Source organism: Theropithecus gelada, chromosome 4 (genome assembly GCF_003255815.1).
Source record: "Theropithecus gelada isolate Dixy chromosome 4, Tgel_1.0, whole genome shotgun sequence".
NCBI classification, from domain to species: Eukaryota; Metazoa; Chordata; class Mammalia; order Primates; family Cercopithecidae; genus Theropithecus; species Theropithecus gelada.
The window spans coordinates 29,447,912-29,500,164 of NC_037671.1; the positions used below are offsets into that span (position 1 = coordinate 29,447,912).

Below are 52,253 nucleotides of genomic sequence, written 5' to 3' on the forward strand. Positions count from 1 at the left end.
TTTTTTTTTTTTTTTTTTTTTTTGAGACGGAGTCTTGCTCTGTCACCCAGGCTGGAGTGCAGTGGCCGGATCTCAGCTCACTGCAAGCTCCTCCTCTCGGGTTCACGCCATTCTCCTGCCTCAGCCTCCCAAGTAGCTGGGACTACAGGCACCCGCCACCTCGCCCGGCTAGTTTTTTGTATTTTTTAGTAGGACGGGGTTTCACCGTGTTAGCCAGGATGGTCTCGATCTCCTGACCTCGTGATCCGCCCATCTTGGCCTCCCAAAGTGCTGGGATTACAGGCTTGAGCCACTGCGCCCAGCCTCTTTTTTTATTTTTTAGTGGAGGTGGGGTTTCACCACGGTCTCGATCTCCTGACTTTGTGATCAGCCCTCCTCGGCCTCCCAAAGTGCTGGGATTATAGGCATGAGCCACCGCGCCCAGCCTCTCCCTAGATTCTTGGTATCTTGCCTTCCCTGTCTGAGAAGCACCCTTCCTCTCCTGATCCCAACTCCAACACCCTCTGACAGATCCTCCCCCTTGTGCCAACAGCTCAGTTTGCTGTGGTTGGACCGCCTGGGCCCATCCTGGCCATGGTAGGTGAAGATGCTGATCTGCCCTGTCACCTATTCCCAACCATGAGCGCAGAGACCATGGAGCTGAGGTGGGTGAGTTCCAACCTAAGGCAGGTGGTGAACGTGTATGCAGATGGAAAGGAAGTGGAAGACAGGCAGAGTGCAGCGTATCGAGGGAGAACTTCGATTCTACGGGATGGCATCACTGCAGGGAAGGCTGCTCTCCGAATACACAACGTCACAGCCTCTGACAGTGGAAAGTACTTGTGTTATTTCCAAGATGGCGACTTCTATGAAAAAGCCCTGGTGGAGCTGAAGGTTGCAGGTGAGCCTCCAGGTTTTGTTCTGAGAACACTTCTCTGTAGGATCTAGAGCAGATGCAGAGTTCCTCTTCCAAAAGCACTGCAGACACTCCTGGCTGCTCACTAGCAATTGCCTGCACTGCCTTCCAACTTAGCTTGTCTGAGGCCTTTAAGAAAGACACAGGTTTTCCTTTAGGAAGAATTCCTGCTGTGCCCTACATGCTCAAGTAATGAAATCCCTTCTGCTGGCCACCAGAGAAATAAGCAAAGTGAGGGAGGAGGGATAGGAAGCATAAGAAATCATCTCTTCAGTGAGAGGTACACAGTCATTCGTGTATAGTTGTGTACCAGGTGGCTTCTGTGGCCCCACTAGGTACATGCTATTGTGGGCCCTAGAAGACTGGGCTTTTGGGACTGTATCTGCTGCCAATGTTCTCGAGCCAATGACCCTAGAATACACCTGTAGTCATGGGAGCTGTGTTTCTTACTTGTTGCATTGAGGAAGAACACACATCATGGGGAGCTGTGGCGGAGTCTCAGTGAGAAGCTGTTAGAGCTGACTTAGTATGTAATTTGGGCTTGTGTTAGGGGATTTTGGAGGAGGGTTTATAGACTTCAGCCTCTGCTCTGGATGAGATGTTGTCAGGAAGGTGTGCACAGGTTGATTCTATGAGTGAGAACCTTAATCAATCTTATCTAGGAAGAAGGAGACTAGGGTGAGACTGAAGCTGTAATTGATGAAGGGACAGCAATCCCTGATTGTCGATGGGGGATGTTTTGGTCATTGCTGTGGTTTGCACAGTGTTCATGTTTTTCTCTTTGCTCACACAGGATGTGGGGTGGTCTTGTTTTTCCCATGATCCATCATAGTCACAAAGTGCCATCATCTGATGCTGGTGTTCTGTGAAATCCCTTTTGTTCAACAGGAGGACACTGAATCCTGTTGTTGCTTCCAGATGAGGGGGCTGCCCTTTTCTTTCTCAGTGCAATTCTTTTCCCTGTGGCTTCTGTTTAAGGGTTTGGTCAGTAGGGATCTGTAGCAGATGCAGAAGGGAGGGAGAGAAAATAGAGGTCTGGGTGCTTATTCCCTGGCTTCCTTCCTGCAAGGTACCCTCGGCCTGACTGCATTGCCTTGCTGAAGGTCACTGTCCCTCTCAAGAAAGTCCTCAATGCATAAATATCTTCTTTTATGTCTTCAAAACAGCTCCTTCTCCTCCTCCCTCTGGTAACTGGAGTGGGTGGGAATAGCCCCACTGTCACTGACCCTGGGATACTGCACTCATTCATGTAGCTTTCTCCTCACCAGGACCACACTTTTGTAAGCAGCTCTGAAATGAAATTCTTCTTGAATTATGGAATGTGAGCGTGCCCTGATTCCTTTTGAGACCCTCCATGACACAGGAGCTCTCAAGAATTTAGGCTGATTCATCCTTCCACAGCACTGGGTTCTGATCTTCACATTGACGTAAAGGGTTATGAGGATGGAGGGATCCATCTGGAGTGCAGGTCCACTGGCTGGTACCCACAACCCCAAATACAGTGGAGCAACGACAAGGGAGAGAACATCCTGGCTGTGGAAGCACCTGTGTTTGCAGATGGAGTGGGCCTGTATGCAGTAGCAGCATCCGTGATCCTGAGAGGCAGCTCTGGGGAGGGTGTTTCCTGTACCATCAGAAGTTCCCTCCTCGGCCTGGAAAAGACCGCCAGCATTTCCATCGCAGGTCAGTACCTGCTTGCCTCAGATCTTCTGAACTGAGCTGTGGCAGTTGAATGAAGGGGGAGGTGTTAGTGTCTGCAGTCAACCTGGGTCTCTGCACTGAATATAAGGCCCAAAACACAGACTTGGAGACTCCTCCTTGCACCAGGGGAGCTTCTCTCCTCCATAAAGCTGTTCATGACACAAACATTTACTGAACATTTTCTGTCTGCCAGAAAATGTGACAGGCAATGGGAATTGGGGAATAATTGTTAAGATAAGCTGCTTACGTAAAGTCAAATGACGGAAAGGGAAAACATGTATGTATGTGTGTGTGTGTATATATATATGTGTGTGTGTGTGTGTGTGTGTGTGTGTGTGTATTTACAAACCCATATCATAGAGAAAGGGCTAATCTCCTTGAGACAGAAGATTTTAAAAGCTGAGTAAAACATTTTAACAAAGGTCATACATTGTTTAATTTACAGAAAAGGAAATAACCCACAAATGAGTGCTCATTCTCACTCATTAGAGAAACATACTGAATCATTTTTCACTTATGGTATTGGCAAAAATCAAAACAAACATCTGTTGGTTGATAACACATGGTTATGGCAGGAATGTAGGAAGACTGTGACTCCTAGGCATATGCAGGGATGACTTGTATTTTTGGTGTGCATTAGCACAACCTCTGTTGGGGACTACATAACAATATCCAAACTACATCTTTAGTAATCCAAAGTTCTGCTTCTGGGAATTGATTTGGTAGATAAACTTGCATTTGTGTGAGTTGATCCAGGTAAAAAGTTATTTTTTATAGCACTGATTATGACTGCACAAGGTTGGAAACTATGCAAATGTTCACTGCTGGGGAACTTGCATGCAATGGATACCACTCAAGTGTGAAAGAAAAAAGAGAGAATTCTCTCTATACTGAAGAAGAAAAAGCTCCAAGATTAACTTTGCACAGAAAGAGCAAAATGCAGAGTGGTGTGTACGGAATGCTATCTTTAGTGCAAATGAGAGGAAAAACAAGCATATATTTTTATTTACATTTTTAAGTTAACAAGCAGTGTCATAACACCCACTAGGTGTCAGGCACTTTATAAGTTTTAATTTAATCCTTCTCACTTCAGGACAAGGGCAGTAGGAACAGAGAGGTTAAGTAATTAGTCTAAAGTCACACTGCAAGTCACCTAAAGGAGCCAGCATTGACACCCAGGGCCTCCAGCTCCAAAGTTCCTGTTCTTAAGCATCATATTAAGTAGACTAATTTGAAGTCAAAAAAGGGAGGGTGGGAGGGAGGACTGGGTGGATGGGAGACTTGTGTGACTTTTTATACATGTATTTTTGAACCATGTGCATGTGTTACCTATTAAAAAGTTGAATTAGAAAAAAAAGTGTATGATATTCTCTAGTCACTCACTTTCCACATGAGAGGCAGACATCTCAAGAGATGGAATAGTAGCAGCCTCTAGTGGGGGTTTATCAAAGTCTTACCCACTGTCCTCTGAGATTTTAGGATGAGAAAGATTATTTAACCTTGTGAGATGGATTCCGTGCCCTGTGACCTGGGGTGATCAGCTAACACCTGGGGCGCTGCAGTCTGGGGAGGCTGAGTGCACAGGCCCCCATGGCCCATAGCCCTTCCCTTCACAGGCCCCTTCTTCAGGAGCGCCCAGAGCTGGATCGCTGCCCTGGCAGGGACCCTGCCTGTCTTGCTGCTGCTTCTTGGGGGAGCCGGTTACTTCCTGTGGCGACAGCAGGAGGAAAAAAAGACTCTGTTCAGAAAGAAAAAGAGAGAGCAAGAGTTGAGAGAACTGGCATGGAGCACAGTGAAGCAAGAAAAAAGCACAAGAGGTAGGTGACCCCGGAGTTTACCTGAGCCCCTGGCTTACAGGCCAAAGCCCAAAGACCTCATACCCATCCCCACCCCAGAGCTGGGTTGTTTTTAAGGTTTATTTTTTAGAGAACTCCCTCACCTGTAACAGTTCATTATTTTTTCTGCTTATTTTCCAGAGAAGCTCCTGGAGGAACTCAGTAAGTTCCCGTTCCCCCAGAGACCCAGACATGTCTTCCTGTCCCTGCTTTATGAGCCTTGATGCATCTTCCCTGTTCCTTCCATTGCAGGATGGAGAAGTATGCAGTACACGGTTTGTAAGTGACTGACATTTTCTCTGAATTTGAATCTTTAACTGTCTGTGCTTGAATAGTTTCCACTCTTAACTTTTTCCCCAACGTTAGGAAGTGGTCTTAGATCTCTTTGACTAAGGAAAGAAAATAAATGTGCCAATTCCTAGTCATTGCCAAAAAAAAAAAAAAGGAAAGAAAGGAAAAAAGAAAAAGAATGTGACTCATTGGAATAACACCCAGGAGAAGTGTCTCTTTTTCGCTCTCTTTCTCTCTCTCAACTGCTCTCCAAGAAAAGATGCCTTCAATTTATCTCTACCAGGGGCCACAGACTCTATAGCCCTGCAAAGCACTGAGGAATATCCAGGGGCACACTTGTAAAGGAAGGGGGAAGAGGTGGATCAAGTGCATTCTCTATGGTAGGAACTTCACTCGTCATTTTACATAATCTATAGGCTCCAGAGAAGACAAAGAAGAACAAAAGATAACAAAGAACAAGAAAATCAGAAAAGAGAGAGGGAGAAAATTGTGTCTAATAAACAAGAGTGTCTTGAATGGTTTCTCAGTTGGTACCAATTTATTCTAACTGGCTTCAAAAACTAGTTCCTGAAATTGCTCATTAAATTTCCCAAATTCTTTTCAGGGTAAGGTAGGAAATTACAGATTTAAATAGAAGGATCTTGCATACACACACACACACACACACACACACATATATATATATGCATATAGACATGGTGACACCTATGCCTAGGTATAGCAGTATAGATACATTCCAAATATATCAGCTGAACACCATCAGGAAGGAACTCTCACAGTGTCTGCCATGTTACTAGCATTGACTGATGTTCCTGGATTTGATATTAAGAACGACACCATAGAAAGAATTGAACCTGCAGAGGAGGAAGATACAGGTGGTTAAAAAAAAAAGAAAGAAAGAAAGAAAAAAGAAAAGAAAAAGATTAGATTAATGTAAAGTCAAGGGAATAGGGCCAAATCAAACATGGCAAGCTAAGGTGACATCTTTACCTTTCTTTCATTGTAGTGGGAGAGAGACCTTCAGCCTATAATGGTGAGTGAGCCTGATGCTCTCTGAGTTTGCTGGGACACGTGCCATGAACATTTCAACCTTTTCTCTGCTGTGACCCACTGATGTTCTCATTTGCATGAATCAGATTTAACCAAAAGACTCAATTTCTCTATGGTGGGGGGTTGATTTCTGCTTTTCTGGAGAATCTGAGAGACTCCTGACCCTACACACCCCCTTGCAAAGCCTGGCCATGCAGCCTGTACCCATCATGACAGAGGGAACAGAGCCCACCATTTTTTAGAAAGTGCCATCTCTGATCCATCAGAGTTGTAGAGAAGGGAGGCTGGACCCTGGAAGAGATTCACAAGAAAAGGAGAGAAAACATGTAGTGAGGAGAGAATGCAGTGGGGAAAGTACAAGAATACTGACCTTTTCCTTATCTGTGTCTCCTTCCTTTCAGAATGGAAAAAGGCCCTCTTCAAGCCAGGTGAGTAAATCACTGTATGTTCCCTGGACCACCAACCTGAGGGACTATATTCCTTTTCCTGTTTACTTCTCCAACTGTTGTGATTTGGGGAAGAAAAGCTCCCATGACTAGGAATTTGGGGTAGGCAACAATAAATTCCAATCTGAAAAGTGGACCCATCTCCAAGACCCTTCCCACTGAGAGCCCAGGGAACCAGGGTGATTAGATCTCTTGGGATTCCTCAGACCTTCCTGGGAAGGAAGACACAGAAAGGGTGGAGCTGAGGGGAAAGAGGCACACACTGAGTGATACTGCAGGGAGAGTGAGGATGGAAATGCCAAGGAGAGGAGGCAATGGCTGCCCAAAGAACTTAGTCCTTCCCAGACTTCTCATGCCACCTACTGCCAGTGCCTCCTCAAAAAACGTAATGCTTCTGAGCTTTGGCCTCCATATTTTTAGGTGATGATTTCAATCTGTGTTTGTGGGGGTTGAGGTGAAGACTGAAGGAATAATACATATCCATTGGTCAAAAACCTAGTAAGAAGGAGATGATAAATTCAAACTGGGTGGCTGAAGAAGGTTTGCGGAAAGGAGGGTTAAGGGAAAGCAACAAGGAAAAGTGCAGTACCCCCATGGTTCCCAACAGTGGGGAGCTGTCTCCACCCCTAGCCTGGGAGGGGTAGGGAGGGGAGGCAGTTACTGGAACCCAGAGAAAGAGGTAGCTCAAAGACAGGGCTTCCTGAGAACAGTCATCAGGCCTTGTTAGAGCCACACCAGCTGCTGCAGGCAGAGAGGAAGCAGGAAAATAAACGGTGTGTCTCTCATTTCTTTCTCCTTCCAATCTTCTATCAGGGCCTCCCATTGGCCAAACCCAACAGCAAACCAGAGGACAAGGGAGCCCAGTGGCACTGTCCTTAGAGGGCAGATTCCTGGGGCCCAAAAGAGTGTGGAGAAAGTTAAAGGGTGGAGAGTGAATCTAGGTCATATAAGGCCCCACATAGAGCCCAGCACAGAGACAGCCTTGCAGCTATTAGAACATCAGGAACTTCCTTCGTGCCCTGCCGTGGGCTGAATAAATAACATGATTCCCCTATACTATGCTAGAGATTCGTATTTTTATCCCCATTTTTCAGGTGAGGGAATGCCTTAGACGAGGCTCCACCTTGTTAAATAAATTGGATGTATGGGAAAAGAGACTGCAGAGAAGGGGTACACATTTAGCTCATGAGTGGTCAAATGAAGGTTGAAAATTGACCTCTGATCATAAAGCATTAGTGGGCAGAGTCAATGTGGGGAGGAAAACAAGAAAAACATAGAAAGAGGATGCTTGCTGCTTCCTGAGGCAGCATCAGGGTGTTGGGTTAGGCAGATGCTGAGGCAACTCTCATTTCACCCTCCTCTTCCCCTCTGGATACAAGATACCTGGGGCTTTCTCTCCTGGCATCAATGAGAGAGTCACATTTAGGGAAGGCTAGGGACGCCGGGCTCTGGACTCAGGTCTCCTCAGCACAGCCCAGGTCTTGTATGCTGAGGCTCTGAAATCCAGGAAAAATGGTTGACCCCATGGACACTTCCTCAAATTCTCTACAGCGGATGTGATTCTGGATCCCAAAACAGCAAACCCCATCCTCCTTGTTTCTGAGGACCAGAGGAGTGTGCAGCGTGCCAAGGAGCCCCAGGATCTGCCAGACAACCCTGAGAGATTTGATTGGCATTATTGTGTTCTCGGCTGTGAGAGCTTCATGTCAGGGAGACATTACTGGGAGGTGGAGGTAGGGGACAGGAAAGAGTGGCATATAGGGGTGTGTAGTAAGAATGTGCAGAGAAAAGGTTGGGTCAAAATGACACCTGAGAACGGATTCTGGACTATGGGGCTGACTGATGGGAATAAGTATCGGACTCTAACTGAGCCCAGAACCAACCTGGAACTTCCTGAATCCCCTAGGAAAGTGGGGGTCTTCCTGGACTATGAGACTGGAGATATCTCATTCTACAATGCTGTGGATGGATCGCATATTCATACTTTCCTGGACGTCTCCTTCTCTGAGCCTCTATATCCTGTTTTCAGAATTTTGACTTTGGAGCCCACTGCCCTGACCATTTGTCCAGCGCCAAAAGAAGAAGAGAGTTCCTCCAATTCTGACCGAGTGGTGATCATTAGGTGTCTCCCTAGAGACACCAGTGATCCTGGGCTTAGCTAGGGAAAGTGGGGAGCCTCAGGCTGAAGTAACTTGTCTCTGCTTCTCCCTGCCCAGCTTAGAGCTGAGGGCCTCCCCCTCTACAGCAACCAATCACAACCATAAGCTACAGGCACACACTGAAGCACTTTACTGATACTCGTTCAATTATTCATATGCCAGTTGTTTGAGTTTAGTACCACTTTATTGTCCTCTTAGACAGATAAGGAAACTGGGGTGCAGAAAAGTGAATTCACTTTACAAAGTAGACATGACTACTTAATAACAGAGCTGGGATCTAAACAGCAGTAACTAACATTAATGGAGAACTTAAAAATGTTCTGAGTGCTGTGTTATGAGCTTTGGTGGATGTCACTCCTTTAATCCTCACAACACCCTGTCAGGTAGTCTCATTTTGCAAGTATGGAAGCTGAGGCAAGGCAACATTAAGTAACTTACATAACTCATGCAGTAATTTGTGCAGCTGAGAGATGATCAGCTTCAGTCCCTGGCCATTTGCCCATTCTTTTCCACCCGGATTCTTCGCTGATAGGAAGAACCCACCTTCGCTGATAGGAAGAACCCACCTGTAGCCCTGAGGTTCTTTTCCCAGGACAGCTCCAGGGTAAGGATCATTGTAGGTGGTTGTGGAGTTGACATTCCTGTTGACTCCTTCCCAGCTGATTATCAGAGCCTTAGACCCAGCACTCCTTGGATTAGCTCTGCAGAGTGTCTTGGTTGAGATAATAACTTCACCGTATCCACATGACACGTGATTTGGAAAGAGACTAGAGGCCACACTTGATAAATCTTGGGGAACAGATGTGTGCCCACCCAACAAATGTGATAAGTGATCGACCAGCCAGAGCCAGCCTTCCTACAGTCAAGGTTTCCAGGCAGAGAAAATACCGTAAAGCTTCTCTGGGGAAATTTGGATGAAGGAACCTAGAAGAACTACAGGGATTTTTTTTTTTTTTTTTTTTTTTAAGACGGAGTCTTATTCTGTTGCCAGACTGGAGTGCAGTGATGCGATCTCGGCTCCCTGCAGCCTCCACCTCCCGGGTTCAAACAATTCTTCTGCCTCAGCCTCCCGAGTAGCTGGGACTACAGGTGCATGCCACCACGCCCAACTAATTTTTGTACTTTTAGTAGAGATGAAGTTCACTATGTTGGCCAGGATGGTCTCGATCTCTTGATGTCATGATCTGCCTGCCTCCCAAAGTGCTGGGATTACAGGCTTGAGCCACAGGGTGCCCGGCCTACAGGGATATTTTTAATCCTCTTATGGACTCTGTCTCCAGGAAAGGGGTCTATCCATCCCTGCTCACTGGTGGATGTTAAACCAATATTCCTTTCAACTGCAGCCTGCTAGGGAAAACTACTTCTCATTAACATTATTATTATTGCTCACCACTGCATCCCCTCTACCTGGCATGTGCTTGTCGAGTTCTAGTTGTTCAATAAATTTGTTAATAAGGCTTACTCTTCAACTTGGCTTTTTCTAGACTCTAATAAGTCTACTAGCACAGCAGAATAGTCCACACACCCACTGTACTCCCCACAGTTTTAGTTTACCTCATTGTAGTGTTTTCACAAAACCTTTATTGTATGTGTTTTCTACTGCTGCTATGATGAATTAGCACAAATTCTTAGACTTAAAGCAACACAAATTTTTGGTTCTCAGTTCTATAGGTCAAAAGTCCAACAGGGATCTCCCCAGCCAAAATCAATGTGTCTGCATGCTGGATTCTTTTGTGGAGACTCTGGAGAACAATATGTTTTCTTGTTTATTCAAATTGCTGGCAGAATTCAATTCTTTGCAATTACAAGACAGAGGTCCCAGTTGCTTACTGATTTACAGCTGAAGTCTCCTCCCATCTCTAGAGGCTTCTGTTTTTCAGCTCACAGCTCCCTTCTTCAATCTTCAAAGCAGCAATTATGCATTGAGGACTTTCAATCTTTGAAGTTTTTCTGGTTCTTTTTCCATTGCATCTCTCTGATTCTTCTGCCTTCTACTTTGTAGAGCTCTTGTGATTCAATTAAGACCACCCACATAATTTAGAATAATCACTAAATTTTAAAGTCCATAACCTTAATTCTATAAGGTACATTATGCCATGTTATATATCATTGTCACATGTTTCACAGTAAACATCACTAGGTGTGTATGGAGGGAGGAGCACTATTGAAGCTACCACTTATTTGGGAAATCATTGCAGGAAACACAAGGGAAGAAATAGTGAATCACAGAAGGGGAAAAGCCAGTTGTGGGAGAAATGGCATAAAGAGTTCATTAATGAGTTACCATATAGACAACTCGGCTTATCCCACCCGAGAACTGTAAGAAACTATATGAAATTGTGGGATATACATCAGAATCTTCCTAAAGCCTGGGGACCCTTGTACATTTATCAACACCTCCCATCTTCTTTTGCTTAAATTGGTTGAAAGTTGCCCCTGGGAATGTTAGTTCTGCTGTAGTTCAAGGTTGGGTTGTGCATCTGCAAAAAAAAAAAAAAAAAAAAAAAAAAAAAGCAAATACACTGGTGTTAGAGAAAGCAGAGGAGAAACACAGATAACGGAGGCCGGATGTTGTTATCCTTGAAGGAAACTGTGTTCCTCCACTATTGCACTATTGGCAAATTGTAATAGGCCAAAAGAATATGGGACGGGACATCAACAGTATCTGTTCTAAGGGCTCCGCCTCTGAGAATATAGTGAATGCCTTTCAAGATTCCACTGCCCTCCTTGCACCACATTCATTTAGCATTAGTGACCTCTTGTCTTCCAATACATGTCCGTATAGCATGGCCCTGCAGCCTCACCACATGGACTGGGTCTGGGATGGACACCCGACCCAGGCTAGGCCAGGGTACCTTCAAGTGACATGTGACTAGCTGCACCTGTAGCAGGAGTGCATGGGAGTTGTGGGAAGAACTCTTCCACTCACATTATGATCCAAAAGTGGAAAAGAAGGTGAACTGCGGAAACAGAAGACTAAAGCACATGTGCAGAGAGGAAGCTTCAAGATGGAAGGAGTTTGGGCAATTTTCTCATCTTTTTTTCCCTTAGGGTCCCATTATCATTCTAGTATGTTCTGGGAAATTTGTTCTCTTCAGATAAGGTATATGTATTGGCTAATATTGTTTTAGTCTGGAAAATTAGCAACTTACACAACCATGGCACTATGCTCATTGATTCAGTAATGCAGGAATCTGGAATTTGAAAGGGGCACAGGGCCGGGCGCGGTGGCTCAAGCCTGTAATCCCAGCACTTTGGGAGGCCGAGACGGGTGGATCACGAGGTCAGAAGATCGAGACCATCCTGGCGAAGACGGTGAAACCCCGTCTCTACTAAAAAATACAAAAAACTAGCCGGGCGAGATGGCGGGCGCCTGTAGTCCCAGTTATTTGGGAGGCTGAGGCAGGAGAATGGCGTAAACCCGGGAGGCGGAGCTTGCAGTGAGCTGAGATCCGGCCACTGCACTCCAGCCCAGGCGACAGAGCGAGACTCCGTCTCAAAAAAAAAAAAAAAAAAAAAAAGAAAGGGGCACAGTAGGAATGGTTTTTCTCTTCAACAAAAAGTCTGGGCCTCCCCTGGAAGGACTCCATAGCTAGAGGTGACTCAAAAGAAGAGACTTGCCCAAATTGCTGTCAAAACTTGAAACTCATTTGCAAATCAAAATAAATGTGTATACTACATTTGTTTCACCCCAAATAACCAAATATGAATGTTTAAATGCTTAGTCAACATTTTGAAATTTTAAATATTCATAATCCTGTGTGTATTTTACACTTACAGCTCATTTCAGTTGGAATGAGCTAGTGGGTAGGTGCCCTGTTGCACAGCTCAAGTTTACAGTACACTCAGGCACAGCACTAGATTGGGGAATGGAGGAAATTCTCCTCATGGGGCACAGGGTGGACAGAGGGTGCTCAGGGCAGGCTTCCCAGGGTTTCCTTCATGAAACAGAAGCAGATTTCATAGTTACTGCTCCCAGGGGTGCTGTCGACTACCCACAGCTACTGGTCCGCAGAATTCTCAGCCCAAGAAGACCCTATGGCCGTGGAAAGAATATTTTTGTCCCTGCAATATCTGCTTCCTTTCCTGCCTTAGAGATGTGATGGCTGGTGTCTTTGTCTGATTCTGCCCCGTGTTGAACAGCCAAGGTCACTGTCGTGGGGCACTGATCCCATCCTGGCCATGGTGGGAGAAAACACTACGTTACGCTGCCATCTGTCACCCGAGAAAAATGCTGAGGACATGAAGGTGCGGTGGTTCCAGTCTCAGTTCTTCCCCGCAGTGTTTGTGTGTAAGGGTGGGAGAGAGAGAACAGAGGAGCAGATGGAGGAATACCGAGGGAGAACCATCTTTGTGAGCAAAGACATCAGCAGGGGCAGCGTGGCCCTGGTCATACACAACATCACAGCCCAGGAGAACGGCACCTACCGCTGTTACTTCCAAGAAGGCAGGTCCTACGATGAGGCCATCCTGCACCTCGTGGTGGCAGGTGCGTCTCTTCATTTGCTTTGTTACTTTGGCACAGTATGACTTTTGGGGAAAGTAAATCTCCTAACTTCTGGCCCATTGCAGACCAGCACAGTCCTCTTTCGTGGATCCCCTTTCCACAGGGACACTCTCCCTATGGAAAGAAGATTCCAGGGAAAAATCCTTCCTCCTGCACAAGGGCCACCATGAGTGAGCTTGCCCTGCTAAGCCGTGGGCTTGACTTCTTGAGAAGCACATGCAGAACTCATCTGAGGCCATGAGCAGGGGAAAATGGTGAATCTCAGAAGAGAAGTCTTATGGGTGCCTTAGCACTGAGCTGTGCACTTCTGAGAGTGAGAGGAGACACCGTTAATAATTGTCCCAGGACAAACTGGAATAAACAACAACTGCCCAGAGAACTATGATATTTGAAATCTTATTTCTTGATAAATATTAATCCTGACTTCTTTCCTGAAATGCTGATTGCAAAGAGAGTGACTTATATGTAAATATAGGGTTTTATTAAAGCAAGATTTAATACAGAAGCAAATTTTTTTTTTTTTTTTTGAGACGTGGTCTCGCTCTGCTGCCCAGGCTGGAGAGCAGTGGCAGGATCTCAGCTCGCTGCAGTCTTCACCTCCCAGGTTCAAGCAATTCTCCCTGCCTCAGCCTCCTAAGTAGGTGGGATTATAGGCATGCAGCACCACGCCTGGCATATTTTGTATTTTTAGTAGAGACAGGGTTTTGCCATGTTAACCAGGCTGGTCTCAAACTCCTGACCTCATGTGATCTGCCCATCTTGACCTCCCAAAGTGCTGTGATTACAGGTGTGAGCCACAGTGCCTAGCCCAGAGGCAAAATTATGTTCCTGCTGACTCCACAGAGAAAGTGTAAGAATTTATCTGGCAGGGAATACACAAGATTTCAACATAGAAATACATTTAAACTGGAATTTCTAGAAGTTTGCTAAAATGATATTAAGTGATTACTTCAGTCTTGGGGTTAGTTGATTGTGCTTTAAAATATATATTTGAGGACTGAAAAAGCCTTTCAGGTGCAGGATAATCTGTGGTGGCATTTCACTCCATCAAACCAGAGGAGGTGCAGATTAGGGAATTGGGTCTGTCCCAAGGGACCTCAAATCATAGCAAGTAGGAGACCCCATCTTTGCTACTCAGAATGGCAACTTTGTGTGTGATTAAAACAGAATATTGTGAAAGGAGGCTTTCTTGACCCTTTGTCATGGCTGTGTTTGTAGCAGCACTGCAGGGTTGGCCAGTTATGGTTTCTACATGGCAGCAATCTGCTCCTCCCTCTCTGTAAAACTGACACTGGCCTGGCCTTCTCCACTCTGAATTGGGCTGCTTAGGACTTTTTGTTTGTTTGTTTACTGTATTCTCTTTGTTAGGTTGGTTGGTGGCTGATTTTGCCTTTAAATCTATTTTGTCATACTTCCTGTATTGAACCTCATGGAATGTTTTGAAGAACTTTGTTTTCCAATTTGCTGAATTATTTTAATTCTTATTCCACTGAGCCTTTAAATGTACAAGTAGTTTTATCTCCTGATAAAAATTAAAGTGAGCCTGGGCGACATGCAAAAACCCATCTCTTTAAAAAATATATAAAAAAATTAGCCATGCATGGTGGCACATGCCTGTAGTCTTAGCTATTTGGGAAGCTGAGGTGGGAGGATCACCTGAACCCAGGAAGTTCAGGCTGTGGTGAACCACGATCATGCCACTGCACTCCTACCCAGGCGATAGAGTGAGACTATGTCAAAAAATATTAATAATAATTAAATTGAGCCACAACAATAGACTTAAGTTATTGGCTTAATTTCCTGTCTTTGCCATAATTTGGAGACTTTACAAAGGAATTATTCAGAAGAAGTTTGGATGTTCACGCATGGCTGAAGGGTCCCCTAGGATCATGCAGCTCTTTCATACCTGGTATTCACTTTTACTGAAGATTCATTAAACATGGATTGTAGTTAGGGTAAGTCTAGATTCTTAGGATTTTTGGTGATGATCTCTGATATTAAAAAAGTGATATGGTTATCTTAATCCCAAGAGCATCCAGATCTTTCTAATAAATTGATGTTCTCAAAGCACTATAAGAAAATTGCCCCACCTGTGCAACACTCTGTCTCTACAATAGAATAAAATGTTAGCCAAGCATAGTGGAACATGCCTGTAATCCTAGCTAGTTGGGAGGCTAAAGTGGGAGGATCTCTTGAGCCCAGGACTACAGGGCGCAATGAGCTATGACTTTGCCACTGCACTCCAGCCTGGACAACAGAGCTAAAACCCTGTCTCTGAAAATCAAAAGAAAAGCAAAAGAGATGTTGCCTAACAGACGGAGCCTCTGGGAGGTAAACTGTGAATTAGGATTAGGGTTGGCTTTGCAGGCTACCATGTTGAGGCTCCTAAAAACCATCACCTACTATGGGTGGGAGAGAGCAGTGTTTATGTGAAGCCCTAAACTAGACAGAAGGGTCAATGTCTTTAGGTCAAAAGGTTGCTTAGTATTCTGCCTGTCTGGTAGATTTCTGTCCCTCTACTTGTTATTCAAGAGCTTCTGGAAGCTGAGGTCTACTGAGAAGTCATCCTAGGACCAGAAAGTGAACTCCAAAACCTGCCTGTTTGAAGTTGGAGTTGACAAACCCACCTTAAGTGAGAAAATTAATCTTGCAGGATAAATTGAATAAGCATTTATAGCAGACACATAGATGCTTGGTGCTGCAATGGGGCCTGTAGGTGGAACACAAAGAGAAGGGTGCAATGGGATCCTTTCCTCTTAGAGAGCTCACAGTTTATGTGGCCCATTGGTCTCCTGGTGTTCTCTAACATCAACGTTCTTTCTTCCTTACCCTCATCCTTTGTTTCTTCCTTCCTATTTCTTGCTTCTTACCTCCCTCTTTTTTTTCCTTTACTTTCTCTCTTCACAGAAGAGATGCAGTCAGCACTGAGACACCACTGCCTTTTAGCTGAGCCCTGGTATCTCTCCCCAGGACTGGACTCTGAGCCCCTCATTGAAATGAGAGACCACGAGGACGGGGGCATCTGGCTGGAGTGCATATCTGGAGGGTGGTACCTGAAGCCCCTCACGGTGTGGAGGGACCCCTACAGTGAGGTCGTGCCTGCCCTGAAGGAGACCTCCACCCCTGACACAGAAGGGCTCTTCATAGTCACCACAGCTGTGATTACCAGAGACAAGTTGGTGAGGAACGTGTCCTGCTCTATCAATGATACCCTGTTCGGCCAGAAGAAAGAAAGTGTCATTTTTATTCCAGGTTAGTTCTCTGCTCTCTGAGACTCATCGAGTGCATGGGGATCCTTAGCACACAGATGGAGCCCAGAGCGGGGATGGGGGCAGCAGTGTGGGTAGAATGGTCCTGACCCCTGTGGAGCTAGAGGCTGCAGCTAATATGAAGCTTCTCTAATCCCTTTTCACAAAAGGAGAATCAAAGAGTCCCAAAACTCAAGAGTAGGAGCCTCTTCTCTGAGGGTCAACCTAGTCTTTTTTTTTTTCCTGCAAGGTCCTTATGATGTAGCAATTTTTAAACATTGAAAATAACCATTACACATGGAGGGAGAGTGGTGTAGATAGGTGACTCTCTACACTTGGTGCTCCTGTATGTTGCAGCCATCCCTTTCTGCCCAAGGGATTTTCCAAGGGACAGAGCTGGGAAAAATCCTTATTGATACACACTCATAATTCATTCAACAAATGCTCAAGAAGCATATCGTATATTCAAGACACTGTTCTAGAAACCAAGGGTAAATCATTGAACAAAATATATCAAGATCTCTTCCCTCAAAAAGTGATTAAATAATTGACTATATATTCCATCAGATGGTGATGAACTTCTATAGGAAACATTAAGCAAGGAAGGAATAAAGAGGCAGTGTGAGACATTGCAATTCTTAACAGAATGGTCAGGGAAGACTTCACTGTAAAGATGGGAATTGAGCCATCCCGTCTGATGGTAAGGGACCATCAGATGCTTAAGGACTGAGCAACCAGCTACAGGAAAAGCATATGCAAAGGGCCTGGGGAAGGAACATCTCTGGCAGTTTCCAGGACCCCCAGAAGGCGATGCTGGTGTGGCTGAAATGGAGTGAGTGCAGGAAGAGAAAGGAGATTAATTCACAGAGACAATGAAAACACATTCTACATGGCATCATAAACCACAAACAGTCTTTGGTTTTTAGGGAGAGTGACATGGAAAGCATTGGAAGGTTTTGAGCTAAGAATTAACATGATTACACTTGGGATGGTCTGTTGAGAATAGACTACAAAAGATAAGGGCAGAATAAGAAGGAGGGCACTGCAGTGTTCCAGGTGTGAGGGATGGTGGCTTGAGACAAGGTGGTGGCTGTGCTGACTCAGCATGGCTGGTTAGCTTTATGCACCCTGGTCCTTCCCATGGTGACTGCAGATGTTTCTGCTTTGCTACCTCTGGGCCTTGGCCCTGGAAGCCACTGAGGTGTCAACCAGGGCTGAGCCAGCATCACTTTCTCCCTCTGAGTTTTCTGAGGGAGAAACTAACAAAGCAGGTGGCTGAGGAGCTCTTGAGATGTGTTCCTAGGGGCGCTCTCATCTGGATGTTCTGTTTCAAAGTAAGTGGACATTTCTGGCTGCCTTTTCAGAATCCTTCATGCCCAGCAGGTCTCCCTGTGTGGTGATCCTGCCTGTTATCATGACTATTCTGATGATATTCATTGCCGTATGCATCTACTGGATCAACAAACTCCAAAAGGAAAAAAAGATTTGTCAGGAAAAAGAGTTTGAACAGGAAAGGAAAGAAACTGCGCTAAAGGAACTGGAGAAAGAATGTGTGGAAAAAGAGAAAGAACTTCAAATCCAAGGTAAAAGAGGCCAGGTATAGTGGCTCAAGCCTTGAATCCCAACACTGTGGGAGGCTGAGGCATGCGGATGACTTGAGCCCAGGAGGTCGAGGCCAACCTGGGTAATACAGTGAGACCTTATCTCTAATTAAAAAAAAAAAAAGGTAAAAGAGTAGGAGAACAGTTCACCACTGTACAAAGGACACCACTCTCCCAGGTACCAGCGTACGGAAGAGACATGAAATGCACCGCAGCAGCAACAAAGACTTGGAACTCTCATGTCCTTGGGATGAATCTCTCAGAGCTTTCGTTCTTTCATTCTGCCCGCATCGCACTCATTCGCCTGGCTATGTAAAGTACTAAATGGTTGAGCAAAAACAAGTGTAACAATGTACCGGTACTACCCAGCTACCTGATCATATATCATTTCTGATTTCTGACAGTGCCCTAAGCATGAGGGAAGGGAGATGCTGTTCGTAGAAAGGATGGTTCCTGCATTGTTTACTATAAACCCAACTTCTTTTAGTTCTTCTATTGAAGACATGATTTTGTTTCTGTTTCTCAGAGCAACTTCAAGAAGAATTGCGTAAGTTTACCCTTTCCTGAACTACTCCTTGTACAATTTGTGTTCTGCTCATTTAGCAGCATCTCATGACATTCACCTCTGTCTGTCCCTTGCAGGATGGAGAAGAATATTCTTACATGCTAGTGAGTGCCCCTGATGTTCCCTCAGATCTCAGCTTTCTCCTGCTAGCCAGCTAACAGGACTCCTTAGAGGAGATGAGCAAGGGGCCCAGGGCTAGGCAGGTACAGCAGGGAACTGGGGTCAGTTCATCAACAGTGTCCCAGCAATGATGCATCATGGCTCTTCTGTCAGGGAATCCCGGCAGCTCTCAGTCCACCCTGTGATTTACATCCTAGGATCCTTTCTCTTCTGGAATAATTTAATACATGATGACCAGAGGTTTCCGTATATAGTAGCCTCCCCAAGATTTATGCTTCAGTGATTTTTGCTCTTTGATTCTGGATCAATTTGAAAGAAGACAATGCTGTCTTAGCAATTTATATACTAGGGATGGTATAGACTGTGCATAGTTGAAGGCCCATGTGGGGAAGAGGCTATAAAGGGTCCCAATCAGCCTGACAGAATGGTATACAAATAAGTGGCCAGAGATGCATTTCGGCTCCTAAAAGAGCACTGATACTTTGTGTATAGCCTGCCAGGGGAGGGAGTTCAGGTGAGTGGGAGAGCACAGAACCAATTGCCTACTCCCAATGAGCACTTCCCATCTTATGATTCAGCCCCTCTGTCCATAAGCACCACAGAATCCAAGCTTTACCAGATACCATGGCACACGGACCTTTCCTCTTCAGGTGAATTTCAAAATTGCCACTGTCAACTTGGGACAAAATAGCAAATTGTCACAACCAGACATATTAACTTGGGGAATGGAGGAAATCATTTTAACACAATAGAAAGGTAGATCTTAGAATGCTAAAAATGTGAATGATTAATTGGGGCTCATTTCCTAAACTCTCTGGATTTCATAAAGCCTCAGTTCTTCTCAACCTGAGGGTGCTGCTTCTGTCTCTGGAGAGACAGAAGTGCAGCTTCAGAGGCCAGGATGATGGCTTACACCTATAATCCTGGCAGTTGGTGGGGCAGAGGCAGGAGGATCAACTGAGGTTGGGAGTTCGAGACCAGCCTGACCAACATGGAGAGAAACCCTGTTTGTACTAAAAAGATAAAATTAGCCAGGCATGGTGGCCCATGTCTGTAATACCAGCTACTTGGGGGACTGAGGCAGAAGAATCACTTGAACCCGGGAGGTAGAGGTTGCGGTGAGCCAAGATCGCACCATTGCACTCAGGCCTGGGCAACAAGAGCAAAGCTCCGTCTCAAAAGAAAAAAAAAGTGCAGCTTCAGGAATTCTTGGGTATGAGCTGCCTGGGATCAGGGGGCCTTCAGGGAAATGGCCCCTACGTGGGAATCCCGCAGCAGCTTTCCGAGACCTCTCTGGGGACCAGGAACCACACAGAGTTCCTGAGACTTCCTCTGCAGCCAGTGTGGTCCTGGACCCAGACACTGCTTATCCCGATCTTTTCGTGTCAGAGGACAAGAGGAGTGTGACATTGGAACCCTCCGGGGAGAGCATGCCGGACAACCCAGTGAGATTCGACAGTTAGCTTTGTGTCCTAGGCCAGGAGAGCTTCGCCTCAGGGAAACATCACTTGGAGGTAGAGGTGGAAAACGTGATTGAGTGGACTGTGGGGATCTGTAGAGACAATGTTGAGGAAATGGGAGGTCCCACTGCTTCCTCAGAATGACTTCTGGACCTTGGAGACGCATAAAAGGAAATACTGGGCCCTGACCTCGCCTAAGTGGATTCTCTCTCTGGAGGAGCCCTTTGCCAGGTGGGCGTCTTCCTGGACTATGAAGCTGGAGACGTCTCCTTCTACAACATGAGAAACAGATCACACATCTACACATTTCCCCATTCAGCCTTTTCTGTGCCCGTGAGGCCCTTGTTCAGCTTAGGCCCTTGACAGCTGCATCTTAATCTGCTCTGCATTCACAGGAGCCAGTGGGGTCCCGGTGCCTGAAGAGGGCCGGACACTTCACAGAGCAGAGACCCACCACAGCCCACAGAATCAGTTCCCTGTCTCACAGCCATGGAGATAAGCCCTGGCCGTCTCGGCAGCCACTGCACAACGCCCCTGGTGGAAGACACGCCCTCCTCCCCTCTGGTCACACAGGAGAACCTCTTCCAGCTGCCTCTTTCACACCCACTCCAGACCTCAGCCCCTGTTCACCTCCTCATTAGGTGTGGCTTTAGTAGTTCCTTTGGTTGTAACTATGGGAGGGGAACAACTAGTTGTTCCAAGGCTCCCAGCCAGGAAGAAAGTGTGAGAAGCTGATTGGTAGCGAACCTGCTGTTTAACATCAGGGTGGCCTTATTGAGCCCAGCATGCCAGTTGGCACCAGATGCTATGGACTTGGAATGAGGCCAAGAGGAGTTGCCAGGATGTGAGAGGAGGGAGGAATCCACAGGATCACCAGAGGGACAGGGAACCAGATATGCAGGTCAGAGATAGAGGACGTGGAATCAGAGAGCTGGGAGGGACCAAGGTTGTAAGGATAGCTAAGTCCCACCATGACAGCTAAGGGGTCCCAGGAGATGATGGCTCATTTCCACCCAACCCCATGATTTCCAGAGCACACACCCACAGGCCTGGACCTGGGATGAAGACGAATGAAGAACATGGACACGTGGATGTGGTTTGGCTCACGTGTCCCTACAATAAACAAGGAGTCAGTACTCAGTCCTTGGGTATGGTTGAGGTTTGAGGTCCTGGTTGAGCAGGGTGGTACTGGATCAGGTCTGCGACAGCATTCAAGTTAAATGGGGGCACCGGTGACTTCAAACTTCCTGGTCTAATTATGTCTTTAGACACTTAATAACTATTGAGGGCCTTGAGGAGCTTTTGTTTATTTGGGTTGACATTTGTTAATATTTATGTCATTTGACATTAAAACAGAAAATGTTAAAATACTATTTACTAATTCATGTTAAAATACGACAAATGAACCAAATATAGGTTAATATAAATAGAATGTTTTGTGAAAAATCAACTGTTGTGTCCAAACAAAAGAACAAGAAGTGTGACATTGGTTAACTTTTTTCAAATCTAATGTCTGGCTTAATAGAAGATGTTTGTATTCTCATATCTGCTTTTGTATTAAATCTATTGGTATATCATAGGTTATATAGGCCCCCAAAAACCTTATTGTACCCTACCGAGAGGATGAGATCAAAAACAACAAATGTTATATTATGATGATGATGATGAAAACAGTATTAACATTGGGGACTCCTTAGGAGTATATCACAGTTCTCCCTAGGAGTCCCCAGACCATATTTGGAATAGTGGATCCTGGAAGTGAATCCATGAGCTGGTTAATTTTAGATGTTAGCTTGACTGGATTAAGGAATACCTAGACAACTGGTATATTATTTCTGGGTGTGTCTGCGAATGTATTTCCAGAAGAGATTGGCATGTGAGTCAGTGGGAAATTCTCCCCTCCTATTGGCTGGGGGCCCAATACAATAAAAAGGCAAAGGAAAGGCAAATTCTTCTCTCCCCTGAGACATTCTTCTGCTGCTGCTCTTGGACATCAGAACTCCTGGCTCTCTGGCCTTTGAGATTCGGGACTTGTACCAGAAAGCCCTGGGTTCTCAAGCCTTTCACTTTGGACTGAGATTTACACAATCGGTGTCCCTAGTTCTGAGGCTTTCAGACTTAAACTGAGCCATGCTACCAGCATCCCAGGGTCTCCAGCATACAAACGAGCTATCATGGGATTTCTCAGCCTCCATAATCACATGAGTCAATTTTCCTAATAAACACCCGCTCATCATATATATCTATATCATATTGGTTTTGTCTCTCTGGAGAATTCTAATACACTCAGGCATCTCAAATTCTGACTTGAATGGCAGTATTTTAGGTTTGAGACAATACAATAATCTAACAGGAATGAAAAAAATTTCAAAAGTCCAAAATTGTGTTACTGCAGTTACAAAAAGACACATTATTGAAAGAATCCAGAGTGATTCTTTGAACCTCTGGGGTTGAGGGCCAGATCATATATGCCCCTGAAAGTCATCATGCTAACCTAGGCTTTACCTCTGAGAGGGCAGCTGCCGGAAAGTTTGGCAGAAAAAAAACTGGACTTACTTCAGATGCTAGACCGAGATGGGCTGTGTGTACGGGTGGTGGATGGAAGCCTGAAGACCCAGCTGGGAGCTACTGCAGTGATCCAGAGGGGAGATGCCAGTGACTTGTACCAGGGAGGAGCCATGAAATGATCTGATGCTGGATTTATTTTCAAGACAGAGTAAAAAGGCTTTGCTGGTAAACCTAAATGTGGTGTGTGAAAAAGGAGGACATCAAGGGTGACCACAAGGTTTTAATCCTAAGAAACGGTACAGATGGAGTTGCCACTTACGGAGATGAGGAAACTGAGGGAGAAGTCCATTTCAGAGGCCAGAGGAGAAGCCAGTATAGAATCCAATGTCAGTTTTGGATACGTTCGGGTTGAGGAGCTTACTAGAGATCCTCGTGGAGATGCAGAGTAGGCAGGTCAATAATAAATGTGCAGGCCGGGCACAGTGGCTCATACCTGTAATCTCAGCACATTGGGAGGCCAAGGCAGGTGGATCACCTGAAGTCAAGTGTTCAAGACCAGCCTGGCCAACATGATGAAATCCCGTCTCTACTAAAAATACAAAAATTAGCTGGGTGCGTTGGCATGCGCCTATAATCCCAACTACTCAGGAGGCTGAGGTAGAAGAATCACTTGAACCCGGGAGGCGGAGGCTGCAGTGAACCGAGATTGTACCACTGCACTCCAGCCTGGGAGACAGAGTGAGACTCCATCTCAAAAAATGAGTAAATAAGTAAATAAATAAAATGATAGCAATAGTAATTAATGTGCAGTCCAGGCAAGAGGTCAGGGCTGGAAAAACAAGTTATTCTTTTTGTCTTCTGTATCTTCATGTTTGTTGCCACTGCCTATTTCCATTTAATGCATTAGTGATCTATTGCTGCTTAACAAATTACCACAAACTTAGTGGTTTAAAACAGCACACATTTATCATTTTAGTTTCTGTGGATCAGAAATCCAGGAAGACCTTAAAGGACTTCTCTGTTCGGAACTTCACAAAGCAAAAGTCAAGCTGTTGGCCATTCTGTAGCCTCATCTGGAGTCTTGACTGTGGGAGAGTCCTCTTTTCAGATCACTCAGGCCATTAATGGAATTCATTTCTTCACAGTTGAGGGACTGAGGGCCCCGGCTCCCTGCAGGCTGAAGCTGGAGGCTGCTCTCAGCTCCTACAGGCCACCTAAGCTCCTTGCTATGCGGGTCACCCACGATGACTGCTTTCATTTTCAAAGCCAGCTGGGAACACAGAGCCTCTAGAGTGGGTCAGGTAGCAAGACAGAGTCTTACAGTACATAATGCAGTCATGGAAGGGGCATACCATCAGCTTTACCATATTTTATCGGTTAGCAGCAAGCCACAGGTTCAACTCACACTCAGAGAAAGTACAGGCTGCAAACTGCAAGAGGAGTAATCATAAGGGGTCCACTCCAGAGTCTATAGGATACACCATATACAAGCTCAACGTTCTCTCATTGTAACTGCCCTGCTTCCCCTTTCCCAGGGCAGTACACCACACTTGCCTCTCTCTAGGTCTCTACTTCCATGCATGCAAAGTCTCACAAAGAGAACACATGTATGGTCATCAGGCACTGTTTGCCATGATGCTGACCACTGCTGTACCACACCATAAACATTGTTTCATCAGTTACTAGTGGGTTCCCAACCATTAAATCCATTATACATTTCTATTTTCCCCTCCCACCCCCATGGTTTTTTGTTTTTTGTTTTTTGTTTTTCTTTGAGAGACAGGATCTTGCTCTGTCACCCAGGCTAGAGGTCAGTGATGTGATCATAGCTGAGTGCAGCCTTAATCTCCTGAGCTCAAGCAATCCACCTGCCTTAGCATCCCATAGTGCTGGGATTATAGCTGTGAGACACTGGGCCTTGCTTGTCTTTATACACTTCTGTCCTTTCTTTACGGACAACCCTGAGTTCTTCATAGACCTGCCTGAGTAGGTGTTCCTGCCTATGTGACATCTGCCTCATCAATCCCCAGGGCTCTGTTCTTGGTCTTTCCCTACTCCTAGGGAGATCCTTCTCTGAATTCTTGCTCCACTTGCTCCAGAACTGCTTAAACTCCTTAGGCTTTGGTCCCGGACTCTCATTTCACACCACATATACTCTTATATGGTCCAGTCCATTTTCAGAGCTCTACCCCATAAGCAGACCCCACTGGCACCTGCATTTCTGTCTCCAGCCCCACATATTCCCTGACCTCAGTGCCCACTAGCATCTCACAGTGAGTGTGTCCAAAACTAAATTCCCATCAGCCCTGCCTACCCATCACTATCTGAGTGAGTGACACCACCTAACAGTCATTTTAGACTTCTCTTGTTCTCTCTTAACCCACCACATCTGACTGATAGCCAAGTCCTGCTATTTGCACTTCCTTTCAGTAATTTAGCTCAGTGGTTTGAGCACAGACTCTTTTGCCAGACAGCCTGGGTTCAAGGCCCAGGTCAGAAAGAAACTACTCGTGTGACCTTGGGGAGTCATTTAACCTCCCTGGACCTCAGCTTTGACATCTATAAAATGTGGTAAATAAGGTACCTCTTAGTGTTGTTCTGAATCTTATTAATACATGTAAATCTCTAAGTACAGTACCAGCATCATAGCAGGTTCTATGTAAGTATTTCCTAGAATTAATGTGAGTAATCAATCAAGTCTCCTCTCCTCCTTCACCAAGCCGCCATCATTTGTTGCCTAGAGTGTCACAGTAGCTTCCTTCCTGGTCTCCCTATTTCCTAACATCTGGCCCACCGATGAGGACGGGATATATTGTGCAACCCCAGCAGGCATCATCCCATAGAATACAATGTAAATGGCGCCCCCTACCTCCCATCTTCCCTGGCAGCTGCCCCACTGCTATTTTCAATGTACGCATTTTCTCACGTCAGACTTTTCAGAGATTTTCCCTTCACCTTCAAACTAAAACTTCAGCCCCACAGCAGGCAACTGTTGATGTTATCTCCAGGGGAGGTGGATTTAGGAGTCATCAATGCAGACATCAGAATTAAGCCTTTCAGAATGGAAGACAATGAAAATCATTGAGGGTTAATACATGCAGGTGCTGTGCTGACTCTTCCTTAAATAACTTATGGACCATGTCTCATTTCCACCCTACAGACGAAGAAACAGAAACATTGAGTAATTAGTTAACCAGCTTTGGGTTCCAGGACTAATGAGTTGTGCATGACAACAGATGAAGATACAAAAAAAAAAAAAAGCCTAGAGACAGTAGATGGTAAGCCAGTGTGCCTGTGACATGCTGACAGATATCTAGATACAGCAGAAAGAATATTTGTGTTCATGGGAGGTCTGAAAGGCAACAAGTGGTGAGATAACCATGAGAAATGGACATTTCTTGATGAGACTAACTCAATAAAGGAGATTAATTTCTGGGCATTTTGCCGCAGCTACTACATGCAGGACACTGCACTAGGTCTTATAAAAGACAAAGAGAAGATAGCATCAAGTGCCTAGGTCTTGAAGGAGGGCTGAGTGCACTTTTCACTTAGCATACATTCTTGTGACTTACTTTTTTATCATACACTGTTGTAAGCAAAATGCATGTATTGTCTCATTCCATGCTCATAGCAACAACTCTAAAAGTCAAGTACTATTACTGTCCTTATTTTACAGGTAGGGAAACTGGGGCACAGAGAAGTTAGGGAACTGACCAAAGGTCACAGAGGCCACCTGACTTGAGAATTAGTGCTCTTATCCACTGTATTATGGAACTTCTCCTCACCAGTTTTGAACTTCAATGGCTGAGACCTACTAGATGGTAGGTTCTCAGTAAAAATTTGTTGAATCACTGAATTCATTTCTGCCCCATTTCACATCCATTTCTTTCCCAAGACTTCTTTCTTAGAGTTCAGTATAAAGCTGCATGAGAAATGGACCCAGGGCCTCGTACTTTGGAAACTACAAAGTTCAATGATATAAAGTATTGGGCCCAGAAACTCCTAATCTGAAGCTTAGCACCTCAGCTGCTGTGTCAGAATGACTTGGATCCTCCAAGCAAGTGTAGGGTGATCGTTCTTACTGATATAATTTCAAGCAGCAAAGCTTCTGATAGACTGTGAATTTAAAAATGAGCAAATGGGCCGGGCGCAGTGACTCATGTCTGTAATCCCAACACTTTGGGACGCCGAGGTGGGTGGCTCACCTGAGGTCAGGAGTTCGAGGTCAGCCTGGGCAATGGGTGAAACCCCGTCTCTACTAAAAATACAAGATTAGCTGGGCATGGTGGCACATGCCTGTAATCCCAGCTACTTTGGAGGCTGAGGCAGGAGAATCGCTTGAACCTGGGAGGCGGAGGATGCGGTGAGCCGAGATCACGCCATTGCACTTCAGCCTGGGCAACAAGAGTAAATCTCCGTCTCACCAGAAAAAAAAAAAAAAGAAAAAAAGCAGAAATAAAAATGAGCACATGAACATTTAAATAAATAAGTAAATAAGGATGATGGATAAATAGGGAATGAACAGTGGTATGGATTATAATAAAGTAAGGAAGTTTATTAAAATATTAAGTATATCACTATAATCTACATGGTAGCCAAATTGGTATTTACCAAAAATTCTTTCACCTTTGCTTTATGTTTTAGAAGTTTTATGACAAACTGTTGGGAAGGAAAAGGGGGAGGGAAAAATTTTGATATTCTGCTGATAACAGAGACCAGAAATACCGCTGGCTTAAACAAAACAAAGATTTTCTTGTTTTTTCTTGTTGTTGTTTTCATGTAAAATGAATTTAGATACTGGTAGTGCAGGGCTGATCTGGCAGTTCAGAGTTGTCATTCATGCCTCAGCCTGCTGATGACTTCATTCTCTGCTGTCTCTGCATGTGGCTTCCAACCCCAAGGTTGCCTTACGGTTCTAGGAGGGCTGCCGCACCTCCAGTTCAAAGGTCTACATCCTAGGCGAGAGAAAGAAGGAAGTACGGAGAGTGTACACTCACACTCCCAGCTATCTTGGCCTCCCTTTTGAAGGACCTCTGGGAGAAGCACAAACCCACAACTTTCACCTACAAACTATTGATTCCAACTTAGTCCCTTGCTTTCTGGTATCTATGAGATAGCAGAGCCTATTGCAGTACCCAAGAAAATTAGGCCTTATCACCAAGAAAAAAGGGGGACTGCATGATGCAGAAGCAACCAGTCATCTCAACCAGATACTGCACAGCCCAAATTCAAACTGTTACAATATAATCAAATTTCATCAACCCCAGTCACATCTTAATCTTAGGAGTTTTGATCACTGACTTGCAAATCCCAAAAGTGTGTTTTGAGGTCCTAGGCCACAGGAAGAACCAGTTTGTCCCACAGACGTCTTACAGAGATGGTATTCGCAGTCTATCTAGAGTCCGGCTTCAGATAATATGTACTCCACTGGCAGCACGAGAAATAAATACACAGGAAAATACAATATAGCACAAACCAGGAGCTGAGGGCGAATTAAGATGCTCAGAAACACCCACACTAAAAATTTGCTGAAAAAGGTAAAACATGTCAAGCAGCACCGCCTCTGGAAACCAGAAAAATTATATTATTTGATAACAGATCCTAAGCCTGGATGCTGGAGGTGCTTAAAAATGTGCACTGTGTCTGGCTTTCTTTCCACGTATACATTTATTTGACTCTGTAGTAAAATCTCCTCCTCCTTTATGTCCCATATTCATGCAAGTAGATGCTAGCAAACTGCCACAATAGCATTTTAATTAGTGTACATCTTTCTCTCTTCACCACATTATAGTCTTTTCTCATTTTGTTCTGCTGATATTTCTATTAAGATAAAAGACTTAATACGTAGAAATACTTATATACATGTACATGCAAGAATGATTCAAATAGACAAACACAGAAACACAAACACTAAGGGAGGTAGGGCTGGAATTTTTCTTCAATGTGTACAATTCAGTGTACTTTCAGTTTTCATTTCAACCTTCCTCAGTGGTTTTTTTCCTAGCAGCTGATGAGAAACATCACCTCTGAGCCAATCAAGAAACTAATTCTTCCAAAGAGAGATTATTCCAATTTCTCACGGAGACTTGACAGCCTCTGCTTTCTTTTCCCTTTCTTCCGAATGAGAGATTAAATCTCATAATAGAAAGAATGGAGAACTATTAACCACCTTTCTTCAGTGGGCTGTGATTCAGAGGGGAATACTAAGAAGTAAGTGGGGGATGTTGATTAGAGCCTGCGCTACAATGCCTGGGAGGACAGGGGCTGAATCGCTGAGAGTAGTGAGTGGGCATGCAGGAAGAGTACTTGCCCAGAGAAAGGGTGAGGTGCCTGTGTGTGTGTGTGTACGTGCGCCTGGGCACCCACACATACATGTGGGCACATGGGGAAGAGGCAAGTAGTGCAAAGAATAAAGACCTGCAGATGTTGCAATTTGGTGGAAGGAAAGGGAGACAACATAAATGAAGAAATATTCCAACTGCATGTTCTTAAGAACTTATTGTGGTCAGAAGAGGGCAAAAAAGTCTCTAAAATCTGTTTTGGCCAACTCAAGCCATCTATTCTAAGAGAGTCTAGAAAGAGATGTGCCTTATAGATTCATATGTAAATTTGTTCATTATAGAAATATTTATAATATAGAAAAATCTGAACCAGCATACACATACAACAGGCGAGGATAGACAAACAATGCATGGTTCTATCATAAAAGAGATTTCGATGCAGTCTTTAGGAATCATGTTTTTAATAAAGGGCAATTATTTTTCATTTTAATAGCATTAGGTCCATACGTTAAATCTTATTTTGTATGTTTTAGGTACAGAATCTGTTTTTCCTTCCAATAATCGTTTCCTCATAACCCAATATAAATGTTTCAATGGACATAATCTATTTCATTGTATGAATATATAATTATTTTTTAAAACTTTCCTAATTTTGGCTATTTCAATTATCTACATTTGGCTACTGTAGATTTTATTATATTTAACAGCCTCAGACATAAATTATTGTCTTAATTTCTGACTTTTTTTTTGCTTCAACAGTAATTCCTATAAGTGGAACTTTTGGGTAAAGCATACAACTTCTTCTTTTTTTAATAGCATTTCCTTATCAGAGCAAGTAACTTTTTAAAGACGCTTGCTGTATATATGACCAAAATGCTTCAAGAAATATTTCTACCACCAAAGTATGTGATTACTACTACAGATTTTTAATTTTATTGATTGACTGATTTGTAGAAATGGGGGTCTCATTGTGTTGCCCAGGCTGGTCTTAAACTCCTGGGCTCAAGGAATCCTCCCACCTTGACCATCCAAATTGCAAAGATTACAGGCATGAGCCACTACTTAAACTTTTATTCCTTTATGCTTTTCTTCATTTGCAATATTGACTATAATCAGGAAGAAAAATATAAACATCCTTTAAAAAGAATGAAAACACACGGCTCACTTTAAGCAGAGCAGAGAAATTGTTAACTTTGAAACCAATGATAATAAAAATGATATCCATTCTGTAGCAACATAAAGAGCAGTTTTGAGGAACAGAAGATGTGAAATGCAATGTTTAGTCTGGGTGGGTGCAAGATCCAGGCGAGGGTGGAGGATGGCCGGCTGCACAGACCTCTGTTCCAGTGCTTCCTCTTCATCCCTCCCCACCTCCGTCTGCAGACCTTGTTCTCAAAGGCCATTCCCAGACTCAGGTGGTCACAGCAGCGGGTGTTATGGCTGCAGACCTCATGCTCCTTTGCTTTGGAAGAAGCTGTTGAGAAGTTGGTATTTACTGAGCAGCTAATATGTTCCAGTCAGTATTATCACTCATAATAATTACTGTTAAGTAATACATGAAAAATTCTAAATTTAAAGCATTTCAATATTTTAAAAGTAAAGGGAGCAAAAGGCCAAAGTGATCTTTCGCTCACTTAACCTCCGATCTTCAGTTGAGCATGCATCTTTTTAGACTTTTGCAGGCATTTACATCTATAAATATGCAGAAATGTATAGCTTAGCTTTTGTTTTTCAACGGAATCATTAGTATAGTTCTGCAATGTGCTTTTTGACCGCTTAGTGTATCACCATTATCTACGTTCATGACAATAAAGCAACTCTTTTACCTGCTGCATTGAATTCCCTCTGAGGGATGAATCATCATTCTTCTAAGCAGTCTCTTGTTGGGTGGCTGGTTCAGTTGGTTACCACTTTTATACTTTAAAAATAGTGTGTCATTCTCACAGAGGCTTCTCTCTGCACCCATACAAGTACTTTGCTGGACTAGACATCAGGAAGTGGAATTGCTGGGACAATTGTGCACATTCTAAATTTCACACTTCATGATATTGTATGAATAAATAAAGTTCCAATGGTTTTGTCCCATGAACGAGATCACACAGCTTGTGAATCTTAGAACCTTTACATATTGCTTACCTTCTTTATGTCCTTAACACTAATATAGTAGTCCTCACCCATTGTAGGTGCTCAGTAAATATTTGTTGAATGACTTTATGAAGGGAAGAAAGAAACAATGGGTAAAGCCTGGTCTTATTTGCAGCTCTCTGATCTCTAGCCTTGAATTAAATGTGGTGGGTTCAGCCCCTGACTGACTCCAGAGCCCCCACCAGGCAGTCTTCCTGAATCCCACCGGGAGTCCACTGGGCCATGACTTGACCATGGTGATGGCCAAGAGTTGGGGCTTTCAGGAGTCCACAGTGTTGGACACCCACAGTGGTGGACCCCAGTGGAACCAGGGAGCCCAGTAAAGAGGGTCCTGCATGAATCAGAGGGAGATAGTAGAGGGTTGGACATGGCAGGGGAAGTTTGGGGAAGTGATAGGATTCTGAATATTTTCAAGCAGTAGAGTCAAGGATTTCTTGATTGAATAACATGAACATTATACATAGACATGTTTTTACAGGTAATTTTCCATGTTGGAACTCAAAGGTAAAGACATTGAGGACAGGCCTTTTTGGCAGAGGTAAGATCTTCTTTGGTCACCATACTTGCGTTGTCCCTGGGGAAGTGGACGTTTCCATGTGGAATCCTAAAGCTTCTTCTGGGTCATTGTGTCTGTCCCTCACCTTCTGGTGTCTCCTGGTATGCCGCACGGATGAAAATGGCAAGTTCCCTGGCCTTTCTTCTGCTCAACTTTCATGGTTGCCTCCTCTTGGTCCAGCTGCTTACTCCTTGCTCAGGTAGGGAATGATGCAACGCTTGTTTCTGAGGCAGGCAATTACCTATGAATGTCCTCTTAGAACTTTTTACTCCTTCCCATACCTGGAGGTCCATTCCAACCTGAAGGATCACCTGTCACAAAGAGACAAAGGGTGCTTCTGTTAGGATTGGTTTCCTCTCAAGGTTCTCTGCATCTCGCCTTCCCTGTCTGAGAAGCACCCTTCCTCTCATGACCCCAACTCCAACACCCACTGACGGAGCCTCTCCCTTGTGCTGACAGCTCAGTTTGCTGTGCTTGGACCCCATGGGCCCATCCTGGCCATGGTAGGTGAAGATGCTGATCTGCCCTGTCACCTGTTCCCGACCATGAGTGCAGAGACCATGGAGCTGAGGTGGGTGAGTTCCAACCTTAGGCAGGTGGTGAACGTGTATGCAGATGGAAAGGAAGTGGAAGACAGGCAGAGTGCACTGTATCGTGGGAGAACTTCGATTCTACGGGATGACATCACTGCAGGGAAGGCTGCTCTCCGAATACACAATGTCACAGCCTCTGACAGTGGAAAGTACTTGTGTTATTTCCAAGATGGTGACTTCTATGAAAAAGCCCTGGTGGAGCTGAAGGTTGCAGGTGAGCCTCCAGGTTTTGTTCTGAGAACATTTCTCTGTAGGATCTAAAGCAGAGGCAGAGTTCCTCTTCCAAAAGCACTGCAGACACTCCTGGCTGCTCACTAGCAATTACCAGCACTGCCTTCCAACTTAGCTTCTCTGAGTCCCTTAAGAAAGACACATTCTTTCTTTAGAAAGAATTCCTGATGTATCCTACATGCTCAAGTAAACAACTCCCTCCCGCTGGAGACCAGAGATATAAGGGAAATGAAGGACGAAGGAGAGGAAGCATAAGAAACCATCTCTTCAGTGGCTGGCACACCATCATTTTGGTTTAGTTGTGTAACAGACGGCTTCTGTTGTGTCTCCAAGTGCACACTACCATGGACCCCGGGAGGTGGAATAGTGACTGTATCTGCTGCCAGTGTTTTCCAATCACTGACTCCCAGAGAGATTTTTGTAGTAGAACAAGGCATGTTTCTTACTTGTTGCAGTGAGGAAGAACACACATCATGGGGAGCTGTGGCAGTATCTCAGTAAGAAGGTTTTAGAGCAGATTTATTATACAATTTGGGTTTGTGTTAGGGGATTTGGGGGATGGTTTATAGACTTAGCCCTCTGCTCTGGATGAGATACTGTCAGGAAGGTGTGGGGAGATGAATTCTGCTAGTGGGAGCCTTAGTCAAGCTTATCTAGGAGGAAGGAGACTAAGATGAGACTAAAGCTGTAATTGATGAAGAGGCAGCAATTCGTCATTGCCGATGGGGGATGTTTGGTCATTGTTGTGGTTTGGACAATGTTCATGTTTTTCTCTGCACTCACACATGATGTGGGGTGGTCTTGTATTTTCCATGATCTGTCACAGTGATAAAGCACTATTTTTTGTGTTCTGTGAAATTGTTCATGTTCAACAGGAGGATACCAAGACCTGGTGTCAGGTTCCAGATGCCGAGGACAGCTTTTTTCTTTCTCAGTGCAGTCCCTTGCCTCATGGCTTCTGGTTGGGTTTGGTTTAAGGAGAGCTATAGTAGACAATGGTAGGAGGAAGAGAAAAGGGAGAGGTCTGGGTGCTTATTTCCTGGCTTCCTGACTGCAAGATACCCTCAGGATGGCTGCATTGCCTTGCTGAAGGTCACAGGTCAACTCAGGAATGTCCTCAATGCATCAATCTCTTCATCTATGTCTCCAGAACAGATCCCTCTCCTCCTCCCTCTGGTAATTGGGGTGAGTTTTCTTCTCATCATGACCACACTTGTGTAAATAACTCCTGAATGAAATCTTTCTAGAATTATCAAATGTGAGTCTGCCATTGATTCCTATTGAGACCCTCCCTGATATAGGAGTTCTCAAGAATTTATGTCAATTTATCCTTCCACAGCATTGGGTTCTGATCTTCACGTTGAAGTGAAGGGTTATGAGGATAGAGGGATCCATCTGGAGTGCAGGTCCACTGGCTGGTACCCACAACCCCAAATATAGTGGAGCAACACCAGGGGAGAGGACATCCTGGTTGTGGAAGCACCTGTGGTTGCAGATGGAGTGGGCCTGTATGCAGTAGCAGCATCCGTGATCATGAGAGGCAGCTCTGGGAAGGGTGTATCCTGCATCATCAGAAATTCCCTCCTCGGCCTGGAAAAGACAGCCAGCATTTCCATCACAGGTCAGTACCCTGCTTGGCCTCAGCTTTACTGAGCTGAGCTGTGGCAGTTGATGAAAGGGAATGTGTGAGTCTCTACTGTGTGAGTCTCTGCGGTCAACCTGGGTCTCTGCACTGCATGTAAGGCTCAAAGCAGGGACTTGGAGGCCACTCCCTGCTCCAGGGGAGCTTCCCCACTCCACAAAGCTGTCCATGCCACAAGTGTTTACTGATCACTTCCTGTCTGACAGAAACAGAAAGTGTGACAGGCAGTGGGAATTGGGGAAAAACATTAAGATAATCTCCTTATGTAAAGTCAAATGACAAAATGGGAAAACATATATATATTTACAAACTCATAGAGAAAGAGCTAATATTTTTGAAACAGAAGATTTTAAAAACTGAGTAAAAAATTTTTAACAAAGGTCATGAATTGTTAATTCACAGGAAAGGAAATAACCCGCAAAAGCGTGCTCATTCTCACTCATTAGGGAAACATATATAGGAAATTATTTTTCACTTATGATATTGGCAAAAATCAAAACCACACTGCCTTGCTTGATAACACATGGTTATGACAGGAATGTAGGAAGGCAGTGATTCTCAGTCGTTTGGTCGTGTCTCTTGTATTTTTGGTGTTCATTAGCTCAAGTTCTGTTGGGGGGTCTATCCAAACTACATATTTATTGATCCAAAATTCCAGTTCTGGGATGCGCTTCCATTTGTATGAGATGATCCATGTAAAAGGTTTCTGGGGTTTCTTTTGTTGTTGTTGTTGTTTGGTTGGTTGGTTGGTTTTGGAGAGGGAGTCTCACTCTTCTGCCCAGGCTGGAGTGCAATGGCGCAATCTCAGCTCACTCCAACCTCCTCCTCCTCAGTTCAAGAGATCCTCCTGTCACAGCCTCCCCAGTAGCTGGGATTACAAGCATGCACCATCACAACAGGCTAATTTTTACATTTTTACTAGAGATGTGATTTCACCATGTTGACCAGACTAGTTTCAAACTCCAGACCCCACTTGATCCGCCTGTCTCAGCCTCCTAAGGTGCTGGGATTACAAGTGTGAGTCACCGGCCCGGCCTGTAAGAAGTTTCTTATAGCATTGATTATGATTGTATAAGGTTAGAAGTTATGCAGATGCTCACTGATGGTGAACTTCCATACAAGGGAATACTGCCCAGTTGTGAAAGAAAAAAGAGACAATTCTCTCTATACTACTGTGGAAAGATCTCCAAGACACACTCTACACAGAGAGTGAGATACAGAGTGATGTATATAGAATGTTATTTTTAGTTTAAACAGGAGGAAAAATAGGAACATATTTTAATGGACTTTTTTTAGTTCTTGATTGTGTTATTTAATTTACATTTTTAAAATTTAACAAGCAATTTGGTAACCCTCACTGTACACCAGGCACTATATTTACTTATTTAGAGACAGAGTCTCAGTCTGTCACCCAGGCTGGAATGCTATGGACAATCTTGGCTCACTGCAAGCTCCACTTCCCAGGTTGAAGCAATTCTATAGCCTCAGCCTCCCAAGTAGTTGGGATTACAGGGACATGCCACTATGCCCGGCCGATTTTTGTAATTTTAGTAAATGTGGGTTTTCACCATGTTGGTCAAGCTGGTCTAGAACTCCTGACCTCAAGTGATCTGCCCACCTCGGCCTCACAAAGTGCTGGGATTACAGGCATGAGCCACTGCGCACAGCCCATCAGGCCCTTTATAAGTATTAACTTAATTCTTCTAACCTTAGGAGATAGGTATTATCATTACCCTCATTTTATAGATTAGGCCACTACAAACAGAGGTTATGTAAGTAGTCCAACATCACATTGCTGGTCACAAGGGCAAGTCAGCATTTAAACCCAGGCCCTCTGACTCCACAGTTTATGTCCCTAAGCATCATATTAAGTGGACTAAAGAGAAGTTAATAGATGGACGGAGGGAGAACTGGGTGGATGGGAGCGTTGCATGATTTCATGTATTTGTAGTTTTTGTACCATGGAAATGTGTTACTGGTTGAAAAAAATATTTAGAAAAAAAAATGAGTATGACTCTGCTCAAGTTAATTTCCATATGAGAGGCAGACATCTCAAGATAGTAGTAGCTTGTAGTGAGGGTTTACCAAAGTCTTCTCTACAGTCCTCTGAGACTTTAGAGAGAGAACGCTTATTTAACCTCATGAGATTGATTCCATGCCCCCAACCTGGGCTGAGAAGCTAAAGTTTGGGGTGCTAAGGTTGGGGAGGCTGAGTGCACCAGCACCCATGACCCACAGCTCTCCCCTTCGCAGACCCCTTCTTCAGGAGCACCCAGCCCTGGATCGCAGCCCTGGAAAAGACCCTGCCTATCTCGCTGCTGCTTCTCGCAGGAGCCAGTTACTTCTTGTGGAGACAACAGAAGGAAAAAATTGCCCTGTCCAGGGAGACAGAAAGAGAGCGAGAGATGAAAGAAATGGGATATGCTGCAACAAAGCAGGAAATAAGCCTAAGAGGTATCCAAATCGAACAGAGAATCTAAGCCCCAGGCTTGCAGGCCCAGCCTGAAGATCTCACCCCCATCCCCACCCTGGCACTGCATCATGTTTAAGGTTTATTTTCCCGAAATCCCCCTCACCCATAATTGTTCTTTTTTTTTCTCTCTCTCTCTCTTTTTTTGTTTATTTTCCAGAGAAGCTCCAGAAGGAACTCAGTAAGTTCCCATTCCCCCAGAGACCCAGGCATGTCTTCTTATCCCCACTTTGAGAGTCTTGATAACTGTTCCTTCCCTGTTCATTCCATTGCAGAGTGGAGAAAAATCCAGTACATGGCTCATGAGTGACTCTGACATTTTTTCTGAATTTGAATCTATGATTCTCTTCTACTTGGAAATTTTCCAGCCCATAAGTCTTTGCCCAGGGTTGAAAAATGGTCCTAGATCCCCTTACTTAGGAAAAGAAAGTAAATGAGGCTCTTTGGAGAAACCACCCAGAAGGAGTCTCTCTCTCTCCTCTTTCTCTCTAAGAAAAGAAAAAGAGATCTTCAATCTCTTTGTACTGGGGGCCACAGACATTTATGCCCTAAAAAGCACTGAGGAAATCCAGGGGTACACTTCAAAAGGAAGAGGAAAGAGAAGGATGAGGTGCATTTTCTATGGCAGGAAACTTACTTGTTGTTTTCCATAATCTAGAGGAGGTTGAAAGGAAAACAAGAAGGGAAGATTTAAGAGATAAGAAAATCAGAAAAGAGAGAGGGAGAAAATGTGTCCAATAAAGAGGAGTAGCTACAGTGGCTCAATTGGTACAGATTGATCATAGCTGCTTTCAAAACTAGTCCCTGAAATTGCACATTAAATTTCCCAAATTCTGTTTAGAGCACGGTAGGAAATGATACAGATCGAGAAGGATGGATCTTCTACTTCTAGACATTCACATATAGACATGGTGACACCTATGCCCAGGTACAGGAGTATAGACAGATTCAAAATAGATTAGGTGGGTTCCATTGGGAAGGAACTCTCACAGTGACTGCATTGCCACTAGCATTCAACCAGTGTTCCCAGACTGGATATTAAGAAGAAGAGGTGAAGAGAGAATTCAGCATGCAGAGTGAGACCATAGGGAAGGGTGGAATGGTCAAAAAGAAAGACTAGATGGACGCGAAAGGAAGGGGAAGGGACCAACAGAGCAAAGGCAGTGTTCATGTGACATCTCTGTCTTTCTTTCATTGTAGGGGGAGAGAAGTCTTTGGCCTATCATGGTGAGTGAGCCTGATGCTCTCTGGGTTTGCCGGGTCATGTACCATGAACATTTCAACCTTTTCTCTGCTGTGACTCATTGACGTTCTCAGTTGGATTAATCAGTTCTAACCCATAGACTCAATTTTGCATGGTAGGGGGTTGACTTCTGCTTTTTTGGAGCCTCTGAGAGACTCCTGACCCCACATATGCCCAGGCAAAGCATAGCCATGCAGCCTGCACCCCTCATGGCACAGGGAGCCAAGCCTGACATTGTTTAGAAGGTGCCACCTCTGATCCATCAGACCTGTACAGGAGGGAGGCTGAACCCTGGAAGAGACGCTGAAGAAAAGGAGAGAAAACATATAGTGAAAGGAGAATGGAGTGGAGAAAAGAATAAAACTACTGACCTTCTTCTTATCTGTGTCTCTTTCCTTTCAGAATGGAAAATGGCCCTCTTCAAGCCTGGTGAGTAAATCACTGTATGTTCCCTGGACCAACAACCTGAGGGACTATATTCCTTTTTCCTCCTCCAACTCTTGTGATTTGGGGAAGAAAAGTTCTTTGACTAAGAGAGTTTGGGGTAGACAACATTAAATCCCAATCTGAAAAGTGGGCCCATCTCCAAGACCCTTCCTGCTGAGAGCCCAGGGAACCAGAGAGAATTGCTGCCTTGGGCTTCCTCAGACCTTTCTGGGAAGGAAGACACATAAAGGGTGGAGCTGAGGGGAAGATGACACACCCTGAGTGATACTGCAGGGAGAGTGAGGATGGAAATGCCCAACAGAAGAGGTGAAGCCTGCCCAAAGAACTTTGCCCTTTCCAGGCTTCTCATGCCACCTACCGCCTGTGTCATTTCAAAGGATTTAATGCTTCTGAGTTTTGGCCTCCACATTTTTCGATGATGATTGCAATCTGTGTTTGTGGGGGTTGAGGTGAAGACTGAAGGAATCATAAATATCCATTGCTCAAAAACCTACTTAGAAAGAAATGATGAGTTCACACTGCGTGGTTGAAGAAGGTTTGCAGAAAAGAGGGTTAAGGGAAAGCAACAAAGAAAAGTGCAGTGCCCCCATGGTTCCCAACAGTGGGGAGCTGTCTCCACCCCTAGCCTGGGAGGAATAGGGAGGGGAGTCAGTTACTGGAACCCAGAGAAAAGTAGCACAAAGAGAGGGCTTCCTGAGAAGAGTCGTCAGGCCTTGTTAGAGCCACACCAGCTGCTGCTGGCAGGGAGGAAGCAGGAAAATAAACGGTGTGTCTCTCCTTTCTTTCTCCTTCCAATTTTTGCCAGGGCCTCCCATTGGCCAAACCCAACAGCAAACTAGAGGACAAGGGAGCCCAGTGGCACTGTCCCTAGAGTACAGATTCCTGGGGCCCAGAAGAGGGTGGAGAAAGCTGAAGGTTGGAGAGTGAATCACGGGCCCCCACAGAGCCCAGCACAGAGACTACCTTGCAGCTATTAGAATATCAGGAGCTTTCTTCATGCCCTGCTGTGGGCTGAGTAAATAACATGATTCCCTTATACTACGCTAGAGATTCGTATTTTTATCCCCATTTTTCAGTTGAGGAAATGCTTCAGATGACGCTCCACCTTGTTAAATAAATTGGATGTATGGAAAAATAGACTGCAGAAAAGGGAAATTCATTTAGTTCATGAGTGGTCGAGTGACGACTGAAATTTAACCTTTGATTATAAAGCATTCAGGGGCAGAGTCAATCTGGGGAGGGAAACAAGAAAAATGTAGTAAGAGGATCCTTGTTGCTTCCTGAGGCAGCATCAGGGTATTGGGTTAGGCAAATACTGACCTTACTTTCATTTCCCCTCTGGACACAAGACCCCTTAAGCTTTCTCCCATGACATCGATGAGAGAGTCAAATTCAGGGCAGGTGAAGTACGCCAGGTTATAGAAGGACCTCCTCAGCATGGCCCAGGCCTTGCATGCTGAGGCTCTGAAATCCAGGAAAAATGGCTGACCCCATGGACACCTCCTCAAACTCTCTGCAGCGGATGTGATTCTGGATCCAGACACGGCAAATGCCATCCTCCTTGTTTCTGAAGACCAGAGGAGTGTGCAGCGTGCCGAAGAGCCGCGGGATCTGCCAGACAACCCTGAGAGATTTGAACGGCGTTACTGTGTGCCTGGCCGTGAAAACTTCACGTAAGGGAGACATTACTGGGAGGTGGAGGTAGGGGACAGGAAAGAGTGGAATATAGGGGTGTGTAGTAAGAATGTGCAGAGAAAAGTTTGGGTCAAAATGACACCGGAGAATGGATACTGGACTATAGGACTGACTGATGGGAATAAGTATCGGGCTCTCACTGAGGCCAGAAACAACCTGAAACTTCCTGAGCCCCCTAAGAAAGTGGGGATCTTCCTGGACCATGAGACTGGAGAGATCTCATTCTACAATGCCACGGATGGATCTCATATCTACACCTTTCCGCACACCACTTTCTCTGAGCCTCTGTATCCTGTATTCAGAATTTTGACCTTGGAGCCCACTGCCCTGACCATTTGCCCAACACCAAAACAAGTAGAGAGTTCCCCCGATCCTGACCTAGTGCCTGATCATTCCCTGGAGACACCAGTGGCCCCAGGCTTAGCTAATGAAAATGGAGAGCCTCGGGCTGAAGTAACATCTCTGCTTCTGCCTGCCCACCCTGGAGTTGATGGCCTCCCCCTCCACAACAACCAATCAGAACCATAAAGCTACAGGCACTCACTGAAGCATTTTACTGATATTCATTCGATGATTCCATATGACAGTTGTTTGAGTTTGGTACCACCTTATTGTCCCTTTATACAGATAAGGAAACTGGGGTACAGAAAGGTGAATTAACTTTACAAAGTAGACATGACTAGTGAACAACAGAGCTGGGATCTAAACAACAATAACTAACATTAACAGAGAATTTAAACTGTTCTGAGTGCTGTGTTGTACGCTTTAGTGGATGTCAGTCCTTTGATCCTCACAATACCCCATCGGGTAGTCTCATTTTGCAAGTATGGAAGTTGAGGCAGGGCAATATTAAGTAATTTACATAACTCATATCGTAATTTGTGTAGTTGGGAGATGTTCAGCCTCAGTCCCTGGCTAATTGCCCATTCTTTTCCAGCCTGATGTTTTCCCATGGGAAGAACCTACATGTAGCCCTGAGGTTTCCTCCCCAGAACAGCTCCAGGGTACAGATCATTGTAAGTGGTTGTGGAGTTGACATCCCTATTGACTCCTTCCCAGCTGATTATCAGAGCCTTAGACCCAGCACTCCTTGGATTAGCTCTGCAGAGTGTCTTGGTTGAGAGAATAACCTCATAGTACCCACATGACATGTGACTTGGAATGAGACTAGAGGCCCCTCGCAATAAATAATGGGGCACAGATGTGTGCCCACCCAAAAATGTGATAAGTGATATCGCAGCCAGAACCAGCCTTCTTACAGTCAAGGTTTCCAGGCAGAACAAATACCCTAAAGACTCTCTGTGATATAGGAAATTTGGATGAAGGAAGCTAGAAGAATTACAGGGATGGTTTTAATCCCGCTATGGACTCAGTCTTCTGGAAATAGGTCTGTCCACCCCTGGTCATTGGTGGATGTTAAACCCATATTCCTTTCAACTGATGCCTGCTAGGGAAAACTACTCCTCATTATCATCACTATTAATGCTCACCACTGTATCCCCTCTACTTGGCAAGTGGTTGTCAAGTTCTAGTCATTTAATAAAGTGTTAATAATGCTTACTCCTCAACTTGGCTTTTTCTAGACTGTGGAGTCTACTCAGCAAAGAGGAGTAGTCTGCACACCCACTGTACTCACCACAGTCTCAGTTTACCTCACTACAGCGTTTTCACAAAACCCTTATTGGGTGCATTTTCTATTGCTGCCATCTGAATTATCAGAAATTTATAAACATTCTTTTTTTTGTTTTTTTGTTTTTTTGTTTTTGAGACTGGATCATACCACTCCCAGGCTGGAGTACAATCTCAGCTCACTGCAACCTCCGCCTCCCAGGTTCAAGTGATTCTCCTGCCGTAGCCTCCTGAGTAGCTGGGATTACAGGTGTGTGCCACCACGCCCGGCTAATTTTTTGTATTTTTAGTACAGATGGGGTTTCACCATGTTGTCCAGGATGGTCTCGATCTCCTGACCTCGTGATCCACCCACCTCGGCCTCCCAAAGTGCTGAGATTACAGGCATGAGCCACCGCGCCTGGCCTCAGAAATTCATAAACTTAAAGCAAAACAAATGTATTATCTCACTGTTCTGTAGGTGAGAAGTCCCACAGGAATCTCACCAGGCTAGAATCAAGGTGTCTGCAGGCTGGATTCTTTTCTGGAGTCTCTAAGGAAGAAACTGTTTCCTTGCTTATTCAGATTGTTGACAGAATCAGTTCCTTTCATTTATAGGACTGAGGTCCCAGTTGTTTCCCGGTTTTTAGCTAAGGGCTGTACCCACTTCTAGAGGCTGCCACACTCTGGCTCCTAGCTCGCTTCCTATATCTTCAAAGCAGCAACAGTGCATTGAGGCTCATCTCCTAGGTCTTTTTCTCATTGTATCTCTCTGATTCTTTCACCTTCTCCTTTTTTTTTTCACTTCTTTACTTTTTTTTTTTTTCCTCTTCTTTGACAAGGACTCACTCTGTCACCCAGGCTGAAGTGCAGTGGCGTGATCTCAGCTCACCACATATTTTGTCACCTGGGCTCAAGCAATCCCCCCACCTTAGCTTCCCAAGTAGCTGGGACCACAGGCCCATATCACCATGCCGGAGTATTTTCCTGTAGAGACAGGGTCTCGCCAAGTTGCCCAGGCTGGTCTCAAACTCCTGAACTCAAGCAATCTGTCCACCTTGGTCTCCCAAAGTGATGGGTTTGTAGGCGTGAACCACAGCGCTTAGTCTGCCTTTTACTTTTAAAGACTCCTATGATTAAACTGAGATCACCCAGACAATCTAGAATAATCTTTCTATTTTAAGGTCCATAATCTTAATTCTGTGTAAAATTCATTTTACTGTGTTATACATTCTTTTCATAACTTTCATAGTGGATATAGCTCCAAGGGTGGGTGGGGGCAGCACTATTCAGCTCACCACACTGATTTAGGAAGAGATCCCAGGAAACACAAGTGCAGAAACAAATTGAGAAATGAAAGAAAGCCACTTACATGAGAAATGGGATAAAGGGTTCACTCATGAGTCAGTTACCATGTGGATAACTTGGCTCCATCCCTTTTAGGACTCTGTAAGAAACCATATGAAATGTGTGACATGGCTCAGAATCTTCCTAAGGACTACAGGGCCTGAGACTTTATCTCCACTTCCCATCCTCCTTTGCTTGAATTGGTCGAAGGTTGGCCTGGGAGTGTTAATTCTAATGCACTTTAAGATTCAGCTATATAACTGCAGAAAAGCAACTATCATGGGTGTGATAAAGCTCACAGGCAAAGGAGAAGGGAGATACTCACTGGAGGTGGGGAGGTTGTCATCCTTGCAGAAAACTGTGCCTCAGCTATTGGCAAACTGTGATAGGCCAAGAGAATATGGGATGGGGCATCAACAGCGCCTGTTCCAAGGGCTCTGCCTCTGAGAATATAGTGAATGCCTTTCAAGGTCTCTCTGCCCTCCCTGTACCACATTTAGCATTAGTGACCTCTTCTCTTCCAATACATGTCCATATCACGTGGCCCTGCAGCCTCACCACATGGACTGGGCCTGGGATGGACACCTGACCCAGGCTAGGCCAGAGGACCAAGTGACATGTGACCAGTTACACCTTTAGCAGATGTGCATGGGAGCTGTGGGAAGAACTGTTTCTTTCATGGTGTGGACTGAAAAATGGTGGATTGCAGAGAGAACACCAAAGCCGATGAGCAGAGAGAAGGCTACAAGATGGAAAGAGTTTAGGCAAATTTCTCCTGTTTGGTTCTTTTAGAAGCCCAGTATCACTTCTTCTCTTTGAAAAAATTTGTTCTTTTGAGGCAAGGTAAATGTACTCATTAATATTGCTGTAGTCCTAATATTCAGAAGCTTATGCAACTATTATAATATGTTCAGTGATTCTGTGGGTCAGAAATCTAGAATTTGAACAGGGCAGAGTAGGAATGGATTTTCTGTGTGCCAAGATGTCTAGGCATCCCCTGGGAGTACTCCATAGCTGGAGATGACACACCCATACTACCTTCAAAGACGGTAGTTTATTGCAAAGCAAAAGGGAATCAATGTTCACCCTGTGTCTTGGTTCTTCCAGGGTTGGCCAGTCCATAAACAACCTTGCTAAAGTGACCCTTCCTGTCTCTATCCCTCCCACTACAGAGCATGATTGGGTTAGGTTGTTACTATCTAACTGGGCACACCCCAGTAGAACTTGATTTCTTTCTAAGCTACCCCATCTTCAACTGATCCTCTTTCTTGTCAGAACACACATGTTTCCCTCTGGCTCAGGTCAACTTTGGCAGAGGTTGAGGCCTGGCTTAGCTGGATGCTTCTGGCAAAAGGGCTGCTTCAAAGCCCTGAGCCTTATTTCTTCAGGTAAAAAATGTAAAGTCAGATCTCATCCTGGCTGACCATGCTCTTAGACCCTTGCATCCTTCTCTTCTGCCTCTTCTCAACAGCTGCCCAGTCCTGTTTGGAATGTTCTAATACTGATGTATTTACCCTCATGAGTCACTCAACCCAGAATCTTATTTGAATTATAATCCAGAAGCATCAGGTGATGTGTGAGACTACTGTATGAGAAAGAGAAAGTTTAAGGGTCAGTCCAATGGATAAAACAGTTCTCTGAGCTTTCTTTAGCTTATTCTCATCAAAGAGCTTTCTCTGCAGAAGGAACCTACTGGTTCCTCCTTCCCAGTCCTAGAAATCCTGACCTAGAGTGGCTTAATCCTGCTAGCACCTCTCTGTCACACTCTGGTGCCAAATGACTCCAGGAACTGGGCCATGATGTGGTGGGAATGACCTTACACTGAACATGTCACTCATGCGTTGAACAACAGCTGAAAGCAGAGCTTAGAGCTTAGAGCTTAGAGCTGGGCCCTGTAAGGTGAGAGGAATCACATCCTGCAGAAGTCTATCCTGAGAAGCAGGTACACCCATCACAGCAAAGACACAGTTCATACCTGAGTAACAATAATACAAGACAGGACATGGGAATGTAGCAGGAAGAGCCGCAGACAAAACCCCTCAGACACCAAGTTAAAGAAGGAAGGGGTTTATTCGGCCCGGAGCATTGGCAGGACTCCTGTCCCAAGAGCTGAGCTCCCCGCATGAACATTTCCTGTCCCTTTTGGGGGCTCTCAACTCTAAGGGGGTCCGTGTGAGAGGGTTGTGATCAATTGAGCAAGCAGCAGGTACGTAACTGGGGGCTGCATGCACTGGTAATCAGAACAGAACAGAACAGGACAGGGATTTTCACAGTGCTTTTCTATACAATGTCTGTAATCTATAGATAACCATAACCAGTTAGGTCAGGGTTGATCTCTAACTACCAGGCCTAGGGCTCAGTGCTGGGCTGTCTGCCTGTGGATTTCATTTCTGCCTTTTAGTTTTTACTTCTTTCTTTGGAGGCAGAAATTGGGCATAAGACAATATGAGGGGTGTTCTACTCCCTTATTCAGCTCCTTTGAGACTCTCTCTCATTTTATTAGTGGGAGTTCTCACCTTTATCTTCACTATGTATGTCTTCCTGCATGACAGATCAATAGTGATTCATGTAGTACACTTGTGCTGAAGCATTCTGGTGAACTAGAGTAGCGATGAAACCTTTTACCATTTGAATGAGTGCAGGTAGTAAACAAGGGATCCGTAAGCAGGTTCCTATTACTACTATAATTTTTATGATAAGAGTTTTAAATCCTCCTAGTGCTGGGAACCTTTTTTTTTTTTTATGCTTTAAGTTCTAGGGTACATGTGCACAACATCCAGGTTTGTTACATATGTATACATGTGCCATGTTGGTGTGCTGCATCCATTAACTCATAATTTACATTAGGTATATCTCCTAATGCTATCCCTCTCCTGTCCCCCCAACCCCACGACAGGCCCCAGTGTGTGATGTTCCCCTTCCTCTGTCCAAGTGTTTTCATTGTTCGGTTCCCACCTATGAATGAGAACATGCAGTGTTTGTTTTTTTGTCTTTGCGATATTTTGCTGAGAATAATGGTTTCCAGCTTCATCCATGTCCCTACAAAGAACATGAACTCATCCATTTTTATGGCTGCATAGTATTCCATGGTGTATATGTGCCACATTTTCTTAATCCAGTCTATCATTGATGGACATTTGGGTTGGTTCCAAGTCTTTGCTATTGTGAATAGTGCCACAATAAACATACGTGTACATGTGTCTTTATAGCAGCATGATTTATAATCCTTTGGGTGTATACCCAGTAATGGGATGGCTGTGTCAAATGGTATTTCTAGTTCTAGATCATTGAGGAATCGCCACACTGTTTTCCACAATTGTTGAACTAGTTTACAGTCCCACCAACAGTGTAAAAGTGTTCCTATTTCTCCATATCCTCTCCAGCACCTGTTGTTTCCTGACTTTTTAATGATCACCATTTTAACTGGTGTGAGATGGTATCTCATTGTGGTTTTGATTCACATTTCTCTGATGGCCAGTGATGATGAGCATTTTTTCATGTGTCTGTTGGCTGCATAAATGTCTTCTTTTGAGAAGTGTCTGTTTATATCCTTTGCCCACTTTTTGATGGGGTTGTTTGATTTTTTTCTTGTTAAGTTTGTTTGAGTCCTTTGTAGATTCTGGATATTAGCCCTTTGTCAGATGAGTAGATTGCAAAAATTTTCTCCCATTCTGTAGGTTGCCTGTTCACTCTGATGGTAGTTTCTTTTACTGTGCAGAGGCTCTTTAGTTTAATTAGATCCCATTTGTCAATTTTGGCTTTTGTTGCCATTGCTTTTGGTGTTTTAGACATGAAGTCCTTGCCTATGCCTGTGTCCTGAATGGTATTGCCTAGGTTTTCTTCTAGGGTTTTTATGGTTTTAGGTTTAACATTTAAGTCTTTAATCCATCTTGAATTAATTTTTGGACAAAGTGTAAGGAAGGGATCCAGTTTCAGCTTTCTACATATGACTAGCCAGTTTTCCCAGCACCATTTATTAAATAGGGAATCCTTTCCCTATTTCTTCTTTTTGTCATGTTTGTCAAAGATCAGATGGTTGTACATGCGTGGTATTATTTCTGAGGGCTCTGTTCTGTTCCATTGGGCTATATCTCTGTTTTGGTACCAGTACCATGCTGTTTTGCTTAAAGTAGCCTTGTAGTATAGTTTGAAGTCAGGTAGCATGATGCCTCCAACTTTGTTCTTTTGGCTTAGGATTGTCTTGGCAATATGGGCTCTTTTTTGCTTCCATATGAACTTTAAAGTAGTTTTTTCCAATTCTGTGAAGAAAGTCATTGGTAGCTTGTTGGGGATGGCATTGAATCTATAAATTACCTTGGACAGTATGGCCATTTTCACGATATCGATTCCTTCTATCCGTGAGCATGGAATGTTCTTCCATTTGTTTGTGTCCTCTTTTATTTCACTGAGCAGTGGTTTGTAGTTATCCTTGAAGAGATCCATCACATCCCTTGTAAGTTGGATTCCTGGGTATTTTGTTCTCTTTGAAGCAATTGTGAACGGGAGTTCACTCATGATTTGGCTCTCTGTTATTGGGTTATAAGAATGCTCATGACTTTTGCACATTGATTTTGTATCCTGAGACTTTGCTGAAGTTGCTTATCAGCTTAAGGAGATTTTGGGCTGAGACGATGGGGTTTTCTAAATATATAGTCATGTCATCTGCAAACAGCAACAATTTGACTTCCTCTTTTCCTAATTGAATACCCTTTATTTCTCTCTACTCCCTGGTTGCCCTGGCCAGAACTTCCAACACTATGTTGAGTAGGAGTGGTGAGAGAGGGCATCCCTGTCTTGTGCCAGTTTTCAAAGGGAATGCTTCCAGGTTTTGCCCATTCAGTATGATATTGGCTGTGGGTTTGTCATACATAGTTCTTATTATTTTGAGATACGTCCCATCAATACCGAGTTTATTGAGAGTTTTTAGCATGGAGGACTGTTGAATTTTATCAAAGGCCTTTTCTGCATCTGTTGAGATAATCATGTGGTTTTTGTCTTTGGTTCTGTTTATATGATGGATTACATTTATTGATTTGCATATGTTGAACCAGCCTTGCATCCCAGGGATGAAGCCCACTTGATCATGGTGGATAAGCTTTTTGATGTGCTGCTGGATTTGGTTTGCCAGTATTTTATTGAGGATTTTTGCATCAATGCTCATCAGGGATATTGGTCTAAAATTCTCTTTTTATGTTGTGTCTCTGCCAGGCTTTGGTATCAGGATGATGCTGGCCTCATAAAATGAGTTAGGGAGGATTCCCTCTTTTTCTATTGATTGGAATAGTTTCAGAAGAAATGGTACCAGCTCTTCCTTGTACCTCTGGTAGAATTCGGCTGTGAATCTGTCTGGTCCTGGACTTTTTTTGGTTGGTAGGCTATTAATTATTGCCTCAATTTCAGAGCCTGTTATTGGTCTATTCAGGGATTCAACTTCTTCCTGGTTTAGTCTTGGGAGAGTGTATGTGTCCAGGAATTTATCCATTTCTTCTAGATTTTCTGGTTTATTTGGGTAGAGGTGTTTATAGTGTTCTCTGATGGTAGTTTATATTTCTGTGGGGTCGGTGGTGCAATCCCCTTTATCATTTTTTATTGCATCTATTTGATTCTTCTCTCTTTTCTTCTTTATTAGTCTTGCTAGTGGTCTGTCAATTTTGTTGATCTTTTCAAAAAACCAGCTCCTGGATTCATGGATTTTTTGGAGGGTTTTTTGTGTCTCTATCTCCTTCAGTTCTGCTCTGATCTTAGTTATTTCTTGCCTTCTGCTGACTTTTGAATGTGTTTGCTCTTGCTTCTCTAGCTCTTTTAATTGTGATGTTATTGTGTCAATTTTAGATCTTTCCTGTTTTCTCTTGTGGGCATTTAGTGCTATAAATTTCCCTCTACACACTGCTTTAGATATGTCCCAGAGATTCTGGTATGTTGTGTCTTTGTTCTCATTGGTTTAAAAGAACATCTTTATTTCTGCCTTCGTTTCATTATGTACCCAGTAGTCATTCAGGAGCAAGTTTTTCAGTTTCCATGTAGTTGAGCGGTTTTGAGTGAGTTTCTTAATCCTGAGTTCTAGTTTGATTGCACTGTGGTCTGAGAGACCGTTTGTTATAATTTCTGTTCTTTTACATTTGCTAAGGAGTGCTTCACTTCCAACTTTGTGGTCAATTTTGGAGTAAGTGCGATGTGATGCTGAGAAGAATGTATATTTTGTTGATTTGGGGTGGAGAGTTCTGTAGATGTCCCTTAGGTCCACTTGGTGCAGAGCTGAATTCAATTCCTGGATATTCTTTTTAACTTTCTGTCTCGTTGATCTGTCTAATGTTGATAGTGGGGTGTTAAAGTCTCCCATTATTGTTATGTGGGAGTCTAAGTCTCTTTGTAGGTCTCTAAGGAATTGCTTTATGAATCTGGGTGCTCCTGTATTGGGTGCATATATATTTCAGATAGTTAGCTCTTCTTGTTGAATTGATCCTTTACCATTATGTAATGGTCTTCTTTGTCTCTTTTGATCTTTGTTGGTTTAAAGTCTGTTTTATCAGAGACTAGGATTGCAACCCCTGCCTTTTTTTGTTTTCCATTTGCTTGGTAGATCTTCCTCCATTCCTTTATTTTGAGCCTATGTGTGTCTCTGCACGTGAGATGGGTCTCCTGAATACATCACCCTGATGGGTCTTGACTTTTTATCCAATTTGCCAGTCTGTGTCTTTTAATTGCAGCATTTGGCCCATTTACATTTAAGGTTAATATTGTTATGCGTAAATTTGATCCTGTCGTTATGATGTTAGCTGGTTATTTTGCTCGTTAGTTGATGCAGTTTCTTCCTGTCATCGATGGTCTTTACAATTTGTCATGTTTTTGCAGTGGCTGGTACCACTTGTTCCCTTCCATGTTTAGTGCTTCCTTCAGGAGCTCTTGTAGGGCAGGCCTGGTGGTGACGAAATCTCTCAGCATTTGCTTGTCTGTGAAGGATTTTATTTCTCCTTCACTTATGAAGCTTAGTTTGGCTGAATATGAAATTCTGGGTTAAAATTCTTTTCTTTAAGAATATTGGCCCCCACTCTCTTCTGGCTTGTAGAGTTTCTGCCAAAAGATCCGCTGTTAGTCTGATGGGCTTCCCTTTGTGGGTAACCCGACCTTTCTCTCTGGCTGCCCTTAACATTTTTTCCTTCATTTCAACTTTGATGAATCTGACAATTATGTGTCTTGGAGTTGTTCTTCTTGAGGAGTATCTTTGTGGCGTTCTCTGTATTTCCTGAATTTGAATGTTGACCTGCCTTGATATGTTGGGGATGTTCTCCTGGATAATATCCTGCAGAGTGTTTTCCAACTTGGTTCCATTCTCCCCGTCACTTTCAGGTACACCAATCAGATGTAAATTTGGTATTTTCACACAGTCCCATATTTCTTGGAGGTTTTGTTCGTTTCTTTTTACTCCTTTTTCTCTAAACTTCTCTTCTCACTTCATTTCATTCATTTGATCTTCAATCACTGATACCCTTTCTTCCAGTTGATTAAATCAGCTACTGAAGCTTGTGCATTTGTCACATAGTTCTCATGCCATGGTTGTCAGCTCCATCTACACTGGTTATTCTAGTTATCCATTCGTCTAATCTTTTTTCAAGATTTTTAGCTTCTTTGCGATGGGTTTGAACTTCCTCCTTTAGTGCAGAGAAGTTTGATCGTCTAAAGCCTTCTTCTCTCAACTCGTCAAAGTCATTCTCCATCCAGCTTTGTTCTGTTGCTGGCGAGGAGTTGTGTTCCTTTGGAGAGGGAGAGGTGCCCTGATTTTTAGAATTTTCAGCTTTTCTGCTCTGTTTTTTCCCCATCTTTGTGGTTTTATCTACCTTTGGTCTTTGATGATGGTGACGTGCAGATGGGGTTTTTGTGTGGATGTCCTTTCTGTTTATTAGTTTTCCTTCTAACAGTCAGGACCCTCAGCTGCAGTCTGTTGGAGTTTGCTGGAGGTCCACTCCAGACCCTATTTGCCTGGGTGTCACCAGCGGAGGCTGCAGAACAGCGAATATTGCTGAACAGCAAATGTTGCTGCCTGATTGTTCCTCTGGAAGCTTCGTCTCAGAGGGGTACCCGTCCGTGTGGGGTGTCAGTCTGCCCCTACTGGTGGGTGCCTCCCAGTTAGGCTACTTGGGGGTCAGGGAACCACTTGAGGAGGCAGTCTGTCCATTCTCAGATCTCACACTACATGCTGGGAGAACCACTACTTTCTTCAACGCTGTCAGATAGGGACATTTAAGTCTGCAGAGGTTTCTGCTGCCTTTTGTTCGGCTATGCCCTGCCCCCAGAGGTGGAGTCTACAGAGGCAGGCAGGACTCCTTGAGCTGCGGTAGGCTCCACCCAGTTCGAGTTTCCTGGCTGCTTTGTTTACCTACTCAAGCCTCAGCAATGGCAGGCCCCCCTCCCCAGCCTCACCGCCACCTTGCAGTTCAATCTCAGACTGTTGTGCTAGCAGTGAGTGAGGCTCCATGGGCATGGGACCCTCCGAGCCAGGTGCAGGATATAATCTCCTGGTGTGCCATTTGCTAAGACCATTGGAAAAGTGCAGTATTAGGGTGGAAGTGACCCAATTTTCCAGGTGCCATCTGTCACAGCTTCCCTTGGCTAGGAAAGGGAATTCCCTGACCCCTTGTGCTTCCTGGGTGAGGTGATGCCTCGCCCTGCTTTGGCTCATGCTCCGTGGGCTGCACCCACTGTCCTGCACCCACTGTCCGACAAGCCCCAGTGAGATGAACCCGGTACCTCAGTTGGAAATGCAGAAATCACTCATCTTCTGTGTCGTTCATGCTGAGAGCTGTAGACTGGAGCTGTTCCTATTCGGCCATCTTTGAACCGTCAATCAGGAACCATTTTCAAACATAGCCTCAGGGTCAAATCTGTGCCATGCTTGTACAGGTACTTGTGCCAGTTTCATCATGTCTTTACTATATCTTTGACTACTTGCCCGTGATCATCTACATGCAGGCAGCAATTGTTAGGATTAAATTTTCCACAGACTTCTCCTTCAGCTGCTAGCAAGTAGTCAAGAGTTAATCTATTTTGATAGATAGCATTTCTCATCTGAGTTTCTTGCCGGGCCAGAACAGTCAAGGCTTTACCAGTTTTATTAGTGATGATCTCCAAGACAGCTTGCAACAGACCCCCATTTACATGATTCGGTTGAGCATGTAAATGGGGGGCTGGTATCCCCATGAGCCATCTCATCCAGAGTATTGTATAATTTTTTCAGGAGGCCATGCATCATCTTTTCAATTACCTATGGCTATGTTTCGCTTGTCATGGGAAGCACAGACAGGGAAGCCCAAGAGTTCACCTGTTTTTATGGGCAGTAGGATGAAAGATGGTTTAATAGTGCCAATAACACAACTACCTGTCCACTGATCAGGCAGCTTAGTGTAGGCTCTATGTCCACATACCCAGTATAGCCCAGTGGGGGCCGTCTAGTCCCGGTGGGATTCTGGGTGGGCCTTAACGGTCTGCAACTTTGGACATTTACTGAATGGATTTTTCTCTGTGTGGTTTGAACTCCACCAGGTAACTGTTTTTGTGGTACCGTTACACAGTTTTTGTCCCAGGCAACTAAGTTGTCCTACAGGATGAATGAAT

At 44.3% G+C, this 52,253-nt stretch overlaps 3 protein-coding genes across 4 annotated transcripts in view; all 3 read left to right on the forward strand.

The window, feature by feature from the left end:
- The window catches only part of BTN3A1 (butyrophilin subfamily 3 member A1), a 13,997-nt gene extending 4,161 nt beyond the window's left edge, over window positions 1–9,836 (forward strand). Inside the window, exons 3-10 of one of the 2 annotated variants that reach the window (XM_025383283.1) lie at window positions 533–880; window positions 2,297–2,578; window positions 4,213–4,413; window positions 4,573–4,593; window positions 4,684–4,706; window positions 5,729–5,755; window positions 6,174–6,200; window positions 7,770–9,836. In XM_025383283.1, the coding sequence (XP_025239068.1) occupies window positions 533–880; window positions 2,297–2,578; window positions 4,213–4,413; window positions 4,573–4,593; window positions 4,684–4,706; window positions 5,729–5,755; window positions 6,174–6,200; window positions 7,770–7,778 (938 nt within the window). In that variant the 3' untranslated portion in view covers window positions 7,779–9,836. Of the gene's footprint in view, window positions 1–532; window positions 881–2,296; window positions 2,579–4,212; window positions 4,414–4,572; window positions 4,594–4,683; window positions 4,711–5,728; window positions 5,756–6,173; window positions 6,201–7,769 lie in introns of both variants that reach the window. The other variant, XM_025383282.1, reaches the window with a different exon arrangement.
- Window positions 9,837–12,522: 2,686 nt separating this feature from the next.
- Window positions 12,523–20,377, forward strand: LOC112622539 (putative butyrophilin subfamily 2 member A3). The gene is given in 9 exon segments (XM_025382315.1): window positions 12,523–12,866; window positions 15,855–16,136; window positions 17,497–17,715; window positions 18,260–18,280; window positions 18,376–18,406; window positions 19,761–19,985; window positions 19,987–20,096; window positions 20,099–20,234; window positions 20,236–20,377. Coding segments are annotated over 9 exon segments (1,473 nt in total). The 5' UTR covers window positions 12,523–12,559.
- An 11,105-nt stretch (window positions 20,378–31,482) lies between these two features.
- Window positions 31,483–41,244, forward strand: LOC112623083 (butyrophilin subfamily 3 member A3-like). Its single transcript, XM_025383281.1, is given in 11 exon segments — window positions 31,483–31,567; window positions 31,828–32,175; window positions 33,532–33,813; window positions 36,088–36,288; window positions 36,465–36,485; window positions 36,580–36,606; window positions 37,505–37,531; window positions 37,950–37,976; window positions 39,514–40,183; window positions 40,185–40,221; window positions 40,223–41,244. Coding segments are annotated over 11 exon segments (1,752 nt in total). The 3' UTR covers window positions 40,250–41,244.
- The last annotated feature ends 11,009 nt before the right edge of the window (window positions 41,245–52,253 follow it).